This window comes from Anastrepha ludens, chromosome 5 (assembly GCF_028408465.1).
Source record: "Anastrepha ludens isolate Willacy chromosome 5, idAnaLude1.1, whole genome shotgun sequence".
Taxonomy (NCBI): Eukaryota; Metazoa; Arthropoda; class Insecta; order Diptera; family Tephritidae; genus Anastrepha; species Anastrepha ludens.
Genome location: NC_071501.1, coordinates 123,151,814 through 123,223,902, shown reverse-complemented (window position 1 = coordinate 123,223,902; position 72,089 = coordinate 123,151,814). Strand labels below are relative to the sequence as shown.

The 72,089-nt window shown below is 38.1% G+C and overlaps 3 protein-coding genes across 6 annotated transcripts; 2 read left to right on the top strand and 1 right to left on the bottom strand.

The window, feature by feature from the left end:
* The first annotated feature begins 11,916 nt into the window (after positions 1-11,916).
* Positions 11,917-12,662, top strand: LOC128864887 (uncharacterized). Its single transcript, XM_054104647.1, has 4 exons — positions 11,917-11,974; positions 12,054-12,218; positions 12,277-12,444; positions 12,507-12,662. Exons 1-4 carry the CDS (start codon positions 11,927-11,929, stop codon positions 12,660-12,662), a joined length of 537 nt encoding a protein of 178 aa, XP_053960622.1. The 5' UTR covers positions 11,917-11,926.
* Positions 12,663-15,044: 2,382 nt separating this feature from the next.
* LOC128864886 (uncharacterized) lies at positions 15,045-15,988 on the top strand. Its single transcript, XM_054104646.1, has 4 exons — positions 15,045-15,092; positions 15,165-15,329; positions 15,388-15,555; positions 15,618-15,988. The coding sequence occupies exons 1-4, from the start codon at positions 15,045-15,047 to the stop codon at positions 15,759-15,761; spliced, it is 525 nt and encodes a 174-aa protein (XP_053960621.1). The 3' UTR covers positions 15,762-15,988.
* A 6,563-nt stretch (positions 15,989-22,551) lies between these two features.
* On the bottom strand, positions 22,552-65,072 carry LOC128864553 (T-box protein H15-like). Of its 4 annotated transcripts, none has more exons than XM_054104271.1 (6): positions 63,802-65,072; positions 47,187-47,548; positions 46,988-47,121; positions 30,579-30,864; positions 26,572-26,816; positions 22,552-23,482 (listed from the first exon to the last, which is right to left on the bottom strand). In XM_054104271.1, exons 1-6 carry the CDS (start codon positions 64,247-64,249, stop codon positions 22,948-22,950), a joined length of 2,010 nt encoding a protein of 669 aa, XP_053960246.1. In that variant the 5' UTR covers positions 64,250-65,072; the 3' UTR covers positions 22,552-22,947. The 4 variants fall into 4 exon arrangements, with proteins under 4 accessions (XP_053960246.1, XP_053960247.1, XP_053960248.1 ...); XM_054104272.1 differs by having other exon boundaries at positions 46,988-47,118; XM_054104273.1 differs by having other exon boundaries at positions 47,199-47,548.
* Positions 65,073-72,089: the final 7,017 nt, after the last annotated feature.

Sequence of the window (72,089 nt, the reverse complement as noted above, 5' to 3'; positions counted from 1 at the left end):
TTCTTAATTTTTTTAAATTTCTTTATTTTGAATTTTCCTAAATTTCTTTTTCTAATTTTATTTTTCTGAATTTTTTTAAATTTCGTTTTCCGAATTTTCCTAAATTTCTTTTTCTAAATTTTTTTTTGTTTTCTGAATTTTTAAACTTTTATTTTGCTAAATTTTTCCAAATTTCTATTTCTAAATTTGAAATAAAGAGTTTTTCTGAATTTTTTAAATTGTTTTTTACAGAATTTTTCTAAATTTATTTGAAAACTGTCGTAGCTTAAATACTTTTTCCGACCAGTTTTTCGGTAGTTTGATAGTTCCCCAGCTTGTGTTTATTGAAAATAACTCATACGGAACAGATTTTTTCAAGGCCTTCCTTTGCCGGCCGCGGCTTCTGTCTCCCTGAAGATTCTAATCTTGGGTCTTTCTTGTGATGTTGTGTGGCGGTTTTCCAAGAGTGTGCACTATTGAACTCCATTTCCTGCGTGTTAGTTGGCGTAAGATGTGCTCCTCCTTCGTTTGTCTCCAGACCTATATCCAGAATATTCTGCATATTATCCTCAAGTATTTTTTCGTGAAGCACTGAAGTTTCTGCTTGATCGCTTACGAAATAAGCCAATTTCACTTTCATTTAGCAGCGACGACTTAGCACATGTGTTGAATATCCTGAGATTCTGGAAATTTATAAACGCCCGAGTACAGGCTTTGCCTGGCTCAATCTGTTGTTGACATCTTCCTCTGCTCCACCGTTCGCGGATATAGTGCAACCCAGGTAGAAGAAGCTATCAACAAACTCCACTTCTTTGCCATCTTTCATTAGGTTAGACCTTAAAGATCCTTTGTGATACCACTGTCCCGCTATACCACATGGGTGCCTCATTTATTTTTCTTAGTGGAAGCATTTTGTGGCTCTTCTTAAGAGCAGGATTGGTCCCATCCCCACGACAGACAGTTTCGTGAGAATATTAAAAAAGTATCTACCAAGAAAACTTGCAAAGGAAGCCCTTAATTGCTTCTTCCTCACCTCATCTCTCCAACTTCTACAATATTCTTGGGAGAAAACTCCTTGTCTGAAGGAATGCCTGCCAAATAATGAATGACCGGTTATGCAAGCCACGACCTTCAAAATATCCTCTCTTGAAAGGCTAAACAGTCCCCTTGTCTTTTTCTTATTTATTTACGGCCTTAGTAACCCGTGTTATGTGGTTATTGTTGGTGTGGTTGATTCTCATCGTCTTGGTTTTTGCGACGTTTACTTCCAGTCCGACTTTGCATGCCACCGTTGCTGGTTCGTCCGCCTTCGCTTGCATATCAGTCAACTTGTGCGACAGTAAACGAATACCGTGAGCATAGTTCCAATCATAAAGTTGCCTGGTGAGAAACCATGTAATGGTTGCATGGTGAATTGGCACATGACCCCATCCAGGACGATGGCGGTGAGAGGGGACAGCTTTGTGGCCTGGGCCTACACAGCATTTAGGCCTAGGCTGTGAGCGAAATCAATTTTCTGGGCTTCATCCTCAATTGGACAACCAAAGTGTTTGTTATTAGTTTTTTGTTATACTTTCATTTCTGCTAATTGTAAGCTCATACAGAACTAGATTTTGCAACCAGTACACATTTTGTATACAAAAAATTACATACTTATTCACACCTCAAACTAATTCAGACTGAGAAAAAGTGCATCAGCTTAACATCCATAGAAAACAAAAAGAAAAAAATCCTAAATATACTTATATGTACCTATATGCATACATCTACACAACGACTCATGGATTAGTGAATGCAACCGAGCAAACAATGTTCAAGCACCCAAGGAATTGCCATTGAAAATTCGCAATGAAAATTATGGAAGCTGACAAGCGTGCAACATATGCGCCACTGCAACGAATGCAACAACACAAAGTCTACTCTAACACATAAACCTTTGCGGATGTACATACAAACGAGCATATCTTCAGACATACAGTTTCATGCACGTTCGACGTAGTGGGCGGTCGATTGTAGTTTGGCAACAACTTAACAACCCACTCGTTATTGCAACAAAAGCTGAAATAACCAACAAAAGATATGCACAAAGGCAAGCAGCAATGAGCTACAAATTTCTCAATTGTCAACACCAGAAACAAAGTGACAGAATGAAGTGAAACCGACATTGAGGAAGAAGTAAAGGGGAGGTGGCTAACTGTCTGGCAAAATACGACTATGCGCTGCAGTGGAAGAGTAGAAGTAAAGGCTGTGATCATAAGCAGAACCAACATTTCTCGTTTTGCATTTTGTTGTCAATGTGTAGAGCAAAATTAAATTGAAGCTGCAAACTGGCTGCACCCAATTAACAAAAATGTTGGGTGATAATTTTTGTTCCCTAAAATAGAAAATGTTGCTGGCATATTTTGATGCGAGTGGCAGTACCCATAGATGAGATATTCCAAGTAAGACAAGGCCACCAGCCTTTTAGGAAACCGCAGAAGGAATCTTGAGCTAATATTTTGGAACCTGAATCTGAACAATTTTGGTTATAATTTGGGTTTTATGGCATTCCGCAGCTAGTTGACTGCAGTAAAAGTGGATATGCCTACTAATATACAATATGCAACATATTGTGCAAAATTAATCAGCCTATCGTAATATTTATACTTTTTGCAAATAGCGTCACACGTTAATCATATTTGGCGCTTGTGAACAAAACAGCTGAAGTATGCAAACAGGCAAGTAACGTCTGTCAAAATCATTTTTTTTTTCTAAACATAAATGAATGACTAATTTTGCACCACATTGTACTACAATAAGGTTCGACTTAGGTTCGATTCAATATGGGATTCGTAGGTTAAACTCTGCGAAACGACCATCACTCGACTTAATACGCACGAATATCAATTCGAAATTGGATTGTATTGATTTTGCTAATCTATCCTCCCAAGTGAAATATTTTGCCCCCAATTCATAGTTACTGATTCCTTATCAATATTCGAAGAATTGAAATCGTAAAAAAGCACCTGCGTTCTTTCATCCTACATCGGAGCATATTGCGATTAACATCAGAACTCCAGCTACTTCGCCGTTGTAAAATATTTTCAAGCATTCTCGTTTGCGAGCCCGGCATTCTCCTTTAATTGCCACATATGACCTTTATGATACATTAGCTTCTTCCTGACTCAGCGTGGCTCTATGGGTATTCGCAAGCCATTATAGCAAAACTACTTTATATAACCACAAACATACAAAGCCATGTATTTCTTGCAACTGTTGCAAATTTGACTGTGCTCTGGCCAAACTCATTTCCTTTCGACAAATTCATTAAGAAGATTCTCGCAAATACAAAATGCCGGATTGTTACTATTTCCATTATGTATTTGCATATGCAAAAATTTATTACGTCACCCCGCACATAGCACATAGACTTCTTCTGTATGTATGTGCCAACAAATATATGTACCGGTATATACATGCACATATTACTGTACTTAATTACATATGCACATATGTATGGCAGGGTAGCGCTAAGTATGTGTGCATATATTTCTATGGGCTGATGCTTGCTTTTAAGTAGAGATGATAGAGATTGTTTGGTGTTGAAATTTAATGATGTCTTAATGGCAGACGCGAAGACAGTTTTACAAAACGATAAAGTATGTAAATGCATATATTTGATAAAATATTCTGTATAGATTCATCGCATTATTATTTTTGTTAATAGACAATGCTTACGATACACATGCAAGCATCTGCTCGCCACTTCACTTCTCTTAACTCGCAAGTATTATCGCCCCAAAACTAAGCTTTCGCATGTCATTTGGTTTTTCTCTAACTTAAGCAAAAAAAAGTGGTAGAGTAGAATGGGGTAAGATAGGTCATTTTTTTTTGGAGAGCTCTTGCCGTGTTTTTGCATTGATTTTGAAAAATAAGCAAGATTTTGAAAGGTTATTTATCTGCTAACATTTTGGTTATACTGACTTATGTTTGGCTAAATATTTTTTGGAAGCTGCATTCAATAAGACAAAGGTACTTTTTTTCGATATTTTCAAAATCGGGGGGCACGATAGGTCACTATGTGTGAGAGGAAAAGAACAATGTACATGGCTTGGAAATTAACGTTTTAACTTTTATTTATAGAGTATGAACACTGCACATGTTATAAAAGTTAGGAATTTTTCTTTAATTCATCACGCGAGCACGTAATGTTTCGAACGGAATTTTAAATTGTTTAGAGGCTGATCGAACACTAGCGCCATCTCGGACTGCCGCGATTGCGTTTTTTACATCCTCTTCATTTCGTTTCGGTGTTTTTCGCACATAATTACGCACCATTTTGCTGCAAAAACAATTAAAATTTATTTTATTCAATTAAAAGTAGTGACCTATAATGCCCCCAGACGGCTGACCTATAGTGCCCCCAAGCACATGTTTTATGTTAGTGTCGATATTTTTTTTTTAAACAATAATATCAAAAAACTAACACATTTTTCGTGTTCAGCATTATTTTCTACGTAAAATAAAACTCACCTGACAAATATTTACATACATTAAATCCACTGCACAGTAGAATAAAAAAAATGCTATGTCGGAGAAAAGCTCACAAAAAACTAAACGACGCCAGAACTAGGATAACTAATGAATAGTGACGGCCGAAATGACAGTCGCAAACGTTGTTCCCCACCACGTATTCAATTCACATAAGACGAGTGACCTCTGCAAAAACAGTGCGACGAAAACCGCACCTACCTATTGTGCCCCCATACCTATCTTACCCCATTCTACTCTATGTGTTGACGAGACTGCGATTCTCAAGAGACTTCCTCAGTTTAAAGGTTTTATTCAAGCGTAAATTTCTCATTTTGTTTTTCAGAGACTCAATGGCATAGGAGCCGTGGATTTGCGGAATTTTAAGGTATTTTATTCAGGGTGAAAATTATTAATAAATAGGCACATAGGGTGTATACACCCTATAATACTTGAAAATCCTAAAAAAGATGTTTTATAATTACAAAAACCTCTACGATGATAATCACCTTGCCGGGGTGTAGGAGCTTACTATGGGTTGGTACACGGGGCATAAAATACGGTATCATGAGCCAAAACACCATCTAAAAACTACCTACAACGCACAGGCTTAGCGTAGACTTTCTACAATTCCTGGTCAGTCATTAAGCTAGCTAGTAGTCGTAACAATGCTAGCAAATTGGTCAGCCCTTCGGGGTAGCGTGGCTATAAGTATAACCAATGACTCTTTTTCAGTACGGTAATGTCTCTGATGTTTTTGGGTTGCCGATAGTCTGGCGGGTGAAAGGAGAAACTCCCTGGGGCAGATTTTTCCTCTACTTCTCATTTTCCAGGCGTAGTCGGAGGGTCTTTGGAGAACACTTCCCAAACCCACGGTGGAGCAGCTAAGCCCGGTGAGCTTGTTTGACGGAGTAGAGTCAAGACTTATAAGGAACTCCGTACAATGTCTGTAAAACCTACAGTTTTAAATTAGCCTAGCCATGGGGGCATCCATTGGCGACCTAACTGCATGTTTTTACTTAAAAAACCGTATGGGAGATTTTGAAACCAACAAAATGGGCTGCACACCTTTAAATGCACATATTACGGCCAATATCGACAAACCACCATCGCTGGCTGAGGAGTAGTTGGTTCTATCTCCAGTGAAAAAATATACCGGAAAGGTCAATCTACCGAAAAGCCGGAGGATATGGATATTCTTTCTATCCGGGAGTCGGCTGGAATGTCTCTCTCCTCATAACGTGAGAGAATTCTTCTGGAACCTGGTCCAGAAACCAAAAAGACTCACCGTAACTGGGTGAAGCTGCCCGGAGATGAACGCAAGAGGCTAAAGACCTTACCCGCCAAGGGTACTCAGCTGGGAATAGCTCGATCCTTGACGGTGAAGCCGTCAAATGCGCCTGGCGATGCATGAGCTGGCAACAAAGACCTCTTGGTCGACAGTACCTGCAACCATTCCCGCGGCCTGCAACTTGATGAAAAGAGTAGAGACCTCAACTAAGGGCGGTCCGGGTCCTGGCGAGGGAATATTGATGGTCTCTAAAGAGCAGGCTTCCCGAGGTACTTCGTCGGAAGTTTCTTGTTCAGTGCCTATCTTGGCAGAAATTGTCCTATCGAAGGAAATCGGGATTATACCACATGATTTTCTGGTGAACCAAACTCTGCGATCATCTGGACCAAAATCAGCTCTCAAGTCATGGGAAGGAGCCAATCTGAAGGTTGTAGACGAGGAAAGTTTAGCTTTTTGGCCCAACGAGCGAATTTTCGGACAAATAGAGTCGCAAAATTCGGAACTTCGCGCCAACGAATGGTAAGTACTAGACCGCCTTCAAAAAGGTGGAACTCGTAATAGCTGTGGACAATAGTTCGGCTGAAAGACATGGCAACAACGTCTTTTACGGCTTCGGCAGTGCTCTACTCAAACCTAGGCTAAAGGGTGCCAGGCCAAAAACTGACAATACGACAAAGGTGCCGTGCAGCGGCTTAGAAAGCGCAGTGTTTGCTCTGCAACAGGGAAGCAGCAAGAATCGGAGGTCCTGTACAAATTTATTATCTGAGATATATAAAATTATGAGTGGGCAGGTTTTCTCAAGAAAGGAAACAAGCGTTTCATGAAAAGATAAGTTGGTTAAGATCAATACAAGAGCTCTGTCTTCAAATACTAGAATGTTTAAGACTTTTCACAAGGAACACAATTGTAACCACTATAACGCGCGATTTCCTAGGAGATTTTCTTCAATGTACCCGGTAGCCCAGCCTAGCCATGGAAACAAACTCTACACTACCACTTGGCTTTGGGTATCCCCTCTCGCTTTTGCCGCTGTGGCAGCATTTCAAACAAGCGAAGCCTACATCACACTTCAACACAATCAAGACGTTTTCATCGGCCACTTTGAGTGGCGGCGGTGCATTTTCGCCGATATACTCCGACGCCGCCACTCTTCCGCTATTGCTGCAGTTTATTGACCCTCCAAACACATACCGTTCACATATAATATTTACATCGTTACCCTACAGTAAATTGGGCTGGCTCAAGTGGATACTAGATCCAGATCAAAATGACGACACTGTATAGAATTCCCGCTCCAAGCCGAAGTAAAGGTTGAATTACATAGAAGTAGTTTTAGTTGGTAAAACCGCTAAACTTAGTCAACTAAGACATTTATTTGGACTCGACAGTGGACGGGAACCAATCTTAAATGCGGCAGCTCCGCGCTTCTCCGGAGATTTTCAAATTTACTACAGGGATGAGTACTGCACATAAGTATGTATGTGTATGTAGCTGCCTATGTTTCCTTGCATATTGAAAGCAGACATGCCATTGCATTTGTTTGGTGAATATTGAAAATTAGCATGCAGAAGGATACACTGAACAAAGGTGCACACACAAGCGCACACAAACAAAATGCCACTAAGACGAGCCTTAATCGCCTGGCACATAAGAGCGAATTTGCAAATGTATGTGAGTGTGTTTGTTGTGTTGCTAGCCATATCCTGTATTTGCAAATGTATGTGAGTGTGTTTGTTGTGTTGCTAGCCATATCCTGTATATCCTTTCACAACATGCTGCCAAAGTATAAATTAAAATCCGACAGCAGAACATGTCGGATGCACATCTAGTAAGCAAATGAGCGAATGAACAGCGCCGGGCGGGGCGAGTGATTTCGTACAACAAAGCTTATCGCAGCAATTTGAATTTTAAATTTGTAAAATGAGAAAGCGTGCATGTGTGTATGTCTGTGTGTGTATGCTGGGAAATGTATTAAATGTGAATGGGCACGCTTTAAGTGTTCGCGAACGATGTGCAAATTTTTAGTGGCGAAAGGGAAATGAGAGTGAGAAACCCCAACACGCACACACCAAAGAATCAATTAAATAGAAAATTGGTGCGAATAACATTGAATGCCATCAATAGGCAGGCCTTTTATACGTAGGAGTCGTATAAGTATGAAATGCAAGTACGCTTTGGTCAACTCTCTAGCCTGATTCCTGGAAATAGCTCGTAAATTGTGGTTGATGCATTAATATTGTAGTATCGGAAGCAAAAATTCAATATCCTTTGCGACCTTTACAGGTACTAGTCGATTAAAAGGCTATATCACGTACCACCGATAGACTAATCTGAACACTTGCTTAAGCCGCTCCCAGAAAAACAGGTAGAATCCAGCTCGGCTAAGGAAGAGTTTTAAAGAGCACTTCACTAAAGAGCACAACAAAGTAGTCAGAAATAAAAAAATAAAGTTAAGGCGAATCTATACAAGGTGGTATCAGTAGAGCAGCTGATCTGCTTTCGTTCTTGCGATTTGATGATGTGAATATCAAATGATATTTTAATTGTGGTTTTGCTTGCTTGTTTGGATTGAAATTTTGGCATTCAAACCATTTTATTTGTTATTATTAAAATGCGACTGTATTCGTTAGATTTTTAAGGGGTTATATACAATTAGATGGCCGAAAAAAAGCTAGCAGCGAGCTATCATTAAAAAAGCTTCTGGCTCGAACAGTTTGGCGTACATTACAGAGGTACAATCATTTAAAATTATCCAAAAAAAAAAAAATAGAAAAGGACCCAACCTTTTGCCACGGCACAAGCTGGCGCGTCTTCAGTTTGCAGAAAACACCTAGATACAAACTGGGACACAGTAAGATATTTGGAATGTTTTTAATGTTGCCCAATTTCATATTATTTTTTAATAAGGTTATATTTTCAGATGATAAAATGGAACCTTGTTTTTTTTAATTAATGGAGAGATTTGCGCAAGAGCCCCCTTTTATTTTCCAAGTAGAACTTCGATGGTGGTTATGCTACGGTTTGGGATGCCTTTACATCAAAAGCAACTGTTGATATACAGTTTACATCATCTCGAATGAATACGGGGGACTACAAAAATGCTTTGAAAAATAGTCTCCTTCCTGTCATTCAGGATAATCGGGAAGTGCCCTTCGTTTTTCAGCAAGAAAACGCCCCAATCCACGTAAGCAGGGAAGAAAGGCAATATTTGACCGATCGTTTCATATAAACCATGGACTGGCCGGCGTGTTTTCTGGATCTAAAACCAAAAGAAAACATTTGGGGTATATTAGTCAGAAGACTTTAAGCCAAGGACAACACTAACGAGCTTAAAGGCAATTAAGGCAGAACGGGCTTCTCTAGATGTAAATTTACTTAAAATGTTAGCAGAATCGATGAAAAAAAGGTTATTTTGCGTCGTAAAGCAAATGGTGCTTCCATAGAATACTAAAATATTCTAGACGACAGAAAAAAAATTCAAAAAAAGTATACTTTTGTTAAACGATCACTTTAATTAAACAGTGTCTTATCATTTTAAAACGTTTTTGTTAAAAATTGTTTTCATGTATTAAATTATTATTAATCAAAAGTTCTAAATTCTGCAGTGACACAGATAACTTTTGTTACTTTAATCGTCGCATAAAATTTGTATTTTCCTCTGAAATCTATAAACTAAAATACTTTGCAAAATTAGGGGTGTCTTATGATTATGAAATGCACCTTAATATGTGTTAGAGGGCCTAGAATAAAAGGTAGCACAAGTTTCTCAAATCTGAAGGATATCGTATGCCTTTGGAGAACCTACAGCCCCATGACAGATATCACAACTTCTGATTATGTCAAATTGAAACTCATCTTTTAAACCAAAATTGCTAATTAATAAAATTTTGAGAAAACTAAATAAATTTTTGACAACTATTACCATCAAATTAATAAAGCAAAATACATATAAATCTCATTTTTGTGCTATTGCTATCCTTGTATGGATTCGCTATGAATGAAATAGTTCAGCATATTTACACACCCTTTACCCCGGAGAGTGCTTTTCGGATTAACTCAAACATGGTTGGCAATTAGAAAATTTCCATTCGCATCCACATATTTTATTTATTTGAGTACAATGTCAGCTCAGGCTTAATGGTTACTCATTTCTATTATCGTCCCATAATCAGCTCAATCCACAACAAGATTTTTTAATAACATAATTCTTTAATTTCAGTTTTTTCATAAAGGTAAATGAAAATACGGCCGCCGAATGGGTTGGTGCGTGACTATCATTCGGAATTCACAGAAAGAACGCAGGTTCGAATCTCGGTGAAGCACCAAAATTAAGAAAAATAGTTTTCTAATAGCGGTCGCCCCTCGACAGGCAATGACAAACTTCCGAGTGTATTTCTGCTATGAAAAAACTCCTCATAAAAATATCTGCCGTTCGGAGTCGGCTTAAAACTATAGGTCGCTCTATTTGTGGAACAACATCAAGACGCACCCCACAAATAGGAGGAGGAGCTCGGTCAAATACCCGAAAAGGGTGTATGCGCCAATTATATTAATATATGTATATATAGATGAAAATACTCATATTACAATAATAAGCCACCACAGCCGAGTGCAGTTGTGCGGAACTGCCAATCGATTCATCCGAGATTTGATGCGCTCTGTGGACATGAAATATCAAAGTGATAGAAAACGTTTTGACATTTCCTAACTCAGGGTAATTAATGCCTTTTTCATTACGGAATTTGTTTGTTTCATTCAAATTTATTTATTTATTATGCCAATGAATGCAACTACAATTAAGTTATTTATAATAAATATTCAAAGATTTCAGTAGGTGATTTTTGAATGAAAATCTATCTCAACAAATTCAGAGATTTTATTAAGGGCGTTGTCTTATCAGTCGGCTTCAAAAAATCGATTTTTTTTACTGCAATCGGTAGATATATTATAGGAGAATGCCCTCAGAATTTTATAGCGGAATTCAAAGTATACTGTCTACCTTCTGAAAACTTTTAAACACGTTTTCTCAAAACCATGTTTTTGAAAATGGCGTGTAAGATTAAAAGAAAACGACGAAATTTATCGTTTCATACCGATAATCTATATAAAGATAATTAAAATGCGCAATTAATTAACTAACAAAATACAAAAAAAATTCATTTTTTAATGTTATTTAATACCTTTTTTGAAAAAAATAGCGAAAAAAAGCACTTTTTTCAATCATTAAATGTGTTTTCATTTCTTCATATTTTTATACAAGAGTAGCCTATTATATGCGGGAAAGCCTTCTGAATAAGACAATATTTTTCTTTTGTGTTTCAGGTGAAAACTACTACTACTAATCTCACACGCCGTTTTACTAGCGGGCAACGAGAAGCTGTGCGGGATCCCTCATATGTCCGCTATTTTGTTTTTTATTTATGTTAAAAAATTGTTTATTACTCGCCTCGAAAAAAAACTTAGAAAAAACACCTTTTTTTGAAGCCACTGATAAGAGGCCCCCCTTAAACCAATTAAGGCTCTAGTAATAGGAGTATTCTGAGCATGAAGAGATTTTGAAAGACCAACGAGGAAGAGCTCCTACTTGTTTATTTCACATATTTATTTATTTCATTCAAGTACAAAACAAAACGTTTCAAAACCTTACCTTGGGAATGCCATCGCACTTTATTTTGAAGAAGGAGGTCGGAATACTGAGTCGCCATTTCGTTTAAGAATTCTTTACGGTCAGCGGGTACAAGTGACTGAGAGATTGAATCGGTGCCTAATCCTCGTTAATTCAGAAATGTGTGTGTTTTTTGTTTTTTTTTGATAAAATAAATAATATTTGCGTATGGAACTAAAGAGCCCTATTAGGCTCGCGAGCCGCAGGTTGCCGACCCCTGGCTTAAGAAGATTCTTCATTGAAATTCGCTATGATATCAGATCAATTGAACTCAATTGTGAACTGCTCTATTATTTCAGCAAATAACTGCAATTTGAAGTATTCTATTTTCCAATTTGCGGCGATAACAATTTTTGTCAATTAACTAAGCGCACGCAGGCAGCTCGAAAATCTGTTTTTTTTATGTTTTTGACAACGTATCAGATTTATGTTATATGTTTATTTTGTGTTTGAAGCTTTGGATATTGATCGGCTCTTCCATCATGAAAGCACTAATAATCCCTGCAATATTCATCGGATGTGTTTTTATTGTAAGTATGCCAAGTGTCTTGCATTTAAAAAATATACATTTTAAATAGTTGTTAAACGTTCAGCTTTTCTCATCGCCAGATCGCGGTACATTCGAAAGCGGATTTTACGAATATAAAATGCATTGATTTCGATAAGACTATGATGTACTTCGATATCTGTTTGCTGAAAGCTGTTAATCGCACCTACAAATACTTCACCATACGAGCGCAATTTCCAAGGCATGAGCCTATCAATAATATTACGGTAGGTTTGAGATGGAAGAATTGAGTTCAGTTAAAATGTATTTCTTTAAATCGAACAGGTAAATTTTGCTGTGCACCGAAAGGTAAATGGGTATAAGCCTTTTTTATACAACATAACATTTGATGCCTGCGAATATTTAGAAAAGCGAAACAATCCAGTGATTCGATTTGCTCACAAGTTTTTTGAGAAATATTCAACTTTGAATAAGACTTGTCCCTATGGCGAGGTAAGAGCGAATTTAACGCAAGTAATCTTGAAAAGTGCTTATGTGGATATGCAATATTTTAGAGCTACGAATTGGTGGACAAAGTTCCACTTAGTTACGTGATCCATTTGTTGACGGATGTACTTCCATTCCCACATGGAGATTACGCCTATTCACTGGTATTTTATTACTACAAGAAAAAGGCGGGTATTGTAACAGTTTATATGACACTCTCCTGAGAAGCACAGACTCGTGCATTGAGCCTGGCCAATTCTTTTTCAATAGTTGCATTCCGACAATCAGAGTTTCGTTCAAAATACATTTCTCAGTACTTATGTTTTATTAATTAAAAGCTGTGTAAAAATAGTATAAAAGCTAGCGTTTTTCTAGTCTCTGAAGACGTAAACCGCGCTGAAAATTGTAATCCACGTAAAATATGTAGTATCCGCGTTACTTTCAACTTTATTTACATGGTAAGAATGGCTCAGCACAGAATTAACAACAAAGCGTAAATTTTTTATCTTATTTTCGTGAGACATCAGGGCAAAGTACCAACAAAAAAATTTGGAATATCTTCGGCGTGTACTGAACTGTTACTGATGGGCAACACATATGACTAGGCCGTATTTAGGCTATGAAATGTATGTATGTATGAAAATGCAGGCAGGTCACTGTTAATTTTAAAACACAAATGCCTGGCTAGACCAATTCTACTAGACAAATACAATTGAATATCATCGACATACTGAGACTCACAGAATATACCATTCCCAAACAGACTAAATAAAAGGGGACTAGAGCAAAATATTGCGGCACACCGGTGCCAACATATTAAGACGTGGAGGAGCCAGTCTTGGACATTACTTTTTGAGTTCTTGCTGAAAGGTAGCTGATCATAAGCTTGAGAGAACAATCAGAAAATCCGAAAAAGTGCTTAAGCTTTTTGCTGTACTGAATCAAATGCCTTACAGAAATCCAGAAGGCACAGAAGAGATAGGTTACCGTTGTGAAACTGCATCCTTCTGTCATCAAGTATTTTTATCATAGCCGTAGGGCAGCTAATCTTAGGACTAAACCCAGATTGCAGTGGGGGCAAGAAGTTATTTTCCTGAACAAATGATGAAATTTGCCTTGCCATCAGCCACTCGCACACCTTTGAAAAAGCTGGTAAAGTGCTTACTGATCTATAACCACTAGGGCCAGTAGCATTGCTCTTTTTGGCTACAGGAATGATGGCAGCCTATTTCCAGTCTGTTGGAAAACATTAAGTTCTGAAGCAGTGGTTAATAATATGTGTTAGAGTGCCTAGAATAAAGTTTCACCAATTTCAAGGACATCCCATCTTCTCCAATGGTATTCTACTTGAGAGACATGACAGATATCAGAACTTCTGATTTAATTACTCCGTCAAATTGAAGCTGATCTTTTAAACCAAAATTGCTAATAAAATTTGTACCATCTTTTACCATCAAATTAAAAAAACCAAATGCGTGTGAAGCTTGTTTTTGTACTGCTGCTATTATCTTGTATGGATTCGTTTTGAATAAAATAGTTTGCATACAATATTTTCATACTCAATCCGCAACAAGAGTTTTTAATAACATAATTCTTTAATTTTAGATTTTTCATAAAGGTAGATTAAAATACTATAATATTAAGCCGCCACAGCCGAGTGCAGTTGTGCAGGACCACTAATCTATTCATCCTATATTTGATGCGCTCTATGGACATGAAATATTAAAATGATGGAAAACGTTTTCTCGTTCTCTAATTCAGGGAGATGAATACTTTTTTAATCAAATTTATTTATTTATTGATTAAGCCAATGAATATAATAGATTCTTATGGCTAAGTGGACATATTTTAAGATTAATAGGCAATAAAAAAAGGAAGTACAATTAAACTATTTATGATAAATATTCAAAGATTTCAATAGGTGATCTTTTCAAAATGAAAAATCTATCTCAACAAATTTAGAGATTTTATTAAACGCAATTGAGGCTCTAGTAATAGGCTGCTATTCTAAGCATAAAGAGATTTTGAAAGACCAACGAGTAAGATCTTCGACTTATTTAACATATTAATTTCACATATTTATTTATTTCATTAAAGCACCAAGCAAAACGTTTCAAAACCTTACCTTTGGAAAGACATCGCATTTTATTTGTGAAGAAGGAGGTCGGAATACTGAGTCGCCATTTCGTTTAAGAATTCTTTACGGTCAGCGGGTACAAGTGACTGAGAGATTGAATCGGTGCCTAATCCTCGTTAATTCAAAAATGTGTGTGTTTTTTGTTTTTTTTTGATAAAATAAATAATATTTGCGTATGGAACTAAAGAGCCCTATTAGGCTCGCGAGCCGCAGGTTGCCGACCCCTGGCTTAAGAAGATTCTTCATTGAAATTCGCTATGATATCAGATCAATTGAACTCAATTGTGAACTGCTCTATTATTTCAGCAAGTAACTGCAATTTTGAAGAATTCTATTTTCCAATTTTTGTCAATTAACTAAGCGCACGCAGGCAGTTTGAAACTCTGTTTTTTTTCGACAACGTACCAGAATTTATGTTGTATGTTGGTTTTGTGTTTCAAGCTTTGGATATCAGGTCGGCTCTTCCATCATGAAAGCACTAATAATTTCTGCAATATTCATCGGATGTGTTTTTATTGTAAGTATGCCAAGTGTCTTGTATTCAAAAACTTTTCATTTTAAATATTAGTTAAACGTTTTTCATCGCCAGATTGCGGTGCATTCAAAAGCGGATTTTACGAATATAAAATGCATTGATTTCGATAAGACTTTAATGTACTTCGATATCTGTTTGCTGAAATCTGTTAATCGCACCTACAAATACTTGACAGTACGGGCGCAATATCCAAGGCATGAGCCCATCAATAATATTACGGTAGGTTTGAGATGGAAGAATTGAGTTCAGTTAAAATGTGTTTCTTTAAATCGAACAGGTAAATTTTGCTATGCACCGAAAGGTAAATGGATACAAGCCTTTTTTATACAACATAACCATTGATGCCTGCCAATATTTAGAAAAGCGAAATAATCCGGTCATTCGATATGCTCACAAGTTTTTTGAGAAATATTCTACTTTGAATAAGTCTTGTCCCTATGGCGAGGTAAGAGCGAATTTAACGCAAGTAATCTTGAAAAGTGATTATGTGGATATGAAATATTTTAGAGCTATGAAATGGCGGACAAAGTTCCAATTAGTTACGTGACGGATGTACTTCCATTCCCACATGGAGATTACGCCTATTCAGTAGCATTTTATTACTACAAGAAAAAGGCGGGTGTTATAACAGTTTATGTGACAATCTCCTGAGAAGCAGAGACTCGTGCATTGAGCCTGGCCAATTCTTTTTTAATAGTTGCAATTCGGCAATCGGAGTTCGTTCTAAATCAAATAACATTTTTAAATAGGTACTTATTTTTTATTAGTTAAAAACCGTTTTTAATCAGTTTGAATACAAGCGTCGACAAATGGAGAATCGTGTTGTAAAGACTCAGTTCAAATAATTAAAACTTCGACAGGTCTCAAAGTCCAGTTCAGCGAAATGAAGTGTACATACTTTTTCACCAGGCTTCAAGAAGTTAACGTACCACTTAATCTATTTTTTCTTCTGATTTCTACCCTTTGGACGTGGACAAATTATATGCCTTCTTGTGGCTCAGGACACAAGTTGCTTTTAGCAAATAAGCCTATTTAAATATTAGCAAAAAATTGCATTACAATAATTAGTTACCGTATGGTGGATGCATAGTACCTTCAGAAATATTTTAAAGCAAATAAGCCTATTTAAATATTAGCAAAAAATTGCATTACAATAATTAGTTACCGTATGGTGGATGCATAGTACCTTCAGAAATATTTTAAAATCCCTTGGGTTTTCAGCCTTAGCCTTAACTTCAGACCACATCGTATTAAGTCCGGTGGCGCTAATTTCATCACGAAGTCAGCGAAAAGAAGCGGCCGCCGAAACGGAATTGAAACTACTAACTTACTAAATAATGACTAGTGATTGAATGAAAATAAAATTTTACTTCATTCACTTTATTTCTTAACTTTATGTATGACTTATTGTATTTCATGTGGGTTCGTAAATATATAATAAACAATCAGAAAATATTAGACTAGAGTCGTTTCCGTGCAAAAATAAAAACTACTTAATTATTTGGGTTAAACCTTTTTTTATTTTTGACAAAGTCTCATTTAAAAATTTGGCAATCTCTTTAACCGCTCGTGTCGTGTCTAAGAGTATTCGAGTGAAAAGTGCTGCGAAGGGTGTTTGATCAGCTACGACTGCTAGATGGTATATGGAGCCGTCAAAGACTGCAATGATTGGGTCATATTATGCGTATGAGAGATGACCCCGTTGCGCCTAAAGCACAAAGCCTTCCAATACTAACATGGTTTGCACAAGTTCTAATGGACCTAAGGGTAGGAGAAGGCGTGTTAGAAACTGAAGAACTGTTACCGAATATCGAGATGCATAGAAACGAATTCTGAACGAAGCTGCAATCTCTTTCCTGCGTTGTCGTGATGGAAAAGAAAAATAGATCGACTTCCTCGAGTGAAAAAAATGCTAACACGAAGAAATATATAACCGATCTGGCGAAACTTGGTGTGTGTTCATCCAAGAGATGCTACTAACTAAACATAACTTCGACATAACCAATAGTGGCATTTCTCTAACTTTGCACGGGCTCGTACGAAACGTCTCAGAAATGACTTCCTATTTGATCATACCTTACGTAGAAAATAAAAAGAACGCTGTTGCAGAGCTTATAAACATACGAAAATGCTCTCATGTAACATTGGTGTCGATTGGGTTAAAGACATTTAAGGCCACAGCGAATATTCATTGCCAACTTCTCGAACGTAAAGCACCAACAATGATAGGAAAAATTCCCATCAAAGAGCACAATAAAATGATCAGCAAACATTTCTGCTTGGGTGCTACCGAAGGTTTCACCCCTGCAGACAAGTGCTAAAACCTGAGCCGCCTCCCAGGCACCGGACAAAAGGAGCCTACAACTACTGGATCGGACAGTAAACAGACAGACGCTAAATGACATTCATCGGGAGACACTTACCACTTTCCTAGACTCCCGACCTCTGAATGCCGTAATCGCAATCCAACCTTCAACTATTGCAGATGAAGAGCTTCAGCTTGCCCGAGAGACTCGCGTAACTTTGGCACAATTACGTTCTGGATACTGTAGCAGACTAAACTCCAACCAATCCATAATCTACCGCGGCATACCCAACATATATGTCAAGCAGGTGAAGGCACTCCGCACGATATTAACCACTTTTTCACGAGCCTCATCAAACCTACTCAGGCAAAATTCCTCTCCTTCCAGACCCAACGAGTCGAAACAGCACCTGGGCCTACCGTTAGATGAGCTAGACGAAGGCAACCGGTAACTACCATACATTGCACTGGCAGGGTTTAGTGAGCAGCTACAACAACAACACAAACAACATGGGAACAATTTTAAAGCGTTGGAAGCCCAACTAACCTTTGCATTCATTGACGTGTCAAGGTATTTGGATTTTTTTTTTAAATATATATATTTTTTTAAATCGAAACATAATCTAAATAAATTGTAAAGAAAAAATCATAATGCATACCTAACAACTTAATTTGGGTATTCTAGCATGCTCTGCCTCAATTAAAATTTTGATTACTTAATAGTCCAATTAACTACAAAAATGTCAATGCGTCTTCAATACGATTTCAAAAACATAAATTAAAAATTTATAATTGACTTTTTCGTGCGTACTTTGATCTCCCTATTAAAATCTACAAACACACGCACATCTGTCGGTGTATACCTGCGCTTATAAGTATAAAATTCATTGCGAAGACTAATTAAATGCTCCCAACAGCAGCGCACGTCAAATAGCTCACCTCACCTCACTCACTAAACTAAACCTGGCCGTCAAAAGTTCTTAGGTGTCTCCGAAAATGTGTCACTTTCTCAACGACCAAATTAAAAATTCAAAAATGGCACAACACACACTTTAAATGAAGTAATTTTCTAGGACATTTGTAAACGATTTTTAATTGCAGTGGAAATGTGAGGAGAGGTGGGGAGATTCGAAAGCGCTAGTTACTTAAATGTGCGCCTATATTACGACAAAGTTCAAGTCGTATGTGAAAATTAAGTAATTAAAGGAAATCATACATACATACATACGCACATATGTACATATACATGCATACTTAAGTAAGCGAAGGCGGAACATAGGTAAATGTGTGGTTTATTGAGTTATAATTGGCCGCTGGGGTTTCTTGCCTGAAACTATCGGCGGTTCAGTATGTAATTAAAATTTGTGTCAACGAGAAATTTAAAGTTCGATTATGTGCGTAGGCTGCCAACGTATTATCGCGACGTATGTGATATGCCTATTATTGCCTGTGGATATGTACGCAAATACATTGTGACTACATATAGGGTGTTCCAATACAGCAACGTATTTTGAAATTTGAAATAGCGCAAATTATGTTAGGTTACATGGCAAGAGTGCCACAGATGCACAACAGGTAGCACTAGAGCGCCTTTTTGATCCCACGAAAGACCAAACTTATAAGAAGATAAGCCACCTACAGCCATCCAGTGCTGTTGATGTCGTGGAGGAGAGGAAAGAGATCTAGGCTGGGGAACTGCCTCAGGCTACCCCAAAAGGCACGCTAAGGAGCCTCAAGCGCCAAACTCGAACATTTGCAAAGAAAGTGAAAGAGGAAGATACTGTTTTCTCTACCGGATCCCGATCACCCAGCGTGCGGTGAACACCGCTATGAGTTTGGAAATTGTATGACGGTGGATCTCTACCACTTTAAATGTTCTGCTTTTGTCGTACTGATTTCAAAGTGATCTTAAGATAGCACATGATAAGAGAGAACTTCATCTGTCTTGCGGTTTTTTAAGAAAGAAATTGTGCAGTATCCCTCTAACAACGGGCACCGATGTCTGCAATGGGAATAACAGATGGTTCTGTCGACCTCTTCCTGCCAAGCTTATCGGCAATTTCCTTTCCCTCGATGTTCATATGCCCTGGAACCCATATAACAGAAATATTTCCGGCACGCTCGAGACGATTGATCTCCTCCTTACTGGAGTTAACCAAAAGAGATTTTCAGCATGGCGACGACAGGACTTTGATCGCAGCTTGACCGTCAGAACAGATATTTATGTGTCGCTCCCACCGTTCCCTATGCATTTTTCATGCCTGCAAGATCATGAAGACCTCTGCTTAAAAAGCACTACTAGTTTTCAGCAGTTTACTACTAGCTGATTTAGGGAAAACCCCCGTTCCAAATCCAGATTCCATCTTGAATCCGTCGGGGAAAACAGAGTTATCTATACCTGTGCAGACTCTCCGCTCCTTCCAATCCAACCTGCTTGGAAAGATAGTCCTAACACAACCCTCACAACCCCGTTTGCGGATGGAGAGATCTGTACGAAGTACAGAAAAGGAAGAAATCTGACCCAAAGTGCTACCTTGTCTTACATGAAGTTGCCTCCACAGGCCAACCTCCTTCAACTTAATAGCGCTCTGAGCAGCAATGGATTGAACTTAAAGATCAACGTGAAATAAGTGCAGAATGACGTTAAGGGCAGAAGAGGGGCATGCTCTTCACGCTCCAAATGTCAAAAGTGACAGAACCACTAATTGTACATCCAGAGAACTACTGTAACCTCACCTAACCTAATAGGCATCCAGCAATTATTTATAGTATCTTATAAATATACTTCCTAATATAGTTACCAGTAAATGATAAAAATAAATTTAGTTTGGCATTCGTTGTAGTCAAACTATTTTACATTTACGTACATTATTTTACATAGATCATAGATTCGACCAAACCCATGCTCGTGTAAGTTAAGAGTTCAGTTTATTAATTATTTCAACATTTTCTTATATATTACATAGATAAATTGCTGCCTTAGTAGAACCAAAGCCTAGTAAATAATAATAATTTTGTCTGGATTATATTATAAGAATTATATGAAAGTAATAGTAATAAATTTTCAAAACAAATTTATTGCCATAGTTAAAGATGTGGCTGTATGGGACTATATTTCCATAGCTTGGTTGAGCGCACTCCACCACCCTGATGCAAAAATTTCTTCAGTGGCCAGTTCAATTGCTTTCGTAAACCATTTTTGTAATCTTAGCAGTGTGCTTCGGGTCGTTGCCTTTTTGAAGGAACCATACAATGCTTAAATTTCCGGCACTAGTTTTCAAAGTGTCGCTGAAAATTTGTAGATAAACACTAATATTCATTAGAAACTCTTTTATTGAATCTAAAGCCGTCATGCGCTACTAAATCAAGCACTAGCCACAGCCGGGGTAGCATTTTACTATAATTTTTCTCCAGAGCATATCTCCTTTCTTGCACTGAATGAATATAGGATTTTCCAATAAAAGGTGTTATTGGTGAATGGATTGAGCTATCGAGAGATGATTAACGATTTTTATCGCAGGAATTGTATGGTATTGATCTGGATTGTATTGTTGTATTGTATTTTGTATTTTCAACAAGACGGCGCTACGTGCCACACAAGCAACGAAACCATTGATCTTTTACGGGAAAAGTTTCCGAACCGTGTTGCCTGTCGAAGAGGTGTTCACAATTGGCCACCGAGATCTTGTGATTTAGCACCTTGTGACTTTTTTCTTTGGGGCCACATGAAAGAGAAGGTCTACGTCAACAGCCCAGGGTCGATTCAAGACCTCAAAGATGGAATTCGAGGGGCTATCGAGGACATAGAGCAGCCATTTTGCAATTCGGTTATGGAAAATTTCATGAAAAGGATATTGTCCTGTAAGCGTGGTCCTGATGGTAATTTGCCTTTTGTTATTTTCCACTATTAACGGCATACCTTCCTCTTTATAATGAAATAAACATCCGATCATGTATATCAAAAAATAGCATTTTTCTTTGAAAATCAAAATAACACCTCTGTTTGGAAAACCCATTATTTAAAATTTGCTCTCATCACTAAAAGAATGTTGTTCCACAACTTTTGTGGTTTTTGAGAAAGTGAAGCATATGTACGTACACATATATGTTGTTATATTCCTTCTATCTTCGTATCCCACTTTCTTACAGCCTACTACTTCCCTTTGTGCAATATTTTTCCCTAAAACACCAGAATAGCCTGTTTGAATGCAACGGAAGCAATGCGCACTTGCCCCACAACGGCTTTGGGAAGAGTCCCTGGACTCATTCCACTTCTCCTTGGAGCCAAACGGTCGGCAGCTAGTGCAGTCCTAAGGCTTCCTAATCTATTTCATTTTAAATAAGGCAATTTTACATGACATGTAAGAGTTCTGGGTTGCATCCTGAACACTCCGTGCCTTACGGTGGCAAGATGAAAAAAAAACTAGAATTCCCCAAGAATGTCAAGGTGGTAATCAGTTATCACTCAGATTGGGGAAACAATGAAATATCTTTAAGACAGGTCACACAGGTGTAGTTTACTGATGGATCCAAAATGAAAAACGGCAATGCCGGGGTTGGAGTTGTGGGACTACATTTCAAGAAAAAAACGTCTTCCATTTCTCAAGCGGAGGTCCACGCCTTAGAGCTTTGTGCCAGATGATGTCTTCGCAGAGGCAGTATCAACATTCCCTCTGACAGTCAAGCAATTTTAAAATCGCTAGATATCTTCTCATTTCAATCAAGGTTGGTCTGTTGGTCTGGGAATGTTTTAAAATTCTCGAAACTCTACCATCAAGAAACTTTCTTACTCTGGCATGAGGGGCATGAAGGGAATGAAATTGCGCACACTTTAGCGAAAAAGGATGCAAAAACTTCCTTCATTGTTCCTGAACCTTTTTGTGGGGTAAATAACAGCTTCAAAAGCGCCTTTTTACATGAGCGGGAACAACGCGGCTCAAAAGAAAAATAATCGCTAATTCCAAACTAAGATTTCTTCACTTGTTTGCATTGGTTTTTTATTATTTTTATTTGTTAAAGGCTTTGCATTTCTGTTATTTCTTTATTATTTACAACATAAAAGATATTTTTTGTACATATAAATATTTCTTTATTCTTGAATTACATACACAAATTAATTAGGAACATATACAAGTAATATGAATTACAAATAAATAAAACACAAATTGATTACATTTGAAATTTACACCGCGCAACAAAATTCATTACCGCAATCGCCTAATTTAATACTGTAATCGCTCATTTTTTACATTTCATGCAAAGTTCTTATAATTTTCAATAATTGCTAGTTTTTTTGATTAATTTTGTTACATTTAAATTTAAATACAAAGTTATTTTGCATTTAAACAGAAACTTTTCTCCCACTGTTGTCTCTCCATGTAATCACCGCCAGCAACACCGCAACACTGACATCGTACCCAAATAACAACAACTTCCATATTTCCAACAATGTTTCCCAACCAAAAAATTAATTCTATAAATTTATTGAATATATTAGATTGCACGATTGCACACCCCCTGTCAGCCCGCCCCTCAAAGCGGTGGTGTGCGCGCTAGTGGTGGCGGTTGCTGCTGCTGCTGCTGCGGCACCTGATACGGACTGTAGCGCTGAAAGTGTCGTATACGCATATCAGGTGAGGCCGAACCAGAAGAAGATGGCGTGGTAGCTGGTGGAGGCTGTGGCACGCCAACCATTATGGTCGATAGTGGCGGTGGCGGCGGTGTGCGGCACGCATTTGCCGCTACAGCAGCGGCGGCGGCAGCTTGTGCGGCTGCTGCCTGTTGATTGGCGCTTGCTATGAAACCGGCGGTAAGTTGGGGCCACTGTTGCTGCCACATGCCAATATTGAAGGCGTTCAGTACGGGCGGGCGTTGATAGAGTTGCGGCAGTAGCATTTCCGTGTATGGCGAGCGACCGAACAGTTGTAGATGCTGACGGGCTTTCTCGAGAAACGCCAGCGATGCGGCGTCGGCCTCTTGTGGCGAGAGTTGAGCCATGAGCGGATCGGGAAAGAAGCGCAACGGTGAGCGAAGGTGTTGCTCGAGTAGAAATGAGTCCATGGGGTCCCTGTGTAAATAGAAAATATTTGAATTAATCTTATAAATTATTATGAAATATAAATTATTGTTAATATTCCTAAAAAATAGTCAAATTATTTTAATAGGCGAAACAAAAATTATTATAGAGCAGATTTTTCGTCATGAAAGAACCACTTTTTCATCCTATCAAATTGTATTGCCTATATAGCATTCGGTATCGGGGTTCACTGTTCGAATCCTCAGGCCTGAAATAGCAGTTTTTTTCTAATAGCGATCAGACCTCGGCAGGCAATGGGAATCGTCTGAGGGTATTTCTGCCATGATAAAGCTCCTCAAAAAAATCAAAAAACACAACATCGGCTGTTTGGAGGCGGCATAAAACTGTAAGTCCCTTCATTTGTCGGAAAATATCAAGAGGCTCACCACAAAAAAGAGGAGGAGCTGGTCCGAGCATGCAATAAAGTATGTTTGCACCAATTATATATATGAATTTATATTCAGAGAGCGTACGGTATTTAATTATGATTTTTTTTTTTGTTGCTATTTTTAAGATATGGAGGACTACAACTTAACTCAAGAAATGAAGAGACATTCAGTGCGATAGTTCATCCGTTCCTAAGGTTCACGGTGAATTGGAAGCATCAGGTGGCGGTACGAAATCTGTTGCAAAACGTAACAAAAAAAAAAGATGTCTACTGCAGGCTAAACAGAGCAAGGGCGGCGTTCGGACAATCGCATACAGTATGGGCGAGTTCGCAAACCTCCAGGCGCACTAAATTGCGAATATTCAGCTCAGGTGTGAATTCAGTATTGTTGTACGGAAGTAAAACATGGCTGGGCTCCAACATCATCACACAGAGGCTACAATCTTTCGACAAGAAATGCCTCCGCATCATCTGTAGAAAATTCGAGCCGAATACCATCAGCAATAACGCGCTGTGGAGATAAACGATTGGGGAGCCCATCCTATGGCAAATCAAACGCAGAAAGCGGCGATGGATAGGCCACACGCTTAGAAAACACGCAGATAACATCACGAAAATGACACTCGACTGGCACGCAAAAGGGAGCAGAGGTAGCGGTCGGCCAAAGAATACTTGGAGAAGTTGAATGTTGCGCGAGCTAGCAGATGCCGACTCCGCAAGGGACGGCGCGAAAACAATGATCCAGAAGCGTGTGCGATAAAGAGTCTTGTCGAGGCACTATGGTACGGAGCGGAATGAAAAAAAAAATATAGACAAAGCACAGCCAGCTATCCGATCGCCTTCTAATAGCTTGAAAAGACTGACTTTAATGCCGCCTAACTCCCCAGATCTTAATCCCCTGAATTACATTAATTATGGGGGATTTTTTGTTCAAAATAAAAGGTAATTAGTTGTACTCTCAAGTCGGCCTCAAATACCATACGCACCCTGTATAATTATGCCTAGCGCAGAATTTTGCCAGAGGGAATAAAGGCGCGTTTTTCAAACATTCTTTACCTTATCCGGCAAAGTATGCACTGTGGTCTACATATTAACACTAGATCTAAGCTTAATCTTATTCGATATTAAAAATCAAGGGACTCTTAAGCATTTTATTAAATTATCTGCTAATTTATGGCGTGCCATAAAATCTAATTTTCTCGGCCAATTTTCATTTCCAACTCCTCCACTTTCCAGCACAAGACATGGTCTGATTTTATTGTTGTTGTTTTTTTTTTTTTGCTCTTGTTTTCGCATTTGATGTTAGTGCATTGTTATCGTCTCATTGACTTCACATTTCATAGTGTAATTAACAGTTGATATACAACAGCACAATGCACAGCGGGAAAGGAAACAATCGCAATGAAAAAAGTGAGCAATACAAGCAACTTAGAACATGAATGAAAATAACACCAAAAACAACGGAAAACCCAATAGTAACAGAATTTATAACAGCAAAAATACAAAAGCTGTTTTTGAAATATTTTTTCTCGCTTATTTTGCTGTTGTAAGAACAACTTTGTATGTCAGCAGCATTTACTCATTACTGGCGTTTCGTTAGTTGGCCATGTTCGTGTTGCATGTACGAATGCGCTTCAAAGTTAAATGCGCCGACCTATAATTTTCTCGGCCAACTTAAAATGCTGTCGGTCGCTGCGTAATTGTGTTGTTGTATGATACTACTAATACACACATTTCTACCAACACTTGCACGTAGGCACAGAGCCATGTATAGTGGCAGAACGAAAGTGTCGAACAATAAAAAAGGGTCCAAAATGCATCGCCACTAAGCAAAAACACAAAAAAAGGCGCAAAGAGAAACGGGTGAAATCACTTTTATCCGACACTTTAAAGTTTGTGTTCTTTTTCATTAAGTGCGCATTCTTTTCTGCATGTCTGCAGCCAGCAACACTTCTTTTTTGCAGCTTCAACCGATTTTTTATTTGCAACACCGCCTGCATGCGTTTCAATTTTTATTATCTCTCAATACAAATTTGGTAAATTTGTGGCCAAAATATTTTCGGCTTTTATGACATGCGATATAATTTTTTAACACTTCATTCCCCAGCACACGCATTGCACACTCACACCTAGATGTGGGACCCAGGCTGAGTCCAATGTGTAGGTATGGAATGTCGGGTGCCTAAGCGGGCGGTTGGCTGCGGGAACTACGCACGCAACACGCAGTCCAAGTGAAATGCGTAATTGTTGCTGAAAATTTATTTAGTGCTAAATTGGCCTTTGTTGCCTTGCTGCACTGCTCCTCCGCTTTCCTTCGCATTTGCATTCGCTTTGCCCGTAGCTGTGAGGTGAGACAAGAATGTGAACGTATTTTGACAAGCGTCGAATGCAATCAATCATTTTCACTACCGAATATCGGAGAAGCCATGCGAAGAAAGCACAGGGTGCTGTAGAATACGGATAAATAATTTAGAGTCAGCTTGAGCAATTTTTTAATCAAACAAAAAACAAGAAAAAAACAAAAAAAAAAAAACACTTTGATGAACCGTCAATCGGCAGTAGATTTTGAAATTCTTAAAAAAGTTTAGATTTATGTTTATAAAATGTGAAAATTTTACGATTCCTGCAATTGCACTGTGTAACTAACTGTACATGTGTATGTATGTATGGGAATGTGGATAGCTTTACTCACCTATCAAAATCAGTCAGGCGTGATGAGTCACGGAATCCTTTTGCGAATGGGTTCGAATCGATTTTCAGTTTCGTGATTAATTGATTTTGATACGCCGTAACTGCAGTAAATACAGTTTCGGGAAAAACGAAAGTTTTGTGATCCAGATACTGCAGCTCCTTCGGATTTGTTGGTATATTCTGGCCATGAGCGAGTCGCACCAAATGTATGCGTGGTTGATAACGGTGCATGGAGTTAAGAACGATCTGCGGCAGAATGGGAGAAAAGGTGGAATACAAAATAAATAAAAGGTGAAAAGAGAATAAAATGGTGAATAAAATGTGAAAACTTCTTGTGATAACAGGTGGAGAAAGGGTGCAAGTGTTTTGGGAAATATCGAAGTGGTGGCCATATGGAGATGTTGAATTGTACTGTAACAGAAAAAGTGGCATAGTTACGGACGCATTTAGAGCAAATATACTTGAGGATATTTAAAAATTGTATTCTGTTTATTCAATGTGAGATTAAAAACTGGTTGGTTGTTGTAATATAGACACTGTATGCCTTTTATGGATGCCATAAAAATGGAAAATTTTGATCCAAAAAACTTGGGATACTTTCAAAGTAATCGCGAAATCCTGCAATTTAACTTGTGACATAACTTTTTTAATATGAGTAAAAATGCGATACATAAAAGCATTTCAACATACAACAAAATAAGACCATTTAACATTTAGATAAATCTTTTTATAAGTACTTATATTATTTTTATTCAAGCAGACAAATCCTAAAGTAATATATTTTTTATATTTTATTTAAAAAGCCATGGGAAGAAGGAACGCTTCCATAAACGCTCTTTAGCCCACTTTCATCGGAAGTTAAATATCTTGGAGGGATACTTGACACCAAACTATTATACATTGGAAGCCAGACATTGAAAATCGGGCAAATAAGGCTTGAATAGCTTTCTACTCAAAAAATGGCGACTCAAGCCACAGGCCCTGAATTTCGTTTAAACTAACTTCCCACCGACCTTTACGTTATTTCCATCGCAGCGTAAAGTGTCATTAGGTTAAAAAGGGTGGCCTCTTGAGGCAAACTCTCAAGGGACATGGTGGCATTTTCACGCAGTTAGCAACGAATTTCTCTCAACTTCGGACAGATCTTCCTATCCGCAAACTGGAGTTTCAGGGTCGTGCCATGGCAATATTTGCAAGTAGGCAGGATTAGAAGGAGGAGAAAATCTGCACCGAAGCAGATACCTCTGTCTTCACTGACGGCTACAAGATGTAATCGGGACTCAGATCATGGGTTTTCTCTAAAACAGTTAATTCATCTAGTTTCTTAAAATTTCCGAATACTGATATTATTTTTTAGACAGAAGTCTTTGCGATACTGTAGGCATGCAAAATATTTAGTGTGGGAGCGAGTCCGATCAGGAAGCCGCGATCAAGTCTCTGATGACGCCATCGTGCAGATGCACACTAGTCAACTTCTGTAAGGAGGATAACCCATCTCTTGGGTGTGCAGTTATCATTTCTCTGATCTGGCTACCAGGACATAGGAACACAGAGGGAAATGTAACTGCTGACGAGCTTGCCAGGGAGGTGACTGAATTGGTCTCAGGAGTCTCCTACCCGGTCATCGGCATTCTCCTGACATATTTTCTCTGTAAATGTTCGGGCATGCTAAGCAGCTAGACGATTAAGGTCACTGGGAGCTCCTTTCTTCGACAGCCTGGGGCAATGCACCAACCTAAATCCAATCAATCTTCTCCATTATATCGACAGCTCTGGCTGGCTGTTGATATCTGCCTATTGGAGGTCTCATAATGGTATCAAAATGGCGCTTTAATGTTGCTTGTGGAGTGCAATTGGTACTTCAACCATTTCACTTGCCGACCTACCAAACTTTTGTTGTAATAAAATTTTATAATTAACAAATATTTAGGTTTTTCAAATCGATACTTCAAAATTTTCGGTATCTCGAGATCAATCTAGTCCCGAGTGCTTCGAGATTTCCCTGAAAATTACGGAGATTCCTAGACTCCGCAATTGGTATCCCTATTACCTATAGATATTAGAGTATCTATATCTCGATTTCAGTATTTTAAGAAAAACTGTTGGTTAGTCGGCTGTTTGAAGTGCTGATTTATTCGAAATCCAATTAGCGCTTCCACACAATTTTGTTGTCACATCCTCGCTACCAACAAGCTATACAAGTTATTCCTTTACGATCATATCCAGTCTTAAGATTGAGAACCTTTTTAAGATTGTTTACATCCATACCAGTCAGCTCTTCGAGCATCAGCTCTATGGACCATAAGCCAGTTATCACTGCCGTGACTACAGGCATTCATTCGTTTCATGCAACTGTTTTATACATAAAATTATAATGCGCTGATTAACTTTTTTTATTTTCTTTTTTTTTTTGTCGGGTTCCCTTTTTAATTTTCTCTAAATCTACCCGACCTGCGAAGAAATCTGAGTAGACCTTGTGGTACCAAGGAGCCAAGGTGGTCGCTTCTTAACTCATCAGTACTAAAGACCTTAAGCCCAATTCGAGCGAAAGTCGAGCTGACGCACAGAAAGTGGTCCGCCGATTAACTTAGTTATTACTTATGTGCTTAAGAATAATATGCAGAGCCGATGAACTAGCGAAACTCGGCACCAAATTGACTGATGAGTACATAGAAAATGGCATAGGCATACCCTTACAAACATATAAGCTACTTATCCTTGAAGAAATCGTAAGGAATGCAAACGAAAGATGGCATAATGAAGTCACCTGCAAAATCGCCCGTCAACTGTGGCCGACTCTCAATGCTAAACGCACAGAATCTTTGCTAAACCAAAATAAGCACAACTTTAGCACACTGGTTTCTGTCGTAACGGGACATTGTCTAATAGGTAGGCACGCCTAACGATGGGTGTGTAGGCACATGACTTCTGTAGAAGTTGTCTTGCTGAGGAAGGGAAAGAACAATCTTGCACCTTCTGTGCCATTGTCCTGCTCTATCCAGACGGAGATTTGTTATTCTAGGCAGACAATTTTTTAACGAATTGGAACATCTCAGTTCTGCAGAAATAGGAGGTATTCTAAAATTTTTGAAAAGCACACTCTGGTTTTAGGAGAAATAGGGAAAGCTCCCCACGCGGCATCACATTGAGCTATGAGCCTGAGTGTGTCTCACAGGACAACCGCTTCAACCTAACCTACTTATGTGGGGTGTCTTTGAATCTGCTCATGTTAGACTTGAGAAATATTCTCGAATATTTCCAGGTTCTTTAAATTGGCAACACACAAATTTTCTAAACATTTTAAGTATTTCGCCTTGATGTCTGCGAAGACTGAAGTGCTGGCACGTGCACTTTTATGGTAGCAATTATGTAAAAATACAAGAGCCCATAAAAAAGCGAGAAATGTGTGGAAAGAACGAATTGAGCAAAAAGTGACTATCTTGCAAATAAAAAGAATGAAGACAGTGAGAAAAAAAATATTTATGGTCATTGTTGCCACCTTTTAAAATGTTCTACTCTTCACTTCGCTATGATTGTTAGCCGGTTTTATGTGCTGACCTGCATTTTCGACAAAGTGCTCCACTCCTTTGTGGTACTCGCACATACATAAGCTCCCAACTCAGTTATTTTATTTCTTTATTCTATCGTTGATTTTTGCCTTTTGTTGGCTCGTTTTGACTTTTTACGACAGGCAATTTACATACGTACATACATACATAGCCACATATATGAGTACAGACTTGTGTGTGTGTACGCCAGGTGGGAGAACTCCGCTAAAATAATGCCACCGTACTAAACGTCTCTACTCTACGTAGTATAAAATATTCATGCCCACCAAGTAACGTGAGTGTTGATTGTTTTGGTAAGTGAATATTTAAAGCCGTGAAGTAGATATCTGCGCTTTAAAGCGCAGCTACGTTACTAATTTCTTGTATACTTTTCCCTAAACACAGCTCTTGATAACCATATTTTCAAAGTAAAATTTCTTTGCAGTTTTCATTCGCTCACCTGTCCATTTTTATCCATTTCATTATTTGTCAGTTTCACCTTCTCAAAAGAGACCACTTGCTTCCTTAGCGCCTCCACACTTATAGGGCAATCTGGATGCGGATAAAGTCGCGCTGGAGGCGGTGGATCCGCTTTGCCTGCAACCAGCCACGATGAGCGATGGTAAGCGTAACGATAACGCCGTGAATCCATAGGCACGACGTCCAGCACCACAGCATAACGATCAGGTGGTTGGATTTGGCGCAGTGGACCTGAGAAGCTGACACGTACGGTGGGGAACATGCGTCTGCAAGGATAAGAAAGATTATGCAAATTTTGAGTAAAAAATATTAATTCGAGCTAGTAAACATATGTATGCATATGTACGAGGTGTGCTCAAAAATATAGCGAATTTTGAATTTTCGCAGGTTACGTATATTCGAATTTCTTTTTTTTTGTGGCGATATGTTGGTACTCATGTCTCTCACTCATGCCGACGGGTTCGGCCATTTTGAATGTTCAGTTAATTGTTGACAGCTGCTTTGTTTGCTCGTGTTTCGGTTCGTCTTCGATTTTTACCTATTCAAAAAGATGGATTAAAGAACCTATTCCGAATGTTAACTGTGTCATACGGAGAAGCTGCTTTGCAGCAATGTTTACCGATGCTCGATATCGAAAATGCTCTCAGAAGGCCGAGAAGATATGAACGACGAAAAGCGTGCCGGACACCCGAGCACTTCAACAACAGACGAAAAAATTCATGAAGCGAAGAAAATGGTATTTGACAATCGTCGAACCACCGTTAGAAAAGTTGCTGAGGACCTAGACATATCGATTGGCTCGTGCCATTCGATTTTTTTCAATGATTTGGGCATGAGACGGGTCGCCGCAAAATTCGTACCAAAACTGCTCAATTTCGACCAAAAGCAGCATCGCATGAACATTGCTCATGGGATGTTGGACTCTGTCCGCGACCACCCAAATTTGCTCCAGAGGGTCATAACTGGTGACGAATCGTGGGTTTATGGTTATGACGTGGAAACCAAAGCTTGCTTGTACTCGACTTTTTGGCCAAAAACAACACACTAATGATGCCTAATGCCACAGCCACCGTATTCCCCAGATCTGACCCCTTGAGACTTTTTCTTGTTCCCGAAACTGAAGAGTCCCATGAAAGAACGACGCTACGCTACGATTAACGAGACAAAGACGGGATCGAAGAAGGAGCTGAACAAGATAAAAAAAAATATTTTTTGAAGTGTTTCGAAGATTAGAAAAAACGTTGGCACAAGTGCATAATATCTCATGGGGACTACTTTGAAGGGGACAAAATACATATTAATGAATAAATAAATAATTTTTGAAAAAACACAAAATTCGCGATACTTTTTGAGCACACCTCGTATGTATGTTATTTATGTTGAAATTATGGAATCACACAATCTTCAGAGATTTGGGTCGAGTCTTTATTTCATTAGATTTATTTTGCTTTCGACACTTTTTTCATTTACAACTCAAAAATATCAAAGAAAATACTTCCTCAACTAACTCAACCTCTAACTCTAGTGTTGTAAATGGTCAAAAAATTCCAGACAGAAGAACTAATAATGAAATAACAATCAACAAATATATGCAAGTTTGAGGGCGATGAGAAGGAGTTAGTTGCCTTCGAGGCAATTTTTTCAGTCAACCAATTTCTACAAAGTAGTTAAGGCCACATTGTGGGGGTGGTTGTCGTAAAACGCCGTTATTATTTCGTTTACATAGCCGCCAAATTCGTTTTCGACAAACAGGTGCAAAAAATTCGGAAATGGCAAAAAAAATAATAATTCTTAATGCGAAATAAGCAGAAATGCTGCGGATTAATGAAGCCGCTAATAAGCTGTGAACATGCAAAATATACAAGCGAAGTGGGTGCTACTTGTGGAGTACCAAAAAAAATGTGTGGACAATTAAAGTCGTCGAAGAGACAGAGAAGTGACTACATAGGAAATAATTCAAAGCAATTTGTAAATAAGTAAAATATTTTATTCATAAGAAGAATTTTATGAAGAGGTCGATTCGCCGAAAAATGTGTATGTATGTGTATACGGCTCATGTCGTTCGAATGGATTCGAACGCTCCGGCTTTGAAAGTACTCGATGTGGTACCAGCCGGTGGTAGAAAAAGAAGGAGATGTACGAGTATACAATACAAAATGCTTTCCTTTATTAGAAAAAAATATAATTGTTTCTTCAAAAACATAATTTTTTAATTCTTTTTTAATTCTAAAACATTCATTTTATTCATAAAACAAGTTTAACAAAAAATAACTAAAACTTGATTTATTTGATTTTCTTCAGTTTTCTTCATTTTTTTTTTATCAGTGAAATACTTTTAGAACAAGCCATATTTGGATACTTAGGAAAAAAGCATCAACCCGAATGATTTGCAATAACCATACGACCAAGAGCCTAAATTCCAAAAAAAAATTATAGAAAGAGTTTGTTTTAAAAAAATTGAAATCGAAGCAAAATATCCTCTCCTGCTAGCCCCCTTAGCTACTTTGCCTACCGAAATGTAATCTGTTTGGTTAACGACCTTAGATTTATCTCCTTCAAGTGATGTTATGTTGGGGATACTTTATTTATTGGGAGTTCTAGTAGAACCTACTTGGCTAATTTCAATGGCTCTTATCATTATGGACAAACTATGGGAGATACAAACGGATGGTCGTATGCGCATGCCAAATCGATCCTTCTGGTCATAAAAATATCTGCCGTTCGGAGTCGGCTTGAAACTGTAGGTCCATCCATTTGTGGAACAACATCAAGACGCACACCACAAATAGGAGGTATATATATATATGTAATATATAAGTCCATCATAAATTCCAAATAAAACTAACTTTTTTTTCAAATAGAAGCGACCAGTGTATATTTTGTGCGAATTTTTTGTATGAATTGAAACGAAATAGTTTAGTTTTTAGCTCCACAAGTTCTGCATCGATTTAGGACTGGACTAACTGCGGACCACTTCAGCACAGTAATATTTTTGGTTGCGAAAAGCCCTCTGGTACGCTAACCGCTCTGGATTGGAGGTTTGTCCTGTTGATACGTCCACGATTCACCGTGAAACTCTTAGGAAAAATTCAATAGAACATTATCCAAGAACTCTACTTAATTTTCTGCGCTCCTCTTCTCTCCTCTTCCTCTTCAAATTGGGGCCTAGCCACGGTAGCTAAATCCACTACAGGTCATAAAAGAGCCAACGTGGAAGTTTCGAGGGTAACGCGTTTTTGGTGGCTCGCGAATAGTTTTTCAATACTTCAGACAACCATCAGGCACATCGAAATTGGATTTTAAAAATTCTAAAAATTAAGAATTGCTACTCAGTTATGGGGTCAAACTTCAGATTATCGGCAAATTAGAATGTAGCTGCCTTGAGATGTGGCACGAAATTCGGTTTTTCCAGTCTGTTTTGATATTTTAAATTCGAATATTCACTCAAAATTTGCTCTATTCATCTCTTTGTAATATTGAGAGAAAGTTCATAACTTATTTAGTAAGAGCTAATGCTCTGATAGCCAAACGTCTCATCTCTCTCTCTTTTACCTGTCGTCAATCTTAGGCCTTGGATCAGTTCTTTTAATTTTTCCATATCCATCTGGATTTTTTCAAAAAATTGGGGACGGTATTTTTATTTCGATTTATTTTTAGCGGTAGTGTGCGAACCGAGGCTCCCGATTCACTATGAACGGGAATACTAGCGCCTTGCTCAGTAGATGCTGCGTTCCTCTTGACTTAGTGTTCTAAAAAGTTATTTACCCGGTACGGAACTACTCAACTTACCTTCAAGAATCCTCCCCTTACAACAATTTCCTTCAAGAGACTCAAATTTCAAGCAACAACCAAACGAAACGGGACTTGAAGCAAAAGAAATAATAAATTAGAACTAGCCCTAGTTCGTGCACACATTTAACTACATTTTAAGGCAATTTAAGAAAATAATATGCAGTATTTTAGATGAAAAATTATGAAGTTAGTTTGTCCAGTACGGCTATTTCGCTTAATATACCTAAAAATGAAATCAATATTCTTCTTATATAATATATACATATATATACATATATATATATATAATTGGGGCGTGCACCCTTTTAAGGTGTTTGGCCGAGCTCCTTCTCCTATTTATGGTGTGCGCCTTTATATTGTTCTACAAAAGGAGGGACCTGCAGTTTCAAGCCACCTCCGAACGGCAGATATTTTTATGAGAAGCTTTTTCATAAGAGAAATACACTCGGAGGTTTGCCATTGCCTGCCGTGGGGCGACCGCTATTAGAAAAATGTTTTTCTTAATTTTTGGTGCTAGTAGCCACGCACCAACCCATTCGGATACAGCGGCCGCGACTTATAGTTCTTAAAAAAATGGTAGTTTTGGTCTTCCAACTTTCGATGCGAGTTAAATTTTGTTTGTCAGATACCTAAAAAAGTTAACTAATTAAAGGTTCGTAATACAAAAATATGTTATGATTCCTTCTAAGTTATCTTACTCTCGAATCACCCTTTACTCAAAAGCAAATGATTACACGGATCCCCTCTTGCCATTAAAATACTTTTGGCTGGTAAAATTTGTCACAAATTAACATATTAAGCCATCGCATTTCAGCTAATAAAAACATAATATGGACCCTTCAAAAAGTACCGCCAACGCAATGCCCAAAGACATAAAATAAAAGCAATACGAACGCCTGTATAAAAAATGTTCAGAGTAAAAGCAGACAAAATAATATTAATTTTCACGACTTAATTAATATTTCATTGTGAAAAATTCATTGGACTGCGCCAAACGGCAGCTGAACTAATTCAAAGGACATTTATCATTGCAAAGGTAGCCAACTCCACAACTGAGGTCAAACACACACACACACACAAACAAACGTAGGCGAATCGCTATTTTAATGGAAGAATACCAAAGAAATTTAGTGGCGAGCAAATTAATCCTACCTGAATGGAAGAAAAACAGGCAAGCAAGAGAGTGAAAGACAAAGCCAAGTGTAACGGATAGCAGACAAGAAACACGCAATAAAATCGTGCTATTGGCTGCAACGTACTGACCTCTTGAGCAGCGCGCTGCAAAAGCATAACAAAGAATTATAAGCAGCGAATTCCAGGCAAATCGTCTTAAATAGGCTGATTTCGACTTGGCGGGGCGAGCGCGCTAAGGGTAGCCGTTGGTCAAATATCTTCAACCGTCTGCGCTTTTTTCACCACGGCATTATGAAATTAATAAAATAATAATAAAGGCAGTAAATATTTAAATGTACTTAATGTTGCTGTTGCTTTTGTTGCTAATGTTATTGTTGTTGGCAAGGTAATAAACAGCAATGCGCACACCTCTTATCGAGTCGAGCGATAAAGATCGCGTGTGACCGCTAAGCAATCGCACCGAAAGCGCGGCATTAGTGGCGCATTTGTTGTCTGTGGCTGTGTCTGTCGCTCAAGTGTGGCATGTTGCAGGTTGCAGCGGCAGATATGTATTTGCCTAAGCCGCACACACACACACCCATACACTTATGGACATGCTTTACAAGCTGGGAACCTATCAAACCATATGCACGCGTAGGGAGCCCATCGGCAGCCGTCGGCGCGTTGGATTACTGAGGCAAAGCTGCAGAAAATTTGAATTTTGAATTTATGTGTTGAGTTGTCATAAAAAGTGGAAAAATTTGCATGTTTTGTTTTAGTGCATTTGTCGGCAATGGATTAACGAGCGCCGTAGCTGAGGTGTTGATAATGAAATTGCAAAGCGTAACAAAAGTGCAGCTACGTGAAAGTTTGCTTGAAGGCTTCAATATTTCTTGGCTGAGGGAGGAAAGAAATGAAAAGATAGGTGTACAAAATATGCGGTAACTAACTCTTTTACATATAAAGGGTGATCACTTTGGAGGTATCGGTTTTAAATTGAAACAAAACAACGAAAATACAAATCGATTGGGCAAACGTTTTTTTTATTTTTGTGTAGAATCATTCATGACATTCATGTTTTAAAGATTATTCCTTTCAAATGTTGGCTGCAACTGCTCCATAATTGGGTCATCCATAAGCACCAATTTTGAATGACTCGCGATTCACTGGAGGACTTCGGTCAGTGTCTCGTAAATTAATTTAGGAATGTAGGCTACCAATGCCTCAATCGAAGCTGGTTTATCCACAAAGCGTTTAGACTTTACATAAGACCACGAATAAAAATCCAAAGGTGGGATATCACACGATCTTGGTGGCCAATCCACTGGTCCGGTACAAGAGATAAATTACTCACCGTCTCAGTAGCACCGTCTTGTTGGAACCAAATGTTGTGGAGATCCCAGGCTTTGATTTCCGACATCAAAAAGTCGTTTATCGTGACGCGATAGCCCTCCCCATTCACTGTTACATTAGCGCCAGCCTCGTCTTTGAAGAAATATGGGCCGATGATTCCTCCTGTCCATAGGCCGTAGCAACGGATGTTTTCCATGGATATAATGGCTGTTCTTGAATAGCTTCGTGTTGCTCTTCAGCCCAAATATGGCAATTTATCTCATTGACCTAGCCATTAAGCCAAAAAAGGGTTTCCCCGCTGAACAAAACTCGGGTCAAAAGCCCAACTGCTGAAATCTTGACGCTTTGGAAGATGGGCCGGCTTCAAATCTTGAACTAGTTGTATTTTATATGCTTTCAAACCAAGGTCTTTGGGTAAAATCACCCAAGTAGTGCTATAAGATAGACCAAGTTGTAGAGATAGGCGCGGAATCAATTCTTCCAGGCCTTCGGCAAAACTCTCCTTTACAGCGGCAATATTCTCTTCACTTCCGGCTATACATGGTTTAATCGGTCGAGTATCATCTAAATATGTAAAATTATTTTCAATTTTATCGCTGGTTCACCATATAGTGCGTTCGGTAGTACGGTTAGGTACACCATAAGTTGACCTGAGCGTGCAATGAACACTTTTCACAGAGCATCGATTTTCGTAATACAATATTACGATTTGTAAAAGGTGCTGAGTCATAAGTCTTTCCATGATGAAATGTCAATCAATAGTGAAACAAATTATATACATATTTAGCTTGGCAGTAGGCGCGGGTGATCTGTCAAAAAAATAGTATTGGAAAGTGCCTTCAATCTGATCACCTTTTCTATGAATATTTATTTTTGAGCTGAATGGAAAAGAGCGAGGGGAGCTGGTGAGTTGTTAGTTCAAAATGCAAGACAGAATATTCTTCGCTTCTCATTGAATTCACATATATACACACATACGCACTTATTTCATTAACCCATTTTATTCCACAAGGCAAGGCATGCATAGAGCTTGAACCTCCCGAGCAACATAAAAAACCATGACAGTAGTCCCCAAGTTACAGTTTGCAGCAAAATCAATAAGAAGCAATAAAACAAAAAGTCAAATAGTGGAACTGTCATAGTAATTTATGTTATTGCAAAAAGAACAAATAAAGGCGTGCTCAACATGCCCCATTCGCTTTACAAAATAATTAAAAACTACATTCGTTTATTTTCTATGTCACTTGTTACATGAATTTATGATGTCCACCCACTGCCACCAGCCAACAGCCATCAGCCAATATCAGCAGTCCGGCTAGGCGAAGGCAAGCAATGCCCAACAGTTGTTGGTAGTGAGTGAGCGCCGTATTTGTGTAAGAATTTGTTTCGCTTTCAGCGCGGCAAATGAGTTGAGGTGGGATGACGCGCCAGACCACATGCGGCATGCCACAATTAGCACCATTGTAGCTCACATTTATTAAAATATAACAGAAATATAACAAAAAATAGCTTTGCTGCAATGAAAAGCTGAGAACGCTTATCGCAACGCTTACATCTTCAACGGCGGCAATAACAACAAATACTCACAATATTCAGATGGATCCGCATATACATACATATCTACACTCATATACTTGCACATGGATTGTATATCTATTATGTACTCGTATATCCACCGCTAATGAACTCAAACAATGCAACGTGCCACATTTCGTGCACAATCGCATAACTCATTTGTGTACATAATTTTTGAAATGTCAAAAATACTTCACGAAAAAATATCGCGTTGAGTTATAAGGCCTTGACAAGCGAGCAAGCAAGCAAGTCGTCAGCAGCAGCAGCGGTTCGAGAGTATGGCAACTCGACTGGCACTAAGGTGGTAGGCTAAGGGAGGTAGGAAAGTGTGAAAGAGCGAGAGTTAAGTAAACAGTGTCTAGCGACAGATATACCACAAAAGAACCACACAAAAACAAAAAGAAAAGTCTCAAAAACTAATGTTAACACGTTAGCAGTTGCACTTACAATACATTGAGAGCTACTTTTTGTAATGCAGTCCTCAGGCATTAACGCGAGCCATGGAATCCGCAATCGCTCGCTGGTCAAACATGCAGGCGCAAACAAAGTACAACTGAGAACTATGCCGCCACATTCATTTATGAAATTTATTGTGATATTTAAAAAGCGAAATGTCGTCGCAAACGCGTAGACCAATCGAATTCTTAGTTGGCGCCAGAGTTACCAACTGAAGCAAAACCCTTTGAGGCATAAAGTTTTGGTTTTGTAAAGATGGCAGCTTTAAGCTAGAATTAACATTTAGCGTAGCTTAGAGTCAGTTTTATACTTATAGATATGTAGCTATACCCAATGGGAGGGATTTTAAGAGGATGGGAAGTGATAATTGGATGAATTGTCGTTTGAGTTGTAGAATTCGCAGTCTGGTTTGGCTGTGCCATTTACGATGTGTGAGGACATTAGTGGCTATAATGTGACCGAACGGCGAGTAAATAGCTTGAGGCTCTCAGAAGACAAGTAAGAGGGTTTAATGTACTGACTATTCCGCGTTTCGTGTAGAAATTTTTGTATAATTTTCCGAATATTTCTTATGGTAGTGTAGGGGTTCTTAAGCGGCTTCTGTGACTCTGACATCAGCGTACTCGTTGCCATGCATTGCGGCATGACCCGGAACCCACATCATCCACATGGCTTTTTTATTTATGTACTAAAATACGCTATGATCAGAAAGTACCGGGAATGTTTAAATAAAACAAAACAAAGTTAAACTTCAGTCAAATTTATTTTATCTCCTTCAAAATATAGCCCGTCTGAAGCAACACACATGTGCCAACGTTTAACCCAGTCCTGGTAGGCCGACGAGCGGATGGCCTTCAGCTCCTTCGTCGCATTCTCTTTGATCTCCTCTATCTACTGAAATCTGCTTCCACGAAGTGGTAACTTCAACTTAGGAAACAGGAAGAAGTCGCACGGGGTCATATCAGGTGAATGCGGTGCTTGCACGATCGCATTTACTTGGTGTTTGATCAAATAATCCAGCACAATATTGGATCGGTGCGATGGCACGTTATCATCATGCAAAATCCAAGAATTGTTTACCCAAATTTCCGGCCGCTTACGACGTACAGCATCTCTCAAACGCTGCAGAACGGATTAATAATATTCTTTATTGACTATCTGGCCCAATGGAAGGTACTCATGGTGCACTACGCCTTGGCAATAGAATAATGCTTTTGATCATAGGATATTTCCTCGGGTTTCGGTGATTAATGGGTTATCGCTAGAATGGTTCAATAAAGGGTCCATTAGAGATTTACCATCGTTGCAAGTGGAGAATATGCCACTTTTGTCGGAAGCATAAAATACCGCTTCAAGCAATGCAGCTAGAGGAAGGTGAAGCACCGACTGAGATGGTAATATCAAGTTGGTTTGAGACTGCAAACGTGGTACTGGTATCTGTTGTAGATCCCCTCTGTATAAATGCACTCCCATTCCTTTTTTAAAGAGCAACGGTTTCACTGAAATGTTGAACGTATTCGTTGGAGGAGGTGGACACTTTGGAAAATCTTAGCGAATCCGTGATAAAAAGGGACCTACAGTTTTAAGCCGACTCCGACCGGCAAATGGTTTTTAATGAGAAGCCTTTTCATTGCAGAAATACACTCGGTGCTTTGCCACTGCCTGCCGAAGAGCGACCAATACTAGAAAAAACTTCTTCTACACATAATTTTGGTGTTTCATGCACGAAGATTCGAACCTACGCTCTAGCAAATGGTAGTCCCAACCATTCGGCTACAGCGGCCGCCAAGTATAGGTTTGGATACTATATTTTTCTTCATTGAAATTATCCTTCATTGGTCATTTGTATATTTATAGACATATTTTGTCTCATTTGCTTCTCTTTAATCACAAAAAATGACTTTAAAATGTTTTTTGTCAAACTGTCAAACAAAAATAATGCAGTGCTGTCAAATCATATGGATTCAAGGGAAGTTATTTATTATGTTCACCACTCGCTAGGTGGTTGGTGATTATCAAACTAGAAAATCACTTCAAACACTTAGTTAGGTGTGAGTTTCCTCGTTTTCCTGAGCTGTCTTAATTTTAATACCGATCGGCAGTACCGTAGAAGTGATTGCTAGTTGGAGTAGGCTGCCATAGCATCCCCCTGTAATAACTAAGTAACTGTGCCCAATTCTGAAACAAAGTTGAATTTGTGGGCAACCCTGTCAAATATTTACAGCCGACGCCTAGGTACCTCTGGTCGTAAGCGAAGAAAAATTGCTAAGCTCATAAAAAGGTACTCTGCAGTATAGGAAAACTTTATGCCTTGTGGGGTTAAGAAAGAAGAAAATTTGAATAAATTCACATAGCGATTGCGCTGCCGCACGAACAGTCATAAAAACATAAAAAAATAGTGCTGGTGAAAGGGGAAACACATGGGATAAATAGCGGAAAAGTCGGGGGCAGCGTATATGGAGTAACACATTGCTGCAAGCCATCGAGTGCGTAGGGAAAATCGTAACGGAAAACCGTAAATCATACACAGTCTTCACCATTTACATTTTATGGATGGTTGGCACTATGCTCGGCTATTTCACTAATACATAAGCACGTAAACATAAATACGTACTTGTTACAGCATACCAACTTAAATTTTTACTAAATAAACACCAGCACACGCACTTCTTTACGCCGTTGAGTGAGTGTGAAAGTCTAAATCCGGTGCCGCAGCACATATCACATTTAGTGGGCGGGAAGTGGCAAGTGTCGATTTTATGGCACATTTTATGGCGCGAAAAACTAGTGAATATCAGCAAATTCGTAAAATAGTAAAATAGCAAAACGGTTAAATGGTACGAGTAATAATGTCTGAGGGCGAGAAGCAAGTAAGAAAGAAAAAATATGCGGTAATATACACTCACACATACATATCTAAATCGTGTTAATGCTTTGCTACTACTCTGAGGTGATTGCCGACGTACTGACGCCGCTGCTGATAAGCAGATCCTTTCGAGACAGATCGACTTTTGTCAATCAAAACTACCGCCAATGTGGATTTTTATTGAATTCAGCGAGGTGTGGCGTGCAAATCACAATTTTTAACGCTACAGCTACCGTGGCAATTAGACAAAATGCCAATTTGACGAAATTAAATCTTTTCAATTTGTTTTGAATTTCTCAGAAATGGCTTGTGGAGCTGGCTATTTGCAGCAACTGTCTTGCTTGCTCGCTCACAGCGTACAAAATCGAATGTTGCCAAACATTTTGACACCTTTCACTACACACGTACCTCCTATACATACACACATGTGCACATATATGAGTTGCAGATGTGGAAGTAATGCACTCCATTGGCTTTTGAGCATAGCGTAAAAACACAAATGCAACTGCATTGCTAACTCACTTTACAATGGCTTGAAAAACTCAGTAGTGCAACCGCTGCGACCACTTTTGCTACTGTTGCTTGCATCAATGCGAGTTCGTTGGCCATCGGTAGCACCGCCACGACCACTGACAGCGTAACAAAAACCTTGCTGACCACGTGTCATGCCGCTACTCACCGCAACCGGGCGAGATTTGGCTTTGTGGCATAAAGCAGCTCGAAAGCCGCTAGGTACTTTACATCTATGGGGCGTATGTATGTATGTGTGGCGGCGATCTTTACTGCATACTTGCACATAGGCCCCTAGAGTTTTCGCAAGCATAATTCAGCAATAAATTCAAATTTAGTGCAGGCTCTTGAATTATGCACGCAGTTGCTGACATTTTCATATTAAAAAATGCACGCTCATGTACAGCTGTGTTCACAATAATAGCAGCGTATAAGTATGACCAAGTTTTGACTTGTTTTATGCTTCCTTTACATTTACCAAACCACATAACTTTAAGTTTCAAACTCTGTGCAAAATAAAAAAGTTTAAAAAAATCTTTCAAATTTTCAAACTTTTTAATCTGATTCTTTAGGAAAAAACTGGTGTTGCAGTTTTATAGCCCATTTAATTTGGGAATAAGAAACTGCAACTTTCAAATCGTTCCAAAATCAAGTTGATTTTTGACAATTTTTTCTTCGCTGACTTTATCCGATGTGCATTTGCTCGACGTAAAAAAATTTCGCGAGTGCAAAAAAAAAGTATCAGAACCCAGCTTTTTAAAAACTTTATTAATTTCGTATAAGATTTTTGTTGAACTATATGAAAGAAATGTAAAACATTTAATGAAAAACAAATAGAATTTCTCTGAGAACTCTCACTAAAATTTTAGAAATTTTTATAAAAATTTGTCGTGTGTTTTTAAATTTTTTATTGTAGTAGGAACTAAATTTTTATAAACAAAATATAAAACATTTACTGAAACGCAAATAGAATTTTTCAAAAAACGCTGGGTAAAAATTTTAAAATTTCAATGACAATTTTTGAATTTTTTTTTTTCATTTTATATTTAGAAAATTTCAAACTCGGATTTATAGGGGGTTTTTGTATTGTGCATTGTATTTTTATAGAAAATATAAAACAATTAATGAAAAACAAATAACATTTTTCGAAAAACGCTGAGTAAACATAATATATTAAAATTTTATTAAACAATTTTTGGTTTTTTTTTTTAATTTTTTTACAAAAATTTAAATTCGGATTTTTTTAAAAGGGTTTTTTAATAAATTTGAGACTTGCTTTCATATGGTTTTTATTGTATGAACGATTTTTATATATAGCAAAAAATACTAAACATTTCATAAAAACAAATAGTTTTTTAAAACTTCAGACGAAAATTTTGAAATTTCCATAAAAACTTTTACAATTCTCTTAAATTTCGGAGAAAATTTCAATCTTGGATTTACAAACAAATATAATAAAAAAATACAGAAAAACAAATAAATACTTAAGGCATTGCAACATGCCGCGCTGCTATTATTGCGAACACAAGTGTATGTATGTTTGTGTTTGTACGATTATTCTGCTTTTGAAACGCAACAAAGTGTTGCCTCTTTGTAAATTTTGCAATCTTCCAAGTCATACATTTACACTGGCAGTTGTGAGAAATTTTCCCTACGCATGCGTATTTGCATGTCAGAGGCTCATAGAAAACCATCAGACAAGCATTACGTGGCAGCAACAAGCATTTAGCAGCATGTAAGCCAGTGTACAACGAATTACCGAAGCGCCTAGTAAATGTAGCAGGGGGGAGGCGCGCATAGCACCAGTAGCAACAATGTACAGCGAGGCTGTTTTTTACTTTGTGGGATCAAATACTTTGTTCATGGGTTAAGCAAAAAAGGCGAAAAAAGAAGGTAATATTAGTCAAAATTTCATCTCTTAATGTTCCGGATTGTCGGATGCAGTATCTGAAAAAACAACAAAAAAAGTTCAGGTGAGTTTTACCATCTCTTTACCACTTGAACTTTTACATAGAAATATAAGCTGGAGAGGTCTAAGAAGATCACCTAAAACTAGAAGTTGTCTTAAATATAAAATAATGTAAAAACACTCGATTTATTTAGTTTCCAATTTGCGAGGATGAGGTCTTATACCCTTAATTTTCCCTTTTCTCTTTCCTTTTCCTTTCCAATTCAAATTTTCTGTTTTATACTTAAATTTTTTTACAACTAGTTCAGTATTCTGCCACACTGTGCAAATTGAAACTAAAATCTGTTTGGAAACTCTTTAGCCCAGCTTCTAAAACCAACTACTTCTGAACCGATTTGTGAACTGGAATCGCCATAAATGGATTATTGGTTTTCCCCAATTATTCTAAAAGCCAGTGCATTGAAAATATTTTTTTAAGCGTCAATGCAACTAAGTACCTCTTTGCCGAACGCTTGCATTGAAATACTAATGAATAGTGCAAAAAATGCAAAAATACAAAAACAAATACATTCTACAATAATAATAAACGAAGTGCTGACATAGATTCATATCTTCAAAGCGGAGGTGGCGAAAATGCGACGGAGGAGAGGCCTAACAAGCTGAGTGCCGGCAAGCAAACAATGAGCAGGCAGTCAACCAGTTTGCACTTGGCATGTGTGACGAAAGCGCACCCACATTTTGGCCAAGAACGTAGGGGTAAAGTTGCCGAGCGGCAAGACAAAGCAGTTAATGAGTGACCCGTTGAGCGCTGTGACAACAAGTCGACTTTGCTTCGGGCCACAACAGACACACATACATACATACATATGTACATTTGTATGTGGTGCCTGGCGCGTCACTCTGGTAGGCAGGCATAGTTTTGCAACTGAGCTGAGTACGCATTGGCGGCATTGTCGGTGTCCTTTTCATAATTACAGAGCAAAGGATATTTGTGCAAACGGAAATAACAACGCCAACGACACGTTCGCCATCAACAACAACATTCGTCGGCCGCATGCGACAACTATGAAAAATGTTCTACTTATTTGCAACATGCAACGCGTGTCTGGTTATTCGGAAATGCAATTGCACTGTTTGTTTGAGTGAGTTTGTGTATATGTATGTATGCTTAGTTATGTACTGAACATACTATTTGAATAAAGAAAAATTCACATGAATTTGTGTGACATAGATTTACCCTTATTTATTTAATTTAATTTTTTTTAAATCAATGCCTAGAAAGATGGATGTCCAATAAAACTTGTGAAAAAACCAGAGATTCCAATTTGTCCTCCTCACTTTTCTTTTCGATACAAGCAACTGTTCTACCGCAAAATATCCCTTTTTCGACAGTTCGAAATGAGTAATTAATATAAGTATGTTTTATTTCTAATTCACAAGCATAAGTTGCATGGATTAGATTACAATTTGCTCGCTTATCTATTACATTCTTCAGATGAAGCCCCATACTAATTACTAATCACAGTTTCCTAATGTGAAAAAGAGAAGGCAATCGAAAGAAGAGGCAATCGATAGTAGAGTAGACGGCTACTTTAGACAAATATATTTGTGTGTGACCAACAGTCGGTGTGTGCGTATTCGAAGCCCGTTGCAGACATGAAACGTCAAATTATAAGCAAAGTTTTTCGTAATGGCGTTCACCCCTCAACAGGCAATGCCAATTCTCCGAGTGCGTTCTGAATGAGGAAAATGCTTCATAAAAACCAGCTGCTATTCGGAGTTATTACAAAACTGTAGGACGCAAGACACACACCACAAATTGTGGAAGAAGTTCGGCCAAATATTTTGCTAGGATATACGTGCTAATTACACTGGACAACTCTTTTTACACCCTGGAAATAACATGGCAATAAACTATATCCTTGAATTTGAAAATGACCGAAATTCGACTCCGGCGTCGACCTTGACCATGTTCGCTTACAAAAGCTCTGCTCGGTCGTCAAGAGCAAAAGATTGCAAAATTCGTGATTCCTGCTGTAACACAAAGTGTAGCTGAGTAGCCTGCAACATTAATATATCCACATTCAGAACAACTGGGCATTCATAAATTGCGGCCGCCGCAGCCGAATGGGTTGATGGAAAATCTCTCACCTTCCTCGATTCAAACGAATGCCAAACACAAAGAAATAGACCGATCTGGCTGAATCTTAGCATGTGTGCTTCCAAGATATGCTACTAACAAAACAAAGCCTCGGTATGCGCCAGTAGTGCTATCTCTCTGACTTTGAACAAACTTTTCAAATGAACCTCGTATTAAGAGAGAGATTTCTTGATGGTAAAAAACTGGCCCAATATATCAAATAACGAAATAGTTCATTAAGCCCGTAATTTGTTCTACATGTGGAGGAAATATTATGGTTAACTAAATACTTATATAACTACAATAGGCAATTCAGATAAGTCGGCACTGGCCTAAAACTCCACCTAATCTTTATTCAGAGTGAGTTGCCTGAATAACTAATAATTCAGTAATGTGGAGCTGAATTTCTAGATAGCCTTAAATTTAATTCTGTTGCATTTTGAATCTGCACGTTTTCTGCCCAAAATACTGTACCCATGAGCAAGTTTTCAGGCTAAAGGTCATAGTATTTAGTGCCTAGTTTTTAAGTTTATCTACAGAATTTATTTTATAAATAAACTGTTAATATTAATAATAATTAATAATCATCATTTTTAGAGAAGTATATAAAAGGATAAAATGTATGTTTGTTTCTGCAGCACAGGGCGCTTCGTTTTCACTATGCTATTAACTCACCTCCCCGTCTTCGTTATGATCATCTCGGTGCCTAATTCATGGAATTTATCCCACAACTCTTTCGTCTCCAGGTGACACTGCACCGGCAGCAACTCATCACAATTACACGAGCCAACAATTTTCGGCGCTGACTGCTAACAAAATAAAATACAATTAGTCGCGTTTGTGCCCCTAGGGTATAGAAGTGGGCTTTGCTGACTTTGCGTTTTACCTGCGCTGGCTCTGGCGACAGGCGATCCTCATCATGGGCTGTGGGGCTGTTGGGGCTGCGTGGTGAAGTGCGCCCTCGACTGCTGCTGCGGCTCATGTGCTGCTGATCACCAGCGCCACTACCATTGCCACCATTGGAGTTGATATTATTGCTGGTACTGTGATGCTGATGGCTGTGGTGGTGATGCTTATGAAGTTTTTGGTGCATCTGTGACTGTTGTTGCTGTTGCAGTTGGTGCCGGTGATGGGCACGCATTGGACGCGCCGAGGTCGATTCGGAGTCGCTGCAATCGACCACATCCACATCGACATCATCATCCGGGTCGGGGTAACGTTCCACGGAAACGGGGCCTGTAGGAATTTTAGGAATTATGAGAAAGTGGATTATTAGAGGCATGACTAATACATAAATGTTTTTTAATGCCTAAATTGATTTTGCTAATTCTTACTGAGTTAGAAAAATTATTAAAGCAGATTTAAACCGCGTAGAGCGAATGGAATTTGAACGGTAGGAATCCTACTCAAAGCGCACTTCCCGCGCAACACTCCAAACTGCAGCTTCTGCTTGCGTTGTCGTACATTGTAAAGCAGCTACGCGTAGTTCGAGTGACAGACAGAACGGCCCCTCTGTTATCGCAATTATTTATGTATATAGACACACCCACACCTACACACATTTGAAAGTAGGCATTTCTGCACTGCAACCCGAGTGCGCTCACTGCCGCTAATGAGACACAATTTTGCACACACACACAGCCACGTTCAGTTAATTTGGCGACCGCTATGACAGCAACAGTGCCCGTGCAACATGCCCGCAATGTGTAATAGACGCGACGTAGATGCATATTTCAGATATGAAATTCAATTATTTGTTTTATGAAATTATTTTATGCAAATGACTCGGCCAATTGACTCTGCTGCAATTTGCAACAACATTCACACACACACACATGTATATATATATATACACAGTAGTACACTCATTCATACAATTGCACGGTGTGGTCTGTGCCACATTGTGTGAGTGTGCGTGGGTTGTTTGAATTTATTTCCTGCATTTATGCTTATAAATAATTTAGGTAATTTGCACAATAAATGCGTATTTTTATATGCAATTCTTGACACTGATTTTATTGAAAATGTGCTGCCACAATTAACAGCTCATCAAACTCTGTTCATTTTCATCATTCATTTATTATTAAGATTAAATAATTTTTGATATTTGTAATTTTTTGCATTTGCAGGATATATTAAATCTATGAGCTTTGACATCAACGCGATTTAGGAGATTTATTTCTGCGATTACAATTTGGATCATTTACTTAGGTTAGGTTAAGTTTGGCAGCCGCTTCGCACATAGAGACAACGATGCCACTTATACCACGAAATGGATCCGTTGTGAGCCGTGGGGGCTAGGCTACATTTCCCTCTCCATATTAAACCATCCTGAGCTTTTGACAAAGCGTAAAAGGTTGTTGATACCTAAAGTGTATAGATTATCTATATTCGTTAAGAAGTAGGATTTTAAATATCGGTTCCTGCTTCTGGTTAGAGCTGGGCATGCGCAAAAAAGGTGTGGAATTGTATCCAACTCCTCATCATTTCTGCAGCTACGACAGAAATCACGCGTGTAAACGCCTAATCTCCTTGCAAGATTTCCTATGAGACAATGTCCTGTGAGGGCCCCTACTAAGATCCTGATTTGAAGTCTGCACAGTTTTATAATTCTCTTGGACAGACGTAAGTTTAGCCTTGGCCATGTTTGCCTAGCAATTTCACTGATGTTAAGGCTAATTTGATTTTGATTTGCAGAACTGATTAGTGGCTCCTTAATGAGAAGCTTACAAGTTGCGAGAGGTATCTCCACGAAATTACTTATGTCTAGCATACAGGTACCTTCTCTTGCAAGTTGGTCTGTCGTACAGTTCCCTGATAATTCTCTGTGGCCTGGAACCCAGCATAAGATTATACGATATTGCTTTACTTAGTTCATGAATTTGCTCATTACGAAATTTTTTTGAAATTATTTAAAAAAAATCGGCATACTCCCTTTGTATGTAAAAAAAAATTTTAAGACTTTGAGCGAAGTCCGTTCATATAGCTAATTCGCTTTTGAAGTTATGAAACACGTGGTCTAGGCACACAAATTTAATCATTTTTAAGATTAAGTTAATATTTTCTTTGGACCTAGGGGTTCACTTTACCATATAGTACCAACAGAACCTGCCTAAGCAACTCATAGCCTCCGAAACTACTTTTCCAAATCGTTGGTCGTCTGCAATAACGTCAGAGCTCAAAATTTCATGCATTTAAGTTATAATATATAGCGTACTAGTTAGTGTGCCAAGTGGAGAAAAATCCAGCATCAAGCGCTCCAAAGTTAACTGAAATGGCCAAAAAGGATTTAGGTAAGACTTGCCATCCAGAAACTGTTCGAAGAGTACTGAGGGGAACAAATTTAAATGGCAGAATAGCCCTACTAAACCTTTCGTAAGTGGAAAGAATAGAAGTAAGAGCATTTCGGAGGACCGTACTTGTGGCATACGAGGTAAAAATAAACTTATTTGGACCAGATGAGAGACTTTTTATATAGCCCGAAGCCAATACGGAGCTCAAACCCCAAAATTTGCGACCTACTATAAAACACGGCGGTGTCAACGTTATGGGTTGGGCACGCATGTCTTCAAATGGTAGGAAATTTGACCTTTATCGATGAAAAAGAAAAACAATGCACAAATATGTTTATTTAAAACTCCTGCAAGAAAATTTGGTTCAAAGCACTAGAAAATTACAAATTAAAGATGACTTTCGCTTTTATCAAGATAACGACAATAAACAAAAGTCATAAATAATACAAACAAGGTTGATATATAAAGGTCCACACATTGTTGAAACTTCTGCACAATCACCGGAATTGAACTTCATCGAAAATTTGTAGCCGATTTAGAAGACAAATATTTAGGGTTTTTTACTAACAGGTGTTATTTTAATATTCAAAGAAAATGCTATTTTTTATTATAATATAAATGATCGGATGTTTATTTCATTATAAAGAGGAAGGTATGCCGTTAATAGTGTAAAATAAGATCAGGCAAATGAAGAGTGAAATCAAATCAGTACAGAATATACAAAAAAATTGGTTTACTCCATGTCACGTAAACCTCAAGCCCTAATTCATAATACAGAATACCCAATAAAGTAGTAAATACCCTAAAATTTTAAAAATTAGAATTAAATAGTCGCTCTTTTTTAACTGTATGATTTAAGCTGCGGCGTGAGCTCTTTGTATGTTTTTTTTGTTGTTTTTGCATTACAATGAAATGAGTGGACACTATTTTGTATTTTCCGTGCAGAAATGGAATAAAACAAAATAAATAAAATATCTGCATACTCTTTTTTTCTATGAAATATAGAACACTTTTCAAAAAGTCGTAGCTGTTTCAAAGAAAGTTGCGAGTGACTTTATGTGTTTCCGGCGTAACTCACAGTTTTTCCGAAAGTTTCTTTGTTCGATAATAAAATCATCAAAGGCTTGTCTGCGTTCAAATAAATCGCTTGGATGCTAAATATCTTTATTTGGAATAATCAATTCAAACCAATACTGAAGTCAACTGCTGAGTGCTCAAAGAAAAAAGTAATAAAAAATTAAAAGAAAATTGTGTAAAAAGCTTTTGAGTCTTTCGCTGTGGATCCACACATTTTGGATCAAAATAATGTTGCCTTTGCTTTAAGTCGAAGTGTAGCCAAAAAATAAGTGAATTTTCAAAAATATTTAAATTAAGTTACTAAAAATAAATTATATCCAGTTTATTGTGGCGTTACCAAAAAATTTAGTTTTTCCATTATTTATTAAGCTCATTTTCATTCATGTAGCTGCCAACCCAATTTTTAAAGACCAGTTGACAGTTAACTCTCTTTGCCTCACGACTAATTCAAACGAACGAATTATTCGCTTTAAAAGATTTAACTGTTTCTAGATGATAGATTTCTGCATGACATCCCACAAAACGGCCAACATGCATAAACACCGTTATTTTAGCAAACATTTGGGGTGAGCTGGTGCCGATGCAGACCGATTGATCGAAATTTCATGAAGGAAGCTTAAGGGGAGGCTCTAGTCAAAATCGACCAAAAAAAATTTATTTTTTTGTATTACTTTATTTTCATCCTTAAGGTCTTAAAAATGTGTAGGCAAAAGGATATTTCCCTATATAATTGGTTTTACGAGTAATAGCGTATAGACGAGGGAGCGCGTCGGCCGAAAAACAGGTGGGAGCGCGCGCTCGGAGCCTTTAAACGCGTTTTTCTCGAAACACCTTTATTCCCCGCTTCAACGACTACACCGATTCCGACGTTTGTCGGCTCAAATTAAAGCTTATTCAATTTAGGGGGCCTTCAGGAAACGTTTTTTGTCAACAAAATTTTAAAGAAAATACGTATAAATACTCTAAAAAAAGTAGTTAAAAATGGCTACCTGATCAAATTTTATGATTTTTCAATAAGTGTTCCTACTTCACATCATAACAAAAAAGTTGTATGGAAACGAAAGGGTGGCTAAATTTTAAGGGCCGACGTTGAATGTAAACCACATCTAAACGTCAAATTTTTTTTCTACATTTCATTTGACATTTTTCAATTTCAGATTAATTCAATTTGAACCAGGGATTGATAGACACTCGAGAAATGCGTTAAAGTTATTCAGGCTTATTATGAAAACGGGCAACAGTGAATGACCAATTTTCGAAGAAAATCATCTTCAGTGATGAGACACATTTTCACCTCAGTGGATTCGTCAATAAGCAGAATTGCCGCATTTGGGCGATTGATAATCCAAGAGTGATTGCCGAAAAACTAATACACCCACAAAGAGTGACTGTTTGGTGCGGTTTATGGGTTGGCGGCGTCATTGGGCGGTATTTTTTCCAAAAGGAGGCCGGTCAGGCGGTTACTGTGAATAGTGTTCGCTATCGTGAGATGATAACGAACTTTTTATGGCCAGAATTGGAAGATATAGATGTGGACGATATGTGGTTTCAACAGGACGCTGCCACTTGTCACACAGCTAACGAAACAATGGCTCTTTTGCGCGATAAGTTTGATGGCCGGTGATGTCAATTGCCCGCCAAGATAGTTTGATTTGACACGGTTGGACTTCTTTCTCTGGGGTTATTTGAAAGAAAAGGTGTACATCATCTGGTGTGCCTCAGGGTAGTATTTTATAACCTTTGTTATTTGTTTTGTTTACTAATATCTGTTCGTTTTTTTCCTTTGCTTATTTTCTTCCCTATGCTGATGATCTAAAGTTTTTGCTGAAATAAGAAATTCTAGTGATTCAACCGTCCTACAGTCTGGGCTGAATAATTTATTTTCCTGGTGCCTTTGAATCGTCTATTTCGTAACATTGAAAAATATTATAAAATCACATTTTCTAAGCTGGAAAACCCCCTTAAAACATCTTATCATATTAATTATACATATTTTGCTTCGCCTGATGTGACTAAAGATTTAGGGGTTTTCTTTGATCTTAAGCTGCCGTTTCCAGTTCACTTACTACTCGTATACTCGTTTTTGTAAGTCATCACTCTTCGCACTCCACGGGTCCATATGCTCTATTATTCCTAGGAGAATTAACTACTTGACTTCATTCTCATAATTTAGGAGGGTGAGGGGAATCTTCGATGGCAAAACTGCAGAAAAACAGATAATATTTATTGAGAATGAAATAAAAGAAGAACAAGAAACACTGGATGCAATGCTAATTTGCACTAACACATTCGGAATTATATTGGTTGTTCTGATATTTCCCAGCAGTTTGAGAATTTGCAATTTCAGATTTTTTTTAAATAAATAATAAATTTTTAGTGTCAGGGCAGCTGATAGCCGTATTTTTATACTGTCTTTTACTGAAAAAAGTGTCCAATAAGCAAATTAGCTGCTTACTAATCCGCGTAATGCGCCGATTACCCCGATTAATGCTGCCGTCTGTCTAGGCTATTATTTTTTTTCTTTTTCTTTTTTTATTAACGCATCTTAAAGTATAAGCAGAATAACGTTTAGAAATTACAACTAGTACAACGAAAAGATACTAACGAGCAATTTTTATTGAACATATTGTATATATTAAAAAAGGAAAAAACTAAGATGCCTCAATATTCATAAATTCATTATGAATGTATAAATATATAAGGTATAGCTACTACTGGGAGCACATCTGGTCTAAAACTGTTTTACGCTTGAGCCGCCGACGATGAGTATTTGGCTGAAGCAAAGCCAATGCTTCAGCGTTGACATGTGTACTTAAACGTTGTCTGTGAGCCATGGCGTACTTTTTCGCCACGTCAGTGATGGGTAAGATACCAAGATCACGATGGAGGTCGAGATTTCTCACATAGTATGGAGCATTGACGATGTTGCGCAACACTTTATTTTGGAATCGTTGGATAATAGTCATGCAAGATTCGCTTGAGCATCCCCATAGCTGAATGCCATACGTCCAGACCGGTTTGAGTATTTGATTATATAGCAGTAGTTTGTTGTTCGTTGACAGAATAGAGTGTCTGCCAATAAGATAAAGAAGGTTTTTTGTTTTTAATTCCAGCTCTTCACGCTTTTTCTTGACATGCGCCTTCCAACGCAGTTTAGCATCAAGGGTTATACCAAGATATTTTGCCTCGTTGACGTACGGTATATTTACGCTGTTTATGTAGACTGGCTTGTAAATTGTTTTTTTCAGGCCGAATATAATGTGAACTGATTTGGAATTATTTAATTTGATACGCCGTTTTTTTGCCCATGTTGCAATAGAACTCACCGCTGATTGCAATTTCGTCGTTGTAGTCTCTATCACTTCTCCAACTGCTAGGATAGCCGTGTCATCTGCAAAGGTTGCGGTAACGTGTTGCTCGTGAACCGGTAAGTCGTACGTATACAAGAGGTACAAGAGAGGGCCTAGGATGCTTCCTTGAGGTACCCCCGCGCGTGCTTTTTGCAATGATGAATAGGCGTTGTCAAGTCTGACACGAAAGTATCTGCCATCAAGGTAGGAAGAGAGGATTTCGCAATAATTCCTGGGCAAAATCAATTTTAGTTTGTGGAGTAAGCCTGTATGCCAAACTTTGTCAAACGCCTGCGAGACGTCAAGGAACACCGCTGCGCAAACTTTGTTTCCCTCTATCGCACACTCTATGGTTCTAACAACCCTGTGAACTTGGTCGATAGTGGAGTGATTTTTTCGAAAGCCAAATTGGTGCGTTGGAATAACTCTCTTCTTTTCTATAATCGGCAACATTCGAGCCAGTAACAGTCGTTCAAAAAGTTTGGACAGCATTGGTAGCAGAGAAATAGGTCGGTATGAAGACACATCATTTGGCGATTTTCCGGCTTTCAGAATCATAATTACTTCAGCTGTCTTCCAGTACATAGGAACATATTTTAACAAAAAACACAAATTAATCAATTGAGACAGACAAGTAACACAATTATTGGGCAATCTCTGAAAAATTTCTGCAGTTATGAGGTCGAAACCAGGCGTTTTTTTCGTTTTCATTTTGAAAATTTCGCTCATTACTTCTTCGTTACTAACTGGCTCAATGCTGACATCGCTTTCAATCCAATTTAACGAGATGTCAATATCTTCAGATCCATCATTGGCACAGAAGGTTTTACAAAGATTCTCTGCAAATAAATTTGCTTTTTGCTCATTGGATTTTGCCCATTGGGTGTCGTTTATTTTGATGGGTGCTATGTGTTTTATCGGTCTGTTAAATGACTTTGCTGCCTTCCATAAAGAGTAGTCTGTGGATTTATCAGATGTGAGGCTCTTAAGGAATCGATTGAAATTATCATTTTTGAATGTCTGAATTTGAACGTGTAGTTGTTTTGTTGTTTGGTTGAGTTTCAATTTGTCCTCAGGATATCTGGTTTGCTGCCAACGACGTCTAAGTTTTCGTTTTTTATTTATCAGCAACTTGATATATGGTGGGTATTTTTTCTTGTTTGATGTGACTTCTTGCTGGGGCGTACTGTTCCAAGCTGCGTTTTGAATTATTTGCGTGAACTGAAGCACGGCATCATCAAGATCATCAACAGTCACGATACGGCCGGTGTCTACCACTACAGCTCGTAATTGCAGTTGGAAGTACTGCCAGTCGGTGAAGTTATTAAATAGACGAGGAGACGTTTTATTTAGTACCGCATTCCCTGATATTTCTAAAAGGATCGGTGAGTGGTCAGAGTTCAGATCGAAGCCTTCGGAAATAGAAAGAAGGTTTGCGGGAATATTTTTGAAGACAAAAAAGTCAATCAAATCAGGTACTTTGTTGGTGTCTGTAGGCCAATATGTTGGGTTGCCAGTTGAAATTATTTCGCAACCTCTTTGTCTTATGGCTTTAAACATTTCGCGCCCTTTCGTTGTTGTAAGCCTAGACCCCCAATGTACGTGCTTAGCGTTGAAATCGCCTCCTATAATAAAACGTCCTTTGTATCTTTCGATGAGAGATACGTAAACTTCAGATTTTAGTTGATGTCTGGGTGGGCTGTATAAAGCTGTTAGTAATATTTGTTGCTCGAAGGCCTCGACAGAAACGGAAGTTGTTTGAAATTCTTCGGCGCTGAGTTGGTCTTCCAAGTGGTGGGTTATATTATTTTTTATGAGAACGGCGCTGCCACCTCTTGCACAATTGTTGGGGTGAATAGTATGGTATAGGGAATAATGTTTAAAATTCAAATATGAATGTCTTGAGAAGTGTGATTCAGCTATTAGGCATACGTCAATTTCGTCGTTGTTTAGCAGAACTTCTAGCTCTGTTTGGTGTTTAGCTAGACCGTTGGCATTCCATAATATTACAATATTTTTAGTGTTTTATTCATAGTCAAAAAATTGCATGTTTTGTTCAAGGGCACACAAGCGTTTTTCAATTGATTTGAAGATTTGACTTTGTTCATTTAATTTGCTTAATATAGCTGAAAGGGGATTTTGCACAATAGGTTCGTTCGGTAATAAATTTTTGGTAATTTGTGCGTATGTAGCCGGTTTATTTATTATAGGGATTTTTGTCGGATTATTTGTAAGACTTGTAGTAGTTGTAGCAGGTTTTGGGATTGTGTGTTGTTTGTTAGTACTGTTTACTGGTTTTGAATTTTGGGATCGCTTTTTCGTTCTAATCTTTTGGAGTTCTTTCGCCACTATACAGCCTCTGTAATTTGCAGGGTGGGACTGTCCGCAGTTACAACACTTTGGGCTTTCTAGCTCAGTTTTTTTGCAATCAATGGTGGCATGCTTACCTGCACATTTGACGCATCGTGAGGGTTTCCCGCAAAAGTTTTTAGTATGGCCAAAAGATTGGCATTTTTTACACTGCGGTATCAGATTTGTAGATTTGACAGGTTCAACTTTTACTATGGTGTTCAATATATTTTGAATTCCGTAAATTTTTTTCACATCTTCAGACGGATCGAAGGTGATGAGAAACATTTCAAGTGGTTCCTTTGTTTTCCACTTGAGTTTGTTTATGGCGCTTAAAGCATTTAGCCCTTGTGATTTTAAGTCATTCACTATTAAATCGCTGTCGCAGGAATGGTGAAGATTTTTAATTATTACCTTGATAGGTCTATTTTGCTTATTCTCATAGCTGTGCCAAGGAATATTTTCATTTGACAACAATTTTGTTACAGACCGATAGTCATACGAATCGAACGTTATTACTTTGCATGCATCGTTGTTTAAAAGTTTAATGAAAAGTTTTTTTTTTATTGTGGCAATAAGTTGACTATGAAGTTTTTTAAAATCATTATTACCATTGATAATTATGGGAGGAGGACGAGGTATTTTATTGACTTGTTCCGTTTTTGTTGGTTTTGTTGAATCATTAGCACTACTTGTAGATTTTGATGGTGTTACAGCTTCAGGAGAAGATTCAGCTTTACGTTTTTTGGATGGCCTTTTTTTCTTTAGGATCCAGTCGGTTTCTCTAGCAAGTTCTTCTTCATCAGTTTCATAAACTTCAACACATGTTTTTTTTGTGATGTTTAAATCAGTTTTATTATCATCAGCGCATATAGCAGATTTAAGTTAGGCTATTATGCTGAAAACAGTGAACGACGTGCGCAATCCCTTACCGCACAAAAACTCATCCCTTGAGAATAACTGCGTTCTTTTAGTTACATATTTACACAATACATCGGTTTGTGTGTGTATGTGTTTGGTTGTATCTACACAATGTTGCCATTGATATTTTTGCTTACAAACTTTTTCACACATCCGCGTTATCAGCTACAATTTTTCATTGTTTGATAAAACAAAAAAAAAACATTATTCAACAGTGTTTTTAAATTGTTTTTATAAAAAATATAGTTTTTCTTAAATGATTTCGAAATGTCCTATTTGGCAACACTGTGTGGTGAGAGAGCAATCAGCTGACAGGGTTCTACGGGAAGTTTTAAAAACCCTGAGATAAAATCTACGATAGTACGATATGGAAGGAACGAATTTTTCATTTACATGGGGTTCTCATTAGTTTGATCGTAACAGCTGGCAGGGGGCTGCGTTTATGTCGTTCACTGTTTTCAGCATTAGCGTTTGTTTGGTCCAAATTAGATTACTCTGTTTTTATTTGGAGAACTTATCATGCAGTACATAAATCGAGTGGTGAGGATTTTGTGCGTTTTTCACTCCGTTCACTCAATTTCTCGGTCCCGAAACCATCATATGAATCTCGCTGTCGATTGATTAGTATTTTCCCATGAAGTGACGAAGGTACTCTTCAAGCAGCCCCATTTATCTTTGATCTCGTTAATGGCAAAATTTACTGCCCGCCCTTCTAGAAAGAATACACTTTAATCTTCTTTGCAGAAAGTTTCGTCGTTTTAAGAGTCTTCGCACTGGCTTTAGTAGGTCATTATATAGGCTAAAGCACCACTCGTTGGAACGCTGTCTGACTTTAATTACCTCTCAAGATTTTGGATTTGAACAGTTGAATAATGAATAAATACATTATAATGCCCTTAAGTATCTAGAAAGACTTGATCAGTTACCCTGCGTACATACATAAGCAGATATGTAGATATTTATGCGTTGGAAATTGCAGATGTATTCTTAAAATTTTGAAATAAGCTGTGCAGTCGTCCTTTATATTTCATCAAACATAACTGATTGTAGCAAAAGTATTTATTATTATAAACCAGAGAGTTTTAGACAAATGTGTATTTATAAAAAACGCGTTTAGCGTCGGCTTCTAAATCCTCAAACACGAAATTTTATTTTCACATATCCAGAAAATCACATCGCATCTTCATTTTGCGTAATGCCAGCAACCAGTCGGTTATTTGCATAGTTTGCTGATGGCTAAATCCACACATAATTTTAGAAAGTTACCGCCACCTATCAGCCCTTTATCCCACTAATTTCCACAACTTATTTCATTGGGGTGCCACCATTGGATAATTAATTCGAGCAAAGAAAAAAATTTAAATATTCATTTTTGGTTGTGGATCGCTTTGATGTATTGTGTGTTACAACTCATTGCCGCACAAATTATGACCTTTACGACTTTATTCGCGCCACATTTATAATTTTTCTCACTACATATTTTAAATTTAAAACTACAGAATGTGAAATTATACATTAAGCACACTCTTGGACGTGTGTATGTGTGTTTGTGCACTGTGCAGATTTATTGGTCAACTTTGTCAGTTCTCAACACTACTACAACAATGACAACAAAATGTTTTAAAAATTTGCATTTCCAACTGAAGTGAACAACTGGCGAGTACGCACGCACACACACACACATCTTTAGTCATTAAAATGATTTCTTCGAAAAGCTCAAAATGATTCGTTTCCTCTTCCTTTCAACGATGTTGAAGTGTGAAAAACATTTATTTGCATGCGCTGTCGGCTGTCTCAGCTGTCTCGTCTGTCTCAACGCTTGGCGGCTGAGTGCCTCTTGGCTACTACTGGCAACAAGCGTTTGGGTCGTGGCATTTCGAGGCGTTTTTCTGTTAATATTCATAAGTAAATTCATACATAAACATGTGCGCTGCAAATCTACTCGTACTCGTATGCAAATACGCTTGTGGTAATATTTATATTTGCTTAGATTAAATTTATCTATGCGCATGAAACTCTTCATGATTTGCCTGACTGATTCGAAAATGTGTGAATATTTGCATAAAATGATAAATAGTGAGTTTAAAAAATCGTTGCATATACATTTTAAAGGTTTCTTATGCAAAATTGCCTCTAGCCATAATTTGCCAATTGACAGATTAACACTTTTAGATATAAGAAATTTGTATGTCGAAACTTTAAGAGACGCGTTTGAGGAACAGGGAGGTGTAGAGTGGGCTCTGCGAAGACTAACTAAGCGGCGTAGGAGGCAAGCTGGCTATTGCTGCACTAATGCATGTAATGGTGTGTAAAATTAGGAAGAAAAATACTATTCAAAAATAAAATGCGTAAAATAAATGAGAAAATAACTTTAAATGACAAGAGCTGTGCTCTTTGGAAATTATGGTACTTTAGTTTTTGTTGACTAATTTTTACTTCAATAAATAAATTAAAAATAAATAAAATTGATTTCAACCCGTTCTAAATTTAGCTGACATCAGTAAGATCAAAGCTTTAGTGATTTAAAACATCACGAAAAGTAAATTTGAGTCCCAAAATAAAGTATTCAGTCTTGTGCTTTTTTTCCACTTAAAATTAAAGAAAAGAAGTATAAAGATTTTATAAATTTCTCACAATAAAAGACGTTTATCACAAAAAAAAAAACCAAATTAAATAAAAAGAATAAAATAAAAAAAAAAAATGATTTTCAAAAGCAAATACGTTTGACTCTCTGCATTGATCATTGAATATATATATATACATACATATATAATATTTCTCGGATTATAATGCATTCGTACTGAAAATGTGGAATATGACGATTCGAATTTTCAATTCCATTTTTTATTTTAATTTTATTGTTTCTAAATTATTTTTAAACATGAGTTCAAACTTCGTTTTATGCTTCATAAACGAGAAAATGCGAATTCAATGTCAAAATTAGAATTTAGTATAAGGACGCTTGTTGGGAAATTGGTTTTTAATAAATCGCTAGAATTAGGCGTTTTTAGGGATGCATGGAAAGTCAAATCCATCCCACCTTAATTCAAGTCTGGTAATAAAAATAATGTTGGTAAGTACAAGCCTATTTCCAAACTATCTACGAAATCGATTCGTCCGATTATATTATCAAACAATGATTGTATTACGCTGGAAAAGATTACATATCCAACAACCAGTGTGGTTTCATGGCAGGCCAACTGTCACTAATCTCGCTGTGTCTGCATTCAAGGTAGTAGTTTGGTCAAATACTAATTTTTCATAGTAGCACCTGCCAGAATGACAGAATAATAATCAGTTTAACTTTTTAAGACGCTTACTTTGGTGCCACACTACTACAAAAAAATATGTAAAAAACAAAAAAAAATGTTGTATACTATTTGATGTAAATAATAATATACTATAAAATCAAAACGATCGCATTTTATTTTCTTAAAAAAAAATTCTTAAAAACTATCTATAAAAAACAAGTATTTGACCAGACTACTACCTCAATGACAGTCTCCAAGTCGATAAAGTCCGTATACTTTTCTAAGACTTTTGAAATGGTCAAGCACTCAATTTTAATCTCCGAATTGCATAGTTTCCGGTTTCACTTCATTTTTTTGTTTAATGGGTAAAGTCGTTCCTTTCTTGCCGTAGGTGTGTAACTGCTGTTGATAATATTTCTTCTTGCCTCCCTCAGGGCGGTATTCTAGGTCCATTATCTGTATTCAATGTTTGTATAATAAAATACTTAAATACTTTAAAATTAAGTATTTAAATAAATTTTTAAGTAAATTTAAAATATTTTAAAATTTTTAAATAAATTTCAAGTCTTTCCGATTCATGTTAGCTCCAGTCAGATCTTATTGGCAGCGCGCCTTGGGGTGATAAAAATTGCCTGCACCTAAATTTTAGGAAATGCTTTTTGGAATACTTTTTCATGTTTATAGTACTCAGTTATTTACTACCTAATATTTAATTAAGGAACCGCAAAGCTTTGGATCTGGGAGTAATTTTTGATTCAAAATTCCTATTTCTTAATCATTTAAGGCGGCCGCCGTAGGTAAATGGGTTGGTGCGCGAGTACCATTCGGCATTCACAGAGGTTCTCTCTCAGTGAAACACCAAAATGAAGAAAAAGTTTTTTCTAATAGCGGTCGCCCCTCGCCAGACAATGGAAAACCTCCGAGTGTATTTCTGCTTGAAAAAGCTCCTCATAAAAATATCTGCCGTTCGGAGTCGGCTTAAAACTGTAGGTCCCTCCATTTGTGGAACAACATCAAGACGCACACAACAAATAGGAGGAGGAGCTCAAAACGAGGTATAAGGAATACCGATCTGCAAAACGATCTGTGGGTGCAAAAGGTTGCGGCCATTATAATTGTCTTTGCTACAAGCATGAAAAAGGGCTGGAAGAGCACATAAACGCGAAAGTTTAGCTCTTAGAGAAGAAGTACACAAGAAGACTACGAAGAACCAAGCCTCGAGACTTAGTGGTTGAAGTTGTGTTGTAAAATTTTAATTGTTTATGTGCAATCAATTAATTATACCGAAGAATATTACTCGTTAGCTTTACTAGGTGTAATACTATGTAGCATTTCAGCTACATAGCATTTCAGCTATTTTTTGTTACGTTTCAATAAAAAATAAAAAAGGAAAGGGTATTTCAAAAAAAAGCGCCTAGATGTTATTGTAAAATAAAAATTTTGATTCTTTCAGTTTTCACTATTTTTATTCAAAATACGGCTCTTAACAATTTTATGTGAAAAATGGCATTATATAAATGCCACCTTCGGCTGTCATACGAGAATTAAAATTTCAAGCACACGCTCACATATTATCGCATTGAGTTTGGCAATCTCGATCCGAATGTTGTGCTTCAACTCTGTAATAGTGGTTGGCTAATTCACACAGACTTTATTTTTCAAAAAACCCCACAAAATGTGGTCTAGTGGAGTTAGATGGCATGAATTAAGTAGCCAGTTTATGTCATCATTGCGTGAAATTGATTGACCGGGAATCTTGCAAAGCTTTTAGTGCTGTGTGAGTTGTGGTCCCAGTTGTGGTCTATTATAAGATAAAGATTTCTTTATCATATTTCTATAAGTTTAGGCCACAAAAAATCTTCAATGAGTGGTTTATAGTAATGTCCATTGACGTTAACAGCTCTTTTGTTTTATGTTCCAAGAAGAACGGGCCACCACCATCCACTCCACCAGCTCAAAAACTACAACAAACAGTGTATTTTAGCGGAAATAATCATTTTCTGAAATTACTCGATGGTTTTCTTCGTCCCAGATGTGGTAATTTTGATCCCTTACAAGCCCCTACAATGTGAAATGAGCTTCAGTATGAATTGAACTTCATCACTAAAGCTGAGTTTACGTTAAAAATTTGTGAGGATTGCAAAAAGTCGATTATGAATGCCTAATCAGCAGTTTTTTGTACTACATTAGCAGTATTCTCAACAGAACGTACAGTTTTTGGTCTGCTAGTCCTTTTTCTATCCTCGACAGAATAAGTTTAATTTTTTTTGGACGATTATTTCCACCAAAAAAACTCACGAATTTTGCGATATGTTGTTCTTAAAGATCGACCATTTTCACAGTAAGTTTCAATAATTTCAACGCGTTGTTCTATCGTATAAAATTCTATATCTGTCTACTGGACAAATTTCAAAGACGGCATAAAAAAGGTACCGTAACGTATCATAAAGGTACTCCTCACCTCATTAAGATTCGACTTACATGTTATTGAGATCGGATCAAAATCACGCCCGTTCGTCCCTTCGCTGCTACAAACTATAACTCTCTTTGCCTACGAGTTTTTTTTTCTAGCGGTTAAATAAATTAAAATTTTGCTAAAAAGTGCGCGTGTATAAAAAGTTCGGTTAGCACCGAATTTAGCTTTTCTACTTGAATCTACCAAACAGTACCTCAAAAAGGAAGTCAAGGAAGTAGAAGTTCACATCTTCGCTGGAAGGGCTCAGAGCTGCAGAACCTGACAGCGCTCGGGATTTCAAACTGGCACCAGCGAACGCAGAATAGAAACAGCTGCCGCTATTTTGGATTCGACCAAAACTTACGCACGGATGTAGCGCCACCTTAGTAAGTTACTTGATGCTTTTGTTGTTAAAAACACATATTTTGCTTTATAATGATGAGTTTTTAAACCCACAAGTTTATATAAACCTTCAAATATTTAAATATTGTTCAGATGAAAGGGTCCTTAAAGGGGTTCACTTTCTCTGCTATCTCCTTTCTTTAAGCCTTAACTGCAGCTATATTCTTATAAGAAATAACCACAGGTGTCAACTTTCTAGGGAATTTCATATCTCGCGCATTCCTAACCCTCCATACATACGTAACCACTCCATGCATTTACATATGCAACTGGGCCTATTCCTTTCTACGGTTTACTTGTTTTTGCTAGTAAAGAATTATCGCTGTGAAAATGCATTTACATAAGCAATAAAGTCACACATCTCAGCAATAAAGTACATCTCATTACTCACTCAAACTCCTTTCGGATGGTTCGCGGCTCGAGGCATTTGCGCCTCGCGCCATTATCGCAGCAATTGAGAAATCCGTGGCGCTAACACAGGAATTACTGTTGTTGGTATTTGTAGTTGTTCTTGTTGCTACGCGAGTTTGTTTAAGCAACAAAGTGGCGGCTGCAGCGGCTGCGGCCACAGCGACGGCGGCGGTGGTGGGCGTTTCTGTTGTTGTCGCGGATGTCGGGAGCTGCTGAGTCACGTTGGCGGGTGGATAATTCAGATTTTTCTTATCGTTATAGTTGTAGCAGTGGTTGTTATTGTTATTGTTGAAAATTTGTATTTCCTGTTGACTATGTTGCAGTTGCTGGTGCTGCTGCTTCTCCTGCTGAAGTTGGCTTTGTGGCGATGTTGCTGATGCTGTTTGTTGTTGTTGTTGTAACTGAGTTGGTATGTTGCTCAAAAGCATTTTCTCGTATTGCTGACGATTTGATAGCAATTTTCACTCTTCAATAATTCGTTTGTAAAGAAATTTTGAAACTTTTTGAAGAACATAAAATTTTAATTTTTATTTTTTAGTGATAAATAAAGTTTAGAAAATGTTTGGTTGTATTAAGCATAAATTCCAAAAACGAAAGCACCAAGCATTACATTTTTTATTATCATTTTGAACATCTGTGTGTATTTATTATAAGTTTTTATATTTGTGTTTATTTTCAATTTTTGATATTCATTTGGTTTCCGCCTAAGTTGAAGACCCACACTTTCGCAAATTTCTTTTCGCTCCCGTTAAATTTTATAAACTCAAATTTCTGTTTAACATCGAACTTCAACAACTTGTATTTTTTTATTTATTTTTTTTTTTGTTAGATATCTCTGAACCAGCCGTTTCGCGTATGAACTTCAACGTACGCGTGCAACACGCTCCGCTTACGAATTTACAGTGCGTATGTGGCGCCGGTGAAAACTCGAAAATCCGTTAACACGACAACCGCTTCATTGTCTTGCTGACCAATGAATGAAGATGCCAAACGGCGACTGTTGGCGAAACGTCAGGTGGCGCCCGCCCGTCCCAGCCTGTGCATTGCCTTAGTCAATGGCGAGCGCGACACAGCTTAGCACAACACAACAAACGCGCCGCTAACAGTTGCGCGGCTGTTTTGGATTTGGCAAATGCAGTTGAGTCGCGGTGACGGATACGTAGACGGTAGCGTTTAGAATGTAAACGAAGCGACGGAATAGCTGAAAGCGTCGGCAATATAAATGGAAGTGAAGCCAACGCCGCTGTGCTGTGGAAGTTCACTGTGCAAAACGCACTCGAGTGGCGAGCTGAAAGGCAGAAAGTGGCGGCGACCGCAGCAGCTGATCGATGGAGGCGACAATTGCCTGAGCGATGAGTAAACGGCCATTCACAACGAGCCAGCCAACAAGCGACAGCATAAAAGCCAACAACAGCCAACAGCATAAACATTGGCGAAATGTGGAAGAAACCAAGCAGACTAGCAGGTAAAAAGCTCTCAAGACGAGAGGCGCAAACGAGTCGAGAAGTCGAGAATCTAACCCGACGAGCAGAGAAATTTATCTTTTCAACACTTGCGGGAACAGACGGCAAGCAGCGGTCAGTTGGCCAGCCAGCGGGCGAGCAGGAGTTTGAGCGGAAATGGAGCGGCTAAGGAACTGCAGAGTAACTGCGGTGTGACAACAAAAGCAAAATCGCAACAATAAAGATTTTCGTCAGTTGTTGGATAATTTGCTCGGCTATAGTTACGCCACCCCCTTCCACATCATAGTTATAACTGCACTCATTTGCTTGCGGCCTACACTTGGGGCGCGTTTGCGAGCAAAGCCGGTGCCCCTGCTACAAAGTGCGTGCTTTTAAGAAAACGGCAGCGTTAAGGTTCTTTCATGCTTCCGATTAGGCTAAGACAGCGACGGTTATTGGAGCGCTCTCACTCAGCAAAGCAAAATGGCAATGAAATGGCAACTTGTCAGGCAAGCGACTAAGAATTGCCATGGCACACAAACAAATACGTAAGCGCTTGAGAAAATGCGCCCGGCCGCCCAACCACCTAGGCGCTCACACAATCATTTGGAGAATGTAAGAAAGAAAATACAATCATAATATAGCAACGCGAAGAGCATAGCACAGTAGTGAGAGCTGATGGCGAGCGAGTGTAGGTGAGCCACAACTAAATTGTGCAATTATCTCAGTGAATTCCAAAACATAAAAAAAAAGTGTTTCTCTTTATTCACAAATGCCAGAAAGAGATAGCTCTCACATCTGTTGGAGAAATTCCCATGTAAGCGCGTAACTTCCAATTGGAGCTTCCTCACACCCAACACAACCCACTGCGCTCTTCGCACATGGCGTGCACTCCCCTCCATTGATCAATACGCTCACTGACGGTAGAATGAGATGTCTATAGCATGCCAGCGCATACACAAATTCTCTGTGCCAACGTTGCAGCTCCTTTCCACTGTCCAATATGAATTCAAAAATGTCGACGGCTCTTTTTGAATGCTACTGCTGTATAGGAGGCACAACTCCGTTTAGTCATCTCTTTTGCTCGCACACACTGTTGCCATCATAAATTCGTCATTTTGTTTTTTGTCGACGTTTTCTTTCTTCATTCAAATTTCGCCTGCTGATGACAGCTGAGCGCATTTGTAAATATTTTATTTATTGGTAGAATGCGTGCGAGAGGGATGAGTTTAAATTTCTTGCTGTTTGAATGTTTCGTGCATTTATGCTGGAGAGTGAGGGGAGAGAGTCTTTCTTTGAGTTTGTGTTGTTTCGTGCATTTCCCACCACGTTCCTGATCGCATTTGGGAACGAGCTGATTGGAATTGAGTGAAATTTTTTCGAATGCTGATGTATGTATGTATGTAATATTAATATATTTACTATGTGCTTACTTTATGTTGCTCCAAATGTCACAATATTACATTTTTATAATGCCTATTTAGTATGGAGCGTGTGTATGTGTGTAATCTTGTGAGCCCATTCATAAATGTTGCAAGTACATAATATATTATATTTATACATAAGCACATGCATACATATTTCTTCACTACACATAACGGCTAGTGTTAAAAGTCGAAATAAAAAATTTGAATTAAAAAATTAAAATTAAAAATTAAAAAAAAAAAATAGTACAGTTTTTAGTTAAATTTTTAGTTTGAAAATATGCTCTCATTCAATCAAAGTCAAGTAGCTATCTCCATGCGGTCACACTAGTTACAAGTCGGGCAGTTTGATACAGGTTGGTAGAAGCCGTACCGGCAGTGAGTTTACAGAAAAAAACCAAAAGTCTTCAAGAACAAGAAAACACAACTTCCGTCGAAACTGGAAAATCTATGGACGAATTGATCAAAAATAAATGAGGATTTGTTTTTTACAGAGTCGTTATAATATTGCAACTGGTATATACTATTAATAAGAAAAAATGAAATTATGCTCCTCGCTTTGCATGAAGTCTTCAAGTGTCATGCGCTTTAGCCGTCTTTGCGTAATATTCAGCTGCAGAAAGCTGGAGGCAGCTACGTTGACATGGTTTCATAGACACTGTGTGTGAGCTATGACAAATTGTTTCGTCATCTCAGTGACAGTGAACATGCCAAGATCACGGCGAAGATCACAGCTTCGTATGCAAACATTGAATAGAAGTTATGTACTTTTGCTTGCACATCTCCAGAATTAGATGCCATAGGTCCAGTCAGACTTTAACGTTTGTTTGTAAATAAGGAATTTGTTGAAAGTTGCTCATTTAGAGCGCCGTTCATCCAGGTAATGTAGTTTTTTGAATTTGAAATCGAGCTCGTCTTTTACGTGAGCTTTGCAGCGCAGTTCTGCAACGATTGTAATACCTAAGAATTTGGCTGCATTGACGTTTGGGATTGACGAATCATCCATAAAGATTGGTTTGTGTTCTATATTTTTCAGAGATAAAACTATGTGGGGTACAGCATTTCATGACAGATATACGAAGAAAAAAAAAAACAGTAGCGTACGCTGGCAAATCAATAATGGTTTGGGGATGCTTTTTGGTGGAAGGAATGGGACGAATATTTTGGATAAAAGTTAAAATGTATGCGGTAGACTATGTGAGAATATTGGATATGGTCGTGCTTCCCTATACAATAGGCGAAATGCCCCTAAGATGGGAGCTTATGCAGAAAAAAAGTCCCAAGCATTCACCAAAATTAGCAGAAAAAGGGTATAAAAAGGGTGTTTTAGGATGACCGTCACAGTCTCCTGACTTAACCCCAATTGATCAACTTTGGGCAGAAGTGAAAAAGACAATCAGACCTCTTAAAGCTACAAATAGGAAAGAAACGTGGAATCATATTCAAAAGACTTGGTCGGCGAATTTCCCGTGTAAATGTGCAATTTTAGTAAATGAAATGCAACGAAGATTTGAAGAAGTCAGGAAACACGCAGGACGGGTAGTACTGCGTATAATTAATTTTTCCTATGTGAGCAGTTTTTTAAAAATATTAATTTTTTGTTGGAAAATTTTTTTTTTCTATTATTTTTTCCACTGAATGTTTCTTAAAGTCGATGAAATTTTATTATAAAAATTGTATTAATAAAAATAAAATAAATTATGGGCGTGTACACTTCTGTTAGGTGCTTAGTCGAGCTCCTACTCCCATTTGTGGTGAAGTTGTTCTACAAATGAAGGGACCTACAGTTTTAAGCCAACTCCGATCGGCAGATACTTTTTATGAAGAACTTTTTCATGACAGAAATACTCTCGGAGGTTTGAGGGGCGACTGGTATTAGAAAAAAGTTTTTTTCATCATTTTGCTGTTTCATACAGGGAGATTCGAGCCTAAACACTACCTAATGGTAGTCACGCACAAACCCATTCGGCCTTAGCGGTCGCCGTTAGGTTGTAGAATATTTGGAAAAGATTTTCTTAATTTGCTTAAAAAATTTGAACTTGTAAGGAACAAAATATGAGGAGTTTTCAAAAAAAAACAAAACTCGATTTTCTTTAGCAACGAGCTAATACGCTGATATCTTCAGTAAGAGAAGAAATAAAACGATTCAGGGTTAAAAGCAGCAGTCGTTTGTAAAGCCACCCTAACGCTTTTGCCAGGGCCATAATTCAGCCAAACACCTACTCACCGCGTCTCAAATGGGGTACATCTCTATAAAAACCATATACATACATAAAAACAATAAAAAAAAACAAAAAGTAAAAAAAAAGTAAAAAAAAAAATAAAAAGATAAATTATAAAATCAGTTTCAAATATCACGGTTCCCACTTCATGTTCAATAAGTCATTTATATCAAGAAAAAGTGGTGAGCGAATTCTTTAGAGCAACTTGGCCTTCACCAAATTCGCGAATAAATACAAAAACAATTATTAAAATGGTAGGTAGGTAGGTAAAATGGCAAGAGTACCCCAGGCATACTTTAAGTAGCTCTTATGTGCCGTTTTGATACCATAATGTGGACCATTACTTGTGCAAAGAAAAATTTTTGGGAAGAGAAAACCTTCTACAGCCATCCAGTGCTGTTGATGTAGTGGAGGAGAGAAAAGGGATCTAGGCTGGAGAATTTCTTCAAGTCATCCCCAAAGGGCACACTAAGGAATCTCAAGCGCCTAGCCGGCAGAGCCGGATATTTGCAGAGAAAGTGTTCCACAGTATCTTTCTCTGCAGGATCCCCACGGCTTCTGCAATAGGGGTTGTACGAAATTCCAAGCTTCTCCGCATGAGTACCGATCACCCAGTGACCAGATGAGACAGACTTCCATCGGTCTTGCGCTTGTTTTTAAAAAGAAATTGTGTAGTTTCCCATTAACAACGGTCAAGGGGACACCGATGTCTGAGAGGGGGACAGCTGAAACCGGTTCTGTCGACCCCTTCCTGGCAAGCCCGTCGGGAATTTCATTTCTCCTATATCCCTGTGTCCAGGAACCCAGATAAGGGAAATGTTTCCTGCACGTTCGAGACGTTTGAGTTCCTAATTACAGGAGTTCACCAGAAGAGAGCTGCAATACGGCGACTGGGCCTTTGCAGTTTGACTATTGCAAAAGATATTAATGTCTCCCTCCCAACAGCGATCTCGAAGCATTTTGCACGCTTACAGGATCGCGCAGACCTCTGCTTGTAAGGAGACCGAAATGCTGGCTGATTTAGAGAAAACCCCCCGTTCGCACTCGAGATTCCATCTTGGATCCGTTAGTAAAAACAGAGGTACCTATATCTGTGCCGACACTCCCCTCTTTCCAATCTTGCCTGGTCCGAAAGATAGCCTTAGCACAACCCTCAAATCCCAGTTTGCGGAAGGAGAGATCAGTGCGAAGAACAGAGAAGAAAGGGGATATCTGTTTCAAGATGCTACTATGTCCTACAGGAATTTGTCTCCAGAGGCCAATATCCTTCAACCTAATAGCGCTCTGAGTAGCAATGGATTTAACTTGCAGATTGTTAAAATCGATTGGATTATTTTTTTATTTTATAGCCCTAGAAATTTGGCGTCAAACTGATTATTTAAGTTGGAAGGTATCTTGCGCACATTAAATTTTTCTTTCTTAAACTGATATGTTTTTATGTATGTATATACGTTACATTTTTACAAAAATAATGAAAAATCGTATGTGCCCAAGAAACCTTCCAACTTAAATAATCAATTGATGTCTGCACACACAACTCCATTATTTATTAATTTTAGCTTTATTAAAAATGCAGCGAAATAATTGAAAATAATTTCAAACATACGCCCATTTAGTTTTTCAACTTTTAAATGTGAAGCCCGAAGTAAGTTATTAAGCAAAATGAGGCATACGTTGGGTTAATTTACATACACGCGTGAGCAGGCTTTGGGAAATGAGTGCGCACGCAAACACAAAGATGAACGTACGAGCACTGCAGCCACCACCGACGCCAGCGCGACCGAAAACTGTCAATGTGGCATTACAAATTTATTATTGCCAACAACAACAACAACAACAGCAAACACTTCAGTGCAATAATAGTAGATTTGCGGCAACAGAAGCGACACATAAATTTATTTATTTTCAAGTATTCTCCAACGCTTTTGCCTGTGACAACCCCTGCCCTCAAACAACTCATAAACAATTTACGAATTTATGAAGTTTTCTCGACTGTTTTATTTTTGGTTTTTTCCGTTTTTGTAAATTTCGATGCCTACTGCGGTGCTCGTTTCAGTGTAAGTTTGGCTTCCACCCCAAAACTGAAGTTCCAAATTGAATGCGATGGTGTTGTTGCTTTTGAGGTTGACTTGTAAGTATCTCGCTGGCAAGATGGTGCGAGATGTTTGCATCAATAATTTTCTCTTTGTGGTTTGTTGTTGTTTTTTTTTATATAAGATCCTACATACGCCTTTCTGCGGCCGGCCAACTCAATGGCGTGTGAAAGGAAACACAAATTACGGAAGTACTGCAGGAAAGGAAGTGGCTGTCGTTGTCATCTTTCCGCCATTGCTTCCTTGCACATACGCACATACATACCAACCTACATCTGTATGTATGGGTGAGCATATGCATATCCGCGTCAAGTAATTTCGATTTGGTGCTTCTTTGAAAAATTGTCAGCTGCTCTCGCGACGCGTTCACACATTTCACCAAAGCCGACGACATACATTTGCAGTTACACACACACATATGCGCACATACGAGTGTAAACCTAAGTCCATGCATATGTATGCGGATTTGCATGTGTGTTCATTTGCCTCAGGTTGCTTGCCGTCAGAGCCGCGTGTTCGCTCGTCTTCCGCTGCGGTTTCATTGCCATGCAATTTATTGAGGTGGCCCCGTTGATGTGGATGGTGACAGCGTCGATGGCAGCACCGGCGACACTGACAACCATGGCTTTGTTGGCAGTTTGTTAGAGTAGTATTGGTGAGCCAGCGCAGTGCAGTGGTTGCTTATATTGTAATTGTAGGTCCGACACACGCACATACGCGCAATGGCGGCCATGGTGCCGACAACTGTTGGCTTTCAGCCTAGGGTAGCCAAGCCACTTACACACACACATACGCGCATATATTCGAAGTAGCTTACATTTTTCATTGCTTCATTGTTTGCCTTATTATTACGTTTCTTCTTTTTCCGCATGCACACCGGTGACAATTTTTCAATGATTTGTTTCCTCATTTACATATTCCACCATGTTTTCGTGTCTTTGGTTTTGCGCTATGCTTTGTAATTCATTGTTGTTGTTGTATGTTTGCATTGAGTAAGTCTAACGATATGGTGGCTGGCGGTAGCAACTGCAGGACATTGGGGGTTTTTTGCTTCTGTTGATTGTTGTTTACTCAGGACTGGCAGGCG

Bases quoted from the DNA above. Each gene is read 5' to 3' on its own strand.
- LOC128864886 (XM_054104646.1), top strand. From the start codon at position 15,045: ATGAAAGCACTAATAATTTCTGCAATATTCATCGGATGTGTTTTTATT. The intron at 15,093-15,164 runs GTAAGTATGCCA...TTTCATCGCCAG, and splicing joins TCATCGGATGTGTTTTTATT to ATTGCGGTGCATTCAAAAGC. The intron at 15,330-15,387 runs GTAGGTTTGAGA...TAAATCGAACAG, and splicing joins AGCCCATCAATAATATTACG to GTAAATTTTGCTATGCACCG.
- LOC128864887 (XM_054104647.1), top strand. From the start codon at position 11,927: ATGAAAGCACTAATAATCCCTGCAATATTCATCGGATGTGTTTTTATT. The intron at 11,975-12,053 runs GTAAGTATGCCA...TCTCATCGCCAG, and splicing joins TCATCGGATGTGTTTTTATT to ATCGCGGTACATTCGAAAGC. The intron at 12,219-12,276 runs GTAGGTTTGAGA...TAAATCGAACAG, and splicing joins AGCCTATCAATAATATTACG to GTAAATTTTGCTGTGCACCG.
- LOC128864553 (XM_054104271.1), bottom strand. From the start codon at position 64,249: ATGCTTTTGAGCAACATACCAACTCAGTTACAACAACAACAACAAACA. The intron at 47,549-63,801 runs GTGAGTAATGAG...AAATTCCTACAG, and splicing joins ACCATCCGAAAGGAGTTTGA to GCCCCGTTTCCGTGGAACGT. The intron at 30,865-46,987 runs GTGAGTTAATAG...TTATCCTTGCAG, and splicing joins ATCATAACGAAGACGGGGAG to ACGCATGTTCCCCACCGTAC.